Below are 71073 nucleotides of genomic sequence, written 5' to 3' on the forward strand. Positions count from 1 at the left end.
CCTGCTTAGAACTTGCTTACTCAGGTCATCAGACCTGACATGCAGGTGGAATCAGGCTGACTCATCCAGTGGCTTTTAAGAATCCTGATAGTGGTACTTATTTTCCCAAGATAATTGTTCTGTCAGCTATTTCCATTGTAGGAGTTGCTGCCCAAAGAGCTATCTAGTACAAGCACAGTCCGTTTGTAATGCAATATAGTATGTGAAACTATGAGATCCAGAATCAACAGCATTTCTTGGTCCAAGTTGATGTAGATACATCTCAGATGCTCACACGCCTTCAGATTCTGGCTGATATGGAAATATAGGTTCCATTGCACCCTGTGGATATGATTTATACATACCCCCCCAAGACTATAGAGAGGGGAGGGGAGAGGAGGTTCCCCCAAGGGTTGCTGTTTGAAGTTCTCAAATAGTTTGTGGATTTGGATTTCTCAAATATTTTAGGAATCAGGCAGAGCTAGAGAGAACAAGTTTTAACCTCCAGTTGCACAGACTCTTTTTGGTGTCCCCCCCCCTCATAGAAAAGTGGGGTATGAAAAGGCAACTCTTCTCTTTCTTCTCTCTTATTTGCACTCTGAAAAAAAATGGCACTCATTTAGACAGGAAGCACATTAAACTTTCAAAGCTCACTGAGAAGAAATTTTAAAAATACATTTTAGCATATAAATATTTCTTTATGATTTCTAGCCGTTAAGATGGCTATCATACAATTTGGCAGATGTTTGAGTTTATCAATCAGGCAGTGGTTTCCCCCCCTTTTTCATGAGACTATCATTAAAATCAAATGTATGTTGCTCATTAATACCACTAACACAGGCTAAAACTTCTGGGAGTTCTTGGAGAAGCTGTGCTGCATTCTAATGAACTGGTTTGTTTCACTGAGTAATGAGGCACTGAGATGCAAGTAAATAAAGGGGGGAAAGGTGCGGTTTTGTGGAGAAGTAGCCTACGCTGATATATGTATTTGTCCATAATGGATTTGCTATAATGCACATGATAACATACTGCAGTATAGTTCAGTCTTTTCAATGTTATGAAATTTAATTCCATATCAAAAAAGGCTGCTGGGCCTCATGTGACTGCATTAGACCATTTCTTTTCTTTATTACAAAACTTGTTGTTTCGACTTTGTTTTCAGCTTTTAGTTCTCCCTACCTCTCAACTGGCAAAAACTAAGATCCTTGCACTGAGGCAATTCTGTCTGTGTTTCTGCTGTCTGTTGATACAGACGGGTGCAGGAAGGTCCTTCTGTCTTCGAAAGCTGAACCAGCAAAAAGAACCAGTGGCAGAACCAGTGTTCTTTTCATGCCCATGCAAAGGACAAGTCTTAGGGGTCTGGCACATACAAAGTGGAATCCTGTGTATATATACACCTTTCTAAACCCATGAACATAGAAGGATGTAGTTTATATTAGGATTACGCTGATAGGGAGGTAAATAAATGCAGGGAGCAGCTACCAACAATCTTTGTACTGCTAAGCCGTTGATCCACACAGAAGATGTGTGTGTGTGCTTTAAAAAGCCCAATATTTAGAGAGCAGTCAAATGTTATTTTGAAAACTTGAATTATTTTTAATATCAGAAGTAAAGCAAATTATTTTAGGCAATGAATCGGCTGATTGTTTCTGTTGGTTCCATTGGGAAGCATATTTCCAAATGTGAAGTTCCAAGTAAGGTAACGTTGACAGTGGGTACACCTCTCACACAAGCAACCCCCCCTTACAATTTAATGCAGGTGAGACTGTATTTGTTCTATAAAGGTAAAGGTATCCCCTGTGCAAGCACCGGGTCATGTCTGACCCTTGGGGTGACGCCCTCTAGCGTTTTCATGGCAGACTCAATACGGGGTGGTTTGCCAGTGCCTTCCCTAGTCATTATCGTTTACCCTCCAGCAAGCTGGGTACTCATTTTACCGAACTCGGAAGGATGGAAGGCTGAGTCAACCTTGAGCCGGCTGCTGGGATTGAACTCCCAGCCTCATGGGCAGAGCTTCAGACTGCATGTCTGCTGCCTTACCACTCTGCGCCACAAGAGGCTCATTTGTTCTATAGCCAGTTACATTTTTGGTTTAGCAGGGATGGGGAAGTATGAATTGCAATGGGTGCACACATATGGGTTACTTTTCTGCAACCAGTTGCCTTCAGCAGTTTTCTTACAATCTAGCTGACTTCCACACCAGGCTGTGTCTGGGAGAAAAACACTTCAAGCAAGCAAAGATTTGGAACAGAGCAGGGGTCAGCTCTCCTGCCTCCTGGTTTTGTTTAAAGCAAAGCCCCCACTTCCACTTTTTAAAAATGGAAGTGTCCATCTTTCCTTCTCCTTGTGGCTAATAGTAACTGGAGTAGGGTGGGGGTGGGGGCGGAATTTGTATCAGAGGAAAACAGGAGGCTGCTTAGTGCTTTTTCATGTGAACAAATGAATCCCTGCAGGCTCAATAAACAGTGTACTGAAAGAACCTCCTAATTGGAGAGTACCAAAGTTCAACACAACATTCACAGGACAATATTCAACAAACAGATCCCGATGAGCTGCCCTTGTTTCGATATACTTTGTCAGTGTATAATGCAATCTGCAACAAAATGAAAAAAGATAATGAATATTACACCATTTGCAAAAAGTCTAAAGTAATAGAGAAGATGCAGTTTTCACTAATGATTCTAAATTCCTCGCCAAAAGAGATTACAAACCTCACAAATGGACAAAATGAGATAGAATTGGCAAATGCTCTAATTCTCTCCATCTCAAAGATTGGCAAATGCTCTAGTTCTATCTGTCTCTGTGACGTCTCCGTCTCTGAGACTGGCAAATGCTCTCGTTCTCTCCATGCATGGGTTCATTTGTTCATTATTTACATTCCTTGTACTTCTTTCTCTGGCTTCATAGTGCTCTTACATGATATCAAAGATGATGGGAGATCTCAGTTCTTTGACCAATGTTTGTCACAACCATAGGACCTCCTTCATTAGTCTTTTCACTGATCTGCCATTTCTTGTGTGGTTTTGTGTGTGTTTTTCCTGTTGTGTGGTTCTTTTTGGGATTTATTTCAGGAACTTTGTTAAGAATGCACTACATATTAAATCCGGAAATAAAAAAATCACGTTAGTTGGCCTGTTCGTCATGTAGCAAGGAACAAAGACACATTTAATTAAAATATTTTGAGTGCTGCCTTGGTTATATCGAGAGTAGACTGGGATCAATTAACCGGAGCTAGCACCACTATCGTTACTAAATGCCAGATCCTCTGAAGAGTTAGGGACCCCTGACTCTAATCCCACTAACTTCTATGCATATCTCCCCTACGCACTCCCCAACGTTATTTAAGGATTTCTGCATCAATAGGCAACTTAAAGTGGCTTACCAAGAAATATAAAAATATAATTTAGACAAAGAGAAAAAATTCACTCTACAAGTCCAGTATCCTGGGGTAGTTTAACCAATAATTGTCATAAACAGAACAAAGTTTGAGTTCAGTGACACTGAAGAAAAACGTTTTTTTCAAGATATAAGCTTTTGTGTGCATGCATATATATAATGGAACAAAATTTCCTCATCTATACATGTAGGCAGAGAGAGAGAGAGAGAGAGAGAGAGAGAGAGAGTCATAATGCGTAATTAACTGGGCAATCATAGCTGAGACAGTATGGAGGCAGTTGTCAGAATGTTGTTGTACATAGCTTGATTTGTTGCAGTTTTGATTTTTCATTATTAAACACTGAAAACTTACATATATACGTTCCCTGTTACTTCAAGGTCTCTCAATGTTATTTTTATTACAATTATACAAGGTTCATATTTGCCTGCCTGCCGTTTGGTTCAAGCAGGAGATGGAGAAAAAATGATTTGTGAGCGAATTTTCATTGCAGGTAACAGAGACCACCTTGTGGACTGTTCTAGTTATTGCACAGGGCAGATTTAAAATTCTGAACATTTAGTTTTGACAACTTGATTACTATTTCATACTTTCGGCATATACTTGGACTAGTAAGGGGAAAAAGACCCAAAGGACAATCCTAATGGCTACCGTGGTGAAGACAAGTCAGCTGCCAGAGCAATAGTGATGCTGCCAGTTGGCTTCCTATGAATATAGGAGGGGGAGTGGAAAGTCAATATGCACCTCTTGTACAATGCAGACCACAAAACGAGTGCATTGGAATCCCCACCAATCAAAAAGATGTGGCCTAATTGTCCCCCTATAGGCCACGTGTGAAGGGCATGCACATTGCAGACAGAATGCCCACCTGTCCTCTGGGCAAGAGTCCAACTGGCAGCAAAAATGCTTCCCATAAATAACCCAAGCCTGGCATCCTATCCACTGGACCAAGAAGGCAGATGCGATTGCAGAAGAGTGGCCGTGTCAGTCTATTTCAATGGTCTACAACAGATTTGAAGCGATGAGCTGCAATGCATGACAGCTCATAATGAACTACAAGTCATCAATCTTTAAGCTGTGTTATATTTTCAAGTTGAAAAAACAAAACAGAGATGCATTGGTAACATGAAGATTGACTACACTGCTCCCAGCATGAGATTTCATGAGTCAGAACATACCCCTTTGGAAGTGTGGAGGGGAGACCATCCTGGGAGCCCTATGAGGAAATAACATGGGGTTGTTAAGGGCAGAGAGTAGCAAAGGGAGGAGAAAGAGGTGCCCTAACCTGGATAGCCCAGGCTTGTCAGACCCTGGAACTTTAACTGGGTGGCCTCTGGCAAGTATTTGGATGGGAGACCACCACCAAGGAATAACTGGGTTGTGACACAGATGCAGGCAATGGCAGTCCAGGTATTGGTGACTCCAAACGTCCTGATAATCTCCAACAGAGGGCACATGTAGATGTTAAGTAACATTGTGGAGAGAATCTACCCTGTGGGAGTCCACAAATTTAACTTCTAAGCAGTGATGTGAAATGGACCAATGTGATATAGAACATTTCAGGGAATTAGGTTGTCTGGGCTCAAGTGTTTCACCCCAAATGTTGAAACGGTATTTTTCAGTCGGTGCCCATCCCCAGTTACTGGTAGTTGAAGTTTAATTGCACAGGAAAATTTAGAACATAACATGTCACAAATAAAAGACATTGATTTCTTAACATTTGTTAATTTAATTAAGAATACCCACTATCTGGAACTAGTAAACTGATTTTCCTTTTTTGACAGCTACCCAGAAAGACATTCAGGTGTCAGTCTTCTGTATCTGATTTCAGTAAATAATCTATACATGCTCCGCCATCTTACCCTCACAGGCAGCCTTCTGTCGATTAGGCTGACAGTGTATGGCCCAAAGTCACCAAACAATTTTTAGGACAGAGTGAGAATCTGAACCTGGATCTAAAACTCAGAACCACTACTTTAAAATAATTTTTCACAGAGCATTTTTATAATTGTGTCAATGATGGGTTCTATTAAAATATGGTTTGTATTTTCTGTAATCTGGCTTGGCATATTGCAAGAAACCTGCAAAATCTAGCCGCCACAATGAAAGGATGATGCATCTTCTCATGCATCGGGCACAAGGATAGGAACACACAAAAACCATCCACACAATGTTTTCCTAAATCAACATAGAGCACAATATTGAAACAAAACTTTCCCTTTGAATTTTAAGGCAGAGCTGCATGATTTATCAACAAAGTACAGCCTTCTTCTGGCAGATGCATGAGCAAGAACAGGAAGGCTGTGCATACACCCACCTTAGCACAGCCTTACTGCAGCCTTGGAAGGCAGTTTTCTGCATAGTGAACAGAGCACTCACAGCAAGCCACAGGACAGGAAGAGCCATGGCTCAGTTATACAGCATCTGCTTGGCATGCCAGAGGTCCCAGGTTCAACCTCTTGACATCTCCAGTTAAAAGGATCAGGTCATACGTGACATGAGAGGCAACCACTTTTGATCCTTAGCCACTCCCACTGAGAGTAGACAAACGGATGGTTTGATTCAGTTCCAGTAACTTCGTGTGTTCATTGGACTTTCAGGAGGTTGCCTCATAACGGATTCTTCTGGGCCCAAGTATCAAAGTGAGCGGGTTTAATTTTTATCTTCAACAAGACACACAATGCCTTAGTGCCAAAGTCTAGAGTTTAATCTTTTACAAAGACTGCTTTGATAAGCTTGATAAGCTTCTAAGGCATTCAGCCAGGCAAGCACTGGACCTTTGTCATCTGTCGACCCTCGGCCATACAACTTCCCTAAGACAGCACAAAAAGCAGCAGTGAGAAAAGGGGCGGGGGCTTCTCTCCCCGGGACACCCAACACTAGTTCACCCTGCACAAGACAACTTCAGCATGTAGCACAGGCACCATCTGTTCACAGTTTATCAGTTTTGCATTTCTTTTATAAACTAAACTATCTCCTCCCCTGAAATCCTAATCATGGAAGTTCTCTTTCTTTGAAAACATGCCGATTGGCCACTTGCTTGTGCAAGGTGAAGGGATGACTTGATGCACGAATGAGCTCTGATAACACACAGATGAAGCAGGACATTGAGAAAGCCTCACCTAAGCCCCCTTTCCCCACCGTAAAGAGCACAGTCACAGACTTCTTGGGGAAGGTGATGTACCACATCACTCTTTCAGATCACAGCAAAAGGCACATGTGGTACCACAGTCTATGTGGCCCAAAAACCTGTAGAATTGCCACAAGACTCGCCTGCTGGTGTATTTGTGAAGAAACTCTGCCATACCACAAAACCTGTCCTATGCCTTGATTTTTGCAATACTGAAACCTGGGCGATTACTGCTTGGTTAAACCCACATTTTCAAGTTTCAGGCCCAATTCAAATAGAATACCAGGCAAGCAGGACTATGTAGAACTGCATACACCCAAACAGTGGTTGACTCAGCTGCAGTTGCGAAGTCACTATGGCAAAGAAGGACAGCATAGTTGAGTTGTATGGTGCCTTACCACTGCAGACATGCCAGGAGGCACCAGAAAGGTCTGTGGTTTCCCCATTGAGAGTGCCTCCCCCTCCCCCATGTATATGCCATAGCAATCCTAACAACACTTAGCCATCCACTGAGTGAGCTTCACTTCAGTTGTATCTATTCCATCCACTTCTGCTATTTCACAGGGCTCCAGGCTTGCAAAATAGGTATCAAGCTTGCTTGGAAAGCAGTTCCAGAGTTCAGTGGGGCAGATGCCAGTGGCCCCCCAAACTCCAGTTGCTCCTCATTCTCTACCCAGCATCACAGCTGGCACTTCTAGGTACACTCTCCTGGGACTTTGCCCTATGGCAGGGATGGCCAAACTATGACTCTTCAGATATCCATGGATTCCAATTACCATGAGCATCATGCTGGCAGGGGATCATGGTAACTGTAGTCTATGGACATTTGAAGAGCCATAGTTTGGCCACTCCTGCCCTATGGCATGACCTGGAGCATATTATTGAGTATAGCTGGCTTGTGTTCCCCCATACACACTAGCAGATAGCCTTGGCTATTTGTAGGAGCCTGTGTTGTTGAGATGGTCCCCAGGATGAATGTAAGGCAAAGGAGTAGGTGGGACCAAGCCACCTGGATTCCTGCCTGGGCTCACCTGTCAGTGCATGACTGCTCCTGCGGTTTGCATTTCTGGAGATGGGATACCTGTGAGGGGTCTGACATAAGACATATTAGTCACACAGGACTAACAAGTGCTACAGACCCCTTCTGCAGGGCTAAGTGCCCCCGCTGTGCATTTCCCACCAGCAGTGTGAAACCCTATGCAGTCTAGAGAATTCAGAATCAGAATCCTGTGCTGCATGCCCTGGAATCCAAGTTACGGGGCAACCTGGCCCTGGTTCGTGTGGTGTGGAGAGAGGTGTGTGACTGCTTCTGCACTCAGCACCCTGCCAGGGCTTGCGAGTGTGTGTGTTTTGCAGGCGCCTGTGGTTTTGCACTGATGACACCCAGTCATGGCTTGGCAGCAGGAGGACACTATGCCAGCATCTCTCTGAGTCTGATATGCTGGTACACTAGCTGGCTGCCTGAATGCCTTCCCCTGCAGGTTTGCCCTGTCAGTTCATTGCCTGGGTATATCTGAAGGAAAGTAGGTGTGGGCTTCACCCAAGTCTGCACAAGTGACCCTTGGAAACCTCATCTAGCCCATCTGAACTTTCAAAGGAAGATCCCTCAGTGAACAATAACTACAAGGACGCTAAAATCCACTTTGATTACAGTACACACATATAAAACCTCCAAACAAGGAGGGTCAGTAACAGAATGCCAGACAAAACAGAAGTGTCTTCATCCACTTTTGGAAGACAGTGACTGAAGAGGTAGTGTTTTGTACCATTTTAGACTGCATAAAGCACTCATTGCCTCAGTAAAGATTACTCTTCCCATATGCTTCCAATACCAACCTTTTGGTGGTCCCCAGTCGGAGGGAAGTGTGTCTGGCCTCAGCCAAGGCCTTTTTTGGCCGTGGCCCCAGCCTGGTGATGTGAGCGGCCAGTTGAGACCCTCATAGAACTTGGATAGACCGGGCGTTCCTGGGCTATCCAGGTGAGGACCCAAAAGCCCACCAAAAGCAAACAAGCCTTCTCCCCAAATTCATTAAGCATCATCATCAGCAGTGTGCTTTCAAACAGAACTAGCCTAAAGGCAGATTTGGCACTAGATCCGGTGCACCTGGAGGTGGCCCCTCCAGCCCTGCTCGCTTTCCTTCCCCTCTCGCGCAACGGGGATGTCACCTCCCCCGGCTTCTCCCGGAGGGGTCCCAAACCCTCCCGAAAGGCAGCGCCGGCTGCAGCCTCCTCGCCCCCGCCCGGCCTCCCTCCCCTTGGCATCCCGTAGCGCCGCCCCCTCGGGCCTCCGGGCCGCGGGTTCTTTCCGGGTTGGGGCCCAATGGTGCGGGGCCGAGGCGCGTCGACGGGCGCTGGTTGGTCGGCGCGGCGTCCGGAGGGGCGGGCTCCCGGGCGAAGGGTTTTTCTTGAAGCCTGCCAAACGGGTTGCTTTCCCTGCTTGGCTTCTTTCCGCTTGGACCGGCGCCGGAGCGGGCTGCGTGGTTCGGGGTGAGCCGTCGGGGGTCTCCGGGGCGGGGGGCGAGTTGGCAAAGTTTGCCGGGCTCCGGTCCGCTCCGCGCTCCTCCGCCTCCCGCCGAAGGGCAGATGGCGAGGAGGAGCCCGGAGGGATTTGCGCTGCTCTCATCCTCCCTCCCTCCCTCCCCCCGGGCTCCGGGCTTTGTAATGCTGCCGCCTGCGCGCCTGAGCCCGGCTCCGTCATGGCTGCGGCGCTGATCCTGGCCAGGGGCTGCGGCGGGGGTCTCCTCCGCCGCACTTTCCGGGCTCGCAGATGGAGGCCTGCCCCGGGCCGCAGGGTGGGTGGCGTCGCCGCGGGCGTGGGCCGGGGAAGGGGAAGGGGGGCGGCTTCTCTCCGGGGTTGAATGGCCTGGGCGCACCTCCGCCCTTCCCCGACCAAGGGCTTCAAAAGGGCCAAGCCCGAGCTCCAACGGGATTACCAGGATAGCAAAAGGGCGAGGGGCGGCTGTGTGTGTGTGTGTGTGTGTGTAGAGAGGGGGGGGGGTGGCCTTCCCAGGCTGGCCTTGGAGCTCGCCGGCGCGAAGGGCTTCTTTGCCCCCCCTCCCCCCAGGAGAGAGCAAATGCAGACCCCCGCCCCTTCACGTGCTGGACCCTCTCTCTGACTGTCCCTGTTCGGCAGGAGTTGGTGGCGCGGCTAGCTGGCCTTGAGAGGTCAAAGGGTCCCTTGAAGGGAGCAGTATAGATAAGGGACCCAAATGCCGGTAAGAGTGGGATGGGCTCTTGCCCAGGAGCATTAGAGCTACTTTGCAAGAGCCATGGAAGGCCAGAAACCTGGTTCCTTCAAGAGGTCTTGTCCATTGTCTTTTATTTCCTGACAGGAGTTTGGTCTGGGTACTGCTGGGTTCATGTGTCCTATGAAAGGCCAGACTGTGTAGTGGTCAGACTCCCCCCCCCCCCAAAGTTTGCATCAGTGTCCCGAATCCTTATCAGTCTGTGGGCACCTTGGGCGTCCTGTCAAGGGGGGGGGAGGACACCTTCATAAAATGACTGCTGCAGGAGGCAGAATCACCCATAAAATGTTAGGGATTGAGATTATATGTCGGTTCAACATTGTAGGCAGAAGTAATGTGTAACAGGCCACTTTTTAATCTGCACAACCAATCAGAAGTCCTATAGAAAAAAGAACTCCACCTAGCACCACCCTGTTTCATGTATCGTTGATTAGTTTTAATGTAAACCGCCCTGAGCCTTCGGGGAGGGCGGTATATAAATCTAAATAAATAAATAAATAAATAAATAATAATAAATAAAAGCACTTGGAGGGTGCCAGGAAAGGTACTGGCAGGTGCCAGGGTGCACTGGGGACCTCTGGTCTATGTAGCCAGTCATCCTCCCCTCCCCCCAGCTGTAATATTTGGAATTACTGTCTGTGAGATTCCGCTCCATTGTGATGGCAATTATGCAAGTATGCCATCCAGTTGAATCTGCCCATAACCTTGTAAAAACTCCTGGCCATTGAAAGTATACACATGATGTCTGTGTGTGTAAGAACACTACAGAATGAAGTTGACAATGACTGCCATTGCTCATCTGACCCCCCAGAAAAGATCAGCTTTGTGATAACAGGCACTGCAACTTTAAAACATGAAGGAACCTATGCTTTCATTGCAAATCACCATGGAGAGTACTTGCAGGGTTCATGCACATTGGATTCCAATGTTTGGCAGATCAGCTGCTAACCCATAGCTGCTGTTTGTAAGGTCTTCCAGATTAAATTCTGAAGCTGCATCCACACATCATTAGATATGTTGTCTTTCCACTAGAACAATTATATTGTTTCATTCACACAGGAAAATCCTGTTGTGAAGGATTACTGTGGAGCAGTAAGTCAGCAGAATACCCTGTGTCCTGTTCTTTGAGATGCTAAGTTCTTTTAACAAGTGAATCTCAAACCTAATTAGCTACATTGTTCCTGACATAACAGCAAATCCAGAGGAGACACTTGATTTTCCTGAACAGCTTGCTGTAACATACAAATGTGCTGGTAGGCCTCTGTTCATACCCGACACACCCTGAGATCAATGGAGTTTGTGCAGGAAATAGTGATTGGCTGTCTGCTGGGGGCCTGCATAAATTTACCTCAATTAAATGTTACATGACTTTCCACAGAGCTTGAAACATTTGGAGCAGATAGCTGACACATCTTTCCTTGCTTTGCTGATTCCCCTCATGTGATCTGCAGAATTATTTCACAATGAGCTACCTCGGTCTCTAAAGTCCTCATGACATATGTGAAACTGCAGCGATGCAATTTCAGAGTGGACAGACGCTAAAGTATAAAGGAAGTCTCTTTCTCTCTCTGACTCATTTTGTGGCTGTAACTGATGGAAATCCTGATCTAAATCTCCATATATATTTTTACTGCATCTCCTAGATTTTTCAGCCCCACCATCCTGATTGGAAAATGCCATTGGACCTTGAAGCCCTCTTTGAGCATGTTGATAAACACCAGGATCTCTATGTGGAGGTAAGTGGCCCCATCTGCACTGGCTCAAAGGAAGACTTCTTACTTGCTGCCAGGCGATCGCGTATTTACTGACAGAGCTGTAAGAACTTCTTTCCCTAAGTAACTGGACAGAGTGGGAAACAGCTCTTGTGGTGCAGTCATTGTCCCCCTACCTCTTTGCTTGTCTTGAGTGATGGCAGAGGAGGAGAAACTCCATCTGTCTTGAGAGGGTGGAATGATCTCTTTATGGGCTTAGAAGCATTCTATCGCCAGAGGCACCCATTTCTTGGAATATCTTTTCGTTTTGTAATTTGCTTAGCCATGGCATGAAATGCAACTATAGCTTTCACTCTCAAGGCTGCCAGATTACATACAGCTTGCTTCCCTGCCCTGGGGTAAGATTTACACTGATGTCAACTTTTGCTTATATTAGTTAACCAGGGCTTGAATCCTAGTTAGGAAACTGAGAGCATGAAGGCTGCACCAGCCCCAAGAGACACTTGAATGGTATTATTTCTTTACTTATTAATTTGATTTCTTCACCGCCCCTCCTCAGCACAGCTGGCTTGGGGTGGTTACTAACATCTGACTCTGAACATATACATAAAACTGTAAGAGGGTGCTGGGAGGAGTTGGCACTCATTGCCTACCAATGAGGTAGGCTGTCCTAGCTGTCCCGTCCCTGACTGGCTGTCCGCCTAACAAACGGCCAATCAATAAGGATGTCCCATCCCTGACCATATCCCCCTCCAACTTCTTCCATCTGGAAAAAGTCCCAGCCTGGTAAGCGGGAATTGGGAGGGAGGATTGAGGCCCTGGGACTGTGGGTCCAGTGGGGGAAGGAGGGAGGGAGACCCTGCCAATGCTCCTGCCACACCAAGCAGCTCCAGCCGTGGCCTTACCAAGCCTCGGCAGGGCTGCCTGGGGCGAGGGGGGGGAGGAACCAGAGTCCCTGCCAGCGCTCCCCCCCCCCAGCCCTGAAAAGGCCTACCCAGGTCCGAAGAGGCCTCAGTGGGCCTTTTCAGGGCAGGAGGGGGAGGAATGGAGTCCCCAACAGCACTCCCTCCCTCGGCCACTTTTTTTTTTGGGGGGGGGCTTTCGCCCATTGTATGTTTTAGATACAACCATTTTTTTGCTAGTATTCCAATACAATGTCCAATTAATTTAAAAAATACAATATAAATTAATACTAAATCCATGATCAGAGTTAGCTTGGTGGTTTTGTGCCTTGCAGAGTGAGGAGGAAGCCCTTGGAAAAGATAATTCCAGTGGGCTTAGACCCGAGTGATTCTGCAGGAAACCATCACCAAAAATGTCCTAAGAACCAGCACTGGATGCCTAAAACTGCACTGTAGGGCAACGTTCACATTAAGCAACTACAGACGGTCTAAAACAAGATTGAGGAGGTGTTTCCCTGATCCTTGGTGATAAGTCAGCCTGTGTGAAAAGGGGATTCCAAAGCCGCTTGTCTGTTTTCTATATGATGGGAATTGTTTTGCATGTAGTTGTGTTCAGTCCTGTTAGCCCTGTCCTGGCATGTAAAGTGGTACAGCCCAGATCAAGTTGTATTGCTTCAGTAAGAACTAGAGAACAGTAGAGCACTTGGAAAGTGTAGCAGGGTTTTGCTTATTCAGGAATCCAAAACTACTATGTCATGACCTGGCCCAGCAGCACTAGTCATGTCACAGCAACAAAGATGTATATTTGGGAATTGCATTTTCTAAGTGAGAAAGTTGCTTGATTGGGGTATAGCAGCCTTTCTTAACTTTTTTTTCTGTTGAGAAACCCCTGAAACATTCTTCAGGCTTCGAGAAACCCCATCAGTGATGCAATCCCGCAGAATTTTCTTGCATGACAGCTGCATTGATTATCTAGTGGCTGATTTCACCCTGATATAAAAACTTGTTGGTGTTGAAAGGGTCAGGAAAATATAGTTGGGAATCATTGGAGCCATTGGCAAAAGAGCACAAAAGAGTTGTGGTAAAGGGAAGTTGGGTAACTTAAGTCTTGCCTCCCTCTTGGAACCAACAAAGCATCTCCTATCCTATCCATAGAAACGTAGTGGGTAGGAGAGCTGGCAGAGGAGTTGCCTTATTTCATCTTTATAGTACCCAATGTCTCATGTCTTCTTGTCCATAAAACTCTCAGCACCACTTTTCGGAAGGCTTTTGGGGGGCTGCTGTTGGTGGGAGGCAGGAAAGGTGGTATTCTTAGTAGGATTAAAACCAATGAAACTCCTTGAGCATGCACATTAAACCAAAAGAAGCTCTTTGTTTTCCCTGCAGAGTATTTGAAACTGTTTCTAGCAGTATCTCTTTTTAAAACAGATATAACTAGGGACTAAGAAAATCCTGTGATCTGGGAGGTTTCCCAGTTAAAATCTCACCTCTGCAGATACTTCTGTAGATGGCCTTTGGCAAACCATAGCCTCAGTTTGTTCTGCAGTACATAGTTACATTGGTGTGTATAAATACTAAAGTGCTGTGTAGATGCTCACTACTAATGCCTCCTAGTTGTATAAGATGAATCATGTTTTCTTTTTTCTTCTTCCCTAAATTATTGCATTCAGCGTCTGGCCAAGTGGGTGGCCATCCAGAGCGTGTCGGCATGGCCAGAGAAGAGAGGAGACATCCGACAGATGATGGAAGTCGCAGCCAAAGATATTGAGCGTTTGGGTGGCACAACAGAGCTGATAGACATTGGGAAACAGACGGTAAGAAGAGCTTGATGAAAGCAGTATCTAGAGAACGAGGGAACAATTTAAGCATTGCAGAGATAATTGTGTCAAATCCTAATTGCTCATTCAGTGTCATTTTTTCAAGCCTGGTTTGGAGAATTACCATAGTTCCGCTATGCCCATTAGCAGTGGGATGATATGCAATTTGTATGATCAAATCATTAGAGTAATTCCTGCGAGGGCTGGCCGTGGAAGTACAGAACATTCAGCTTGCCCTCACCATCAGCCTGACTACTGGCAAGTCTGGTCCCTGTTCTGTCTTTCTGAACTAGCTGGGGGAAGGATAGGAGAAGAGTGAACAAAGCAAAGGGAGAATCTCCTTTCCTGCTCTCGTTCCTCCTCTGTGGTTTCCTGCGGGAGCTATTCACTCCTGCAGATGGGTGAGTGGATGCATAAGAGAGAAGTCTTCCTTTTGCATGGACCTTGTTCTGTTTCCCTGCTTGTCTTTTCTAAGACACAGGAGTGAAGACTGAGAAGAGAATTCTCTTCTATCACAGTCCGCTAGGTCTCCCTTCCATGAAGCATCAAGGAAAGGGAGGGGGATATGGTAGGTGGAGGATCAAGATTTCCCCCTGGAGACTGCCAGTATTGGTCTTGGGGCAGGAAATTGGACTGTGATAAGCAAGTTGCTGGAAAGTTGTGGTGAACCACAAAGCTGTTTAATGGGTGTCTTGAAAATGGGTGCATTTCACAAGCACACTGGTGATACTGATCTGATCAGCAACTGGTGGCCCATGCAATTTAGAATAGAATCATAGAGTTAGAAGGGACCTCCAGGGTCATCTAGTCCAACCTCCTGCACAATGCAGGAACTCACAACTACCTGCCCACCCACAGTGACCCCACTTTCATGCCCAAGTGATCCCCCCCACCAAAAATCTCCAGAATCGAGCTTTGCCCAGAGCAAATTCACCTACCGTCCTTCAGTAGCGATCAACAATTCCCTGGGTATGCAAGGAAGGGCCACAAGAGATAAACACTGGCACATCCCTTCCTGCCCACCAACTCACAATCTGCCTAAGTTCATAAAATCAGCATTTCTATCAGATGACTATTGAGCCTCTGCTTAAAAACCTCAAAAGAAGGAGAACTCAACACCATCTGAGGAAGCCTGTTCCACTGAGGAACCGCTCAGGAAAAGCATCTTCAGCCAGCTTCCTTGCCGACCCTCTTTCCTGAAAAGATAGACTGGATATAAATTCTCCACTAGTGTATGCTTCTAGTTGTGATTAGGAACATTGCAAAGGGGAAACTGGGGAGAAAGTAAGGCAAGTGTACCTTTGTGTGTGCTTTACGTGCCAGAAAACTGTTCAGGGAGAAAGGAGGGAAAAGGCGGCTTGCCTCTAGGCATGAAATTGGGCATGTCTGTGTGTGTGTGTGGGGGGGGGGACTTGCTAGAGAGTTTCCCTCTGTTCCCTAGATCCTTAATGTGGTATGTCAGTGTATGCAGCTGGTGGTCCTTCTGACAGGAGCATGCATGGCTTTGGAATCCTAACACACCCTCTGGAAGAGATTGTCATATTTGACAAGAACCAGACTGCTCCTGCACAATGAGAAATCTTGACTCTAGTGTAGATGGCAGCTTGTATTGTAGCTGGCAAAAGCACTGGGAGGAGCACCCAGGTAGGGGTGCTAAAGGAACATGTAAGCAGGACAACAGAGCATTGTCCAGAGTCCCTTCTGTACAGAACTCAGTGTTCCTTAGGACCTTTCCCTTCTGCTCAGTGAATACCTTCAAGTTGTCTTCCCTAAAGTAATTAGGATCAAGTTGAGCCTGTTCTGTTGTGTGGGCTGAGCTGTTTTGCTTCAGGCCTAGCCAGAAGTGATTGGAGGCTATCTAAGGCTGCCAAATATGGGATGGGAAGTTGCTTGAGATGTAGGGAGTAGAAACTGGGGTGGGCAGCTCTTGAAGAGGGGAAGGACTTCAGCAGGGCGGTGATGTCATAGACTTGGCCCTTCAGATCAGCCATATGCTTCTGATCTGTCTTCTGGAAATTAGTTGTAGTTCTGGGATATTTCCACGTCCGACCTGGAGGCTAGCAGTCTTAAGATCATCAGTGATGTCTTGGAGAGGGGTGTTCAATTCCCCCACTCCCTGCAGTGTATACCTGGTCTATTGACGGCAAATCCAGCCACTCTTCTCTTTACTGTATTGGTTTTACTGCACAATGCATTGATCTTTGGCATACATGAAAGGGGAGTCAAAAAGGTTGTTGAAATATGAATTGGAAACCTAAGCAGAACATTAATTAGTACTGAATTCTGAGTGGACATAATTTTTGCTGCAGATTATTATATTGTCACATTTTACAACAAACGTTTTTAAAAGATGGGGAGGAATGTTCTCCATCTTCTTCTGGTCCCATTAAGGCCACATGTCAGGAGAGAGGAAAATACCTCCTTGGAATCCATGCTATGTCCTTATTCCCCTGACAGCCTGGCATTCCAGTCTCCAGCACCATGTTTCTTTACATTATTCAGTATATCAAATTTTTCACATGTTTGTGCACTGTGGCCGGAGACCTTTGTAAGTGCATCTACAATAGCGTAAGAAAATAGGTTAGGCTTAGAGTGCTGGGAGAAGCCAAGCAGATAAGGGTTAGGGGCAGGAAACCATGTGGTTCATAAGGTCCTTGTAGTTAATGTAGTAGATTTTAGGAGTCCACTTCTTAGGCTTAAAGATTTATAGACGTTTGTAATGCAGCTGCTACTGTGCTGCTAAGGAAAACTCTCTGGACCACATTTCATCATTAAACTTGCCATCTCTAATTCTAGCTCCCGGATGGTTCGAAGATTCCTTTACCTCCGATAATTCTAGGCAAACTCGGCTCTGATCCTAGCAAGAAAACAGTTTGTGTTTATGGACACCTGGATGTTCAGCCTGCAGCGCAAGAGGATGGCTGGGACAGCGAGCCTTTTACTTTGGTAGAAAGAGATGGTAAGACTTGCAAGATGCCATTCAATATCCAGGTTGTCTCTGAATATTTAACTTCAGAGAGAAAATCCATATCTTGCTTCTAATTAGACCAGGATACATTGTTTCTTACGGACTGATAAACCTCTCTTACTGTTTCCTTAATTTCCTGTTCCTTCCTTCAGGCTATCCAGGCTGCATTCCAACCTATCGCTTTTCTTTGCCATTGAAATATCTTTTTGTCATCAATTTGCATAATATTTTGTAGCCACAGACTGTCAGTACATTTGCAAATAAGCCTACTTAGTGCACTTTTTAAAGCCAGCTCCTTTAATCAGGTATATTGATCAGACCAGTGTCCTTCCCCCTCCCCAGAGAAGGAGACTATTTGTTTTAATAACAGTTGCTGGTTTCAGCACTAGCAAAATGCTGAAGATACCATGGCTTTTCCCCACTGCTGCCTCAGCATCTCTTTGGGCATAGTCTTCCAACTTGTTCATTACAGTAACCGATAAGCTGGTACTCTTTAAGTCAAAGGCTGATGACTAAGCTAATGCCTGCATCTCCAAACTAGCATCAAAGCAACTGTAACATGCTACAGCTTGCTAGCCAAGGGTCCCCTAGTTATTAAGCAATAGCAGACTTCCTTGTAATTGAAAGTGTGCTTTGAAAGTGAATCAGGCACACCTTTTGAATGGCTGCACTAATGATTATTGCCCTTTCCACGTAACTTCAGATGTACACCTAACTAAATGTTATGCTGAAACAAGAAGAATTTCACGTGTTGTGTGCATATCCCGTCTCAATCAAGCTTGCAGGCTTCACATGCCATGCAAAGGATAGATAATGATAGGTAGCTTGCTGACACTACAGAGGTTTCAGTTGAGGGCCTCAGTTGGTATGCCAGCATACAAGCCAGCTATGCTTTCCTTATTTGCCGTGATGAGGCAACTTGTGGTTGGGTGTATGCAGTTCTTCATCGCTGCTTTAGACTTGCTTGCTTGGTGTCCTGTTTGAATTGGGCCTGAAACCTGAAATTCCTGCTCTAGTGTGTGTACCCAGGCAGCAATTGCTCAGGTTCCTGCGTTGTAAAATCAAGGCATGGGAAATGTTTCTACAGTAAGGCACCAGTTTATTCACAAATATGACAGGAAGCGAGTCTTGCAAACTATATCAGCTTGTGGCAATCCTATAGGCTTTTGGCCAAGTAGTAGGATGTGTGGCTCTTTCTGTGATCTAGAAGACTGATGTGGTGCATGACATTCCCCAAGAGATCTTTGGTTGTGCTCTTTATGGTGAGGAAGGGTGGCTTAGATGAGGCTTACACAACATAGATGAGGCTTTTATCTGTGTATTATCAGAGCTCATTCGAGCATCAAGTCATCCCTTCACCTTGCACAACCAAGTGGCCAACTGGCATGTTTTCAAAGAAAGAACTTCCATGATTAGGATTTTAGGGAAGGAGATAGTTTAGTTTATAAAACAAAAGCAAACTGATAAGCTGTGAACAGATGGTGCCTGTGCTACATGCTGAAGTTGTCTTGTGCAGGGTGAACTAGTGTTGGGCGTCCCGGGGAGAGAAGCCCCCGCCCCTTTTCTCACTGCTGCTTTTTGTGCTGCTTTAGGGAAGTTGTATGGCCGAGGGTCAACAGATGACAAAGGTCCAGTGCTTGCCTGGCTGAATGCCTTAGAAGCTTATCAACAAACGAAACAGGTATATCACTCTTCTTTTAAACTTGCAGTCTTTCTAAAAGATCAAAATCTAGACTTTGGTACTAAGGCATTGTGCGTCTTGTTGAAGATAAAAATTAAACCCACCCACTTTGATACTTGGACCCAGAAGAATCCATTATGAGGCAACCTCCTGAAAGTCAGATGAACACATGAAGCTACTAGTACTGAATCAAACCACTGGGGTCAATATTTGTCTACTCCCAGTGGGAGCGGCTCTTAAGGATCAAAAGTGGCAGTCTCTCACGTCACCTATGACCTGATCCTTTTAACTGGAGATATCAAGAGGTTGAACCTGGGACCTCTGGCATGCCAAGCAGATGCTGTATAACTGAGCCATGGCTCTTCATGTCCTGTGGCTTACTGTGAGTGCTCTGTTCATTATGCAAAAAAATGCCCCCCTCAAGTCTGCAATGAGGCTGCACTAAGATGGGTGTATGCGCAGCTTTCCTGTTCTTGCTTATGCGTCTGTTATACTCATGGCTCAGCTTGGCCTTTTAATATTCCTCTAAAGATGGGGAAAAAACAGAAGAACTTTGAGTACATGCAGTCTACCTGTAGCCAGACTATCTGGAAGAGGATTGCACTTTGAGGAGCTGTAAATTATGCAGCTTAGCCTTAAAGTGCAAAGGGGCAATCTTGTTTCAAAACTACCTACTCGGTTGATCATCTTTGTGTGTTCCTATCCTTGTGCCTGATGCTTGAGAAGATGCATCATCTTTTCACTGTAGCTGCTAGATTTGCAGGTGGCTTGTGGTATGTCAAGCCAGACTGCAGGAAACACAAACCATATCTTAAAAGTGGCTGGCCACAACAGAGCCCATCATTGACACAATTATAAAAATAGTCTGTGAAAAGTCACACTAATGTAGTGATCTGGATCAGGATCTTGAAGTTCCAGTTCAGATTCTCTGCCCTGAAACTTGCTTTGGTGTCTTTGGGCCACATGTTGTCAGCCTAATTGACAGAAGGTTGTTTGTGAGGATAAGATGGGGGTACATGTACAGAATATGATTTACTGATGACAGATACAGAATGCTGACACCTGAATGTTCCTTCTGGGATAATTGTCAAAAAAGGCAAATCAATTTACTAGTTCCAGGTACTACTGGCAAATAGTTGTAAACCAATATATCTTGTGTGTGACATGTCACATGTTATGCTCTAATTTCTCCTGTACTTTGACTACTAGTAATTGTTGATTTGTTCAGCTGTTTGTATTTGGCTGTGTAGAACAATGCCTGAGGGTTGGGCTTAACTTTGGGAAATCTAAGCACCAATTCCTATTTAGCCTTTTCTCTGCCAGTCCCATCTTAGAGTTTGTGAGAACAGGTAAGAATGCCAGCGCTTTGATCCCTAATGTTGACTGAATTTTTACTGCCACAAATTGTTTAGTTTTTGTGTATATTGGTTATGCTTTTCCATTTTATCTTCTAGGAAATCCCAGTAAACGTCAAGTTCTGTTTAGAAGGTATGGAAGAATCTGGCTCTGAAGGCCTTGATGAGTTGATCTTTGCACAAAAGGACACGTTTTTCAAGGACGTGGACTATGTTTGTATCTCTGATAACTACTGGCTGGGCAAGAAGAAACCCTGCATTACCTATGGCCTCCGAGGCATCTGCTATTATTTCATAGAGGTAAAGAGCCACAATGTAAATGTACTCCAAATGGATATAATGTGAGACTGTTTCAACTAAGCAAACATTGTTGTTTTGAAGGGGCAGCATCCTCCAGCTGGTGTGAACAGAAGAATGCTGAAGGTGGCTAAATGCTAAAGTTCGTCATAGTTTAGACTCTTTTGATAGTATTTTTCTATCTACAAATCCACATATAGTAACGATGCTATTCCGGTGTCCTGAACAAGTACTTTGCAAGTTTTAAATGGATTTCCAAGAACTAGTTAACTGTGACCACAAGTAAAATTATTCAGAGCATTATTTCGGCAGAGCAACAGGATTAATCCTTGTGAAAGTCGTCTCTTGCTCAGACTTGGATAATCATGGGCCCTAATTTGATGGATGTTCTAGTCACCCATCAGCTGTATAACCCAAAAGCAGGTAATGGAAATGGAGGCCTGTATAAAGGCCATCTTGGGCACTTGCTATACAGTAAGGTAGCCCGATGGAAGGTCTGCAAAGTGGTAGCGAAGGTAGCAAAGTGCTTTTGTAAAAATGAGCTTAGAAGTTTGGTTGTGTGGAGCAATCCTTGGAGCTTTAAATAAACAGCCTCAAAATTTAGGAGGCTTGCATGAGCCTCCTTTGAAACATTTGTTTTAGAAAAGGTTTATTTGCAGGTAACAATATGTGTATGCCTACATGTACCTCCAGCATCTTAAGCTGACATACACAACGGCATAGAAATTTGCAGGCCATTAAATTCTGGTATATTAACATGTAAGTCCAGGCAGTGTTTGAATGGCCTTCATTTGTTACCCTGCAGGTGGAATGCAGTGACAAAGACCTTCATTCAGGAGTATATGGTGGCTCTGTTCATGAAGCTATGACAGACTTGATCACTTTGATGGGTAAGGATCAAAAAGTCTGTGCTCATTCAATTCCAATTATTTGTCCAGCTGTAGCTAGAGAACCTCTGTTGCTCTGTTTCCCCTCCTTTGCCACTGCAGGTTATTCCTCTGGTTTCCCCTACCACTCACCTCTGCTACCTGCAGCATTTGCGTGTACATATGCATTTTTTTGAATGGACATCGGGGCAAGGATTACTTCTAGGTTTTTTTCCCCCATGAACAACTGGAGTATGGGTCTGTTGATAGCTTTTGGTGCAGCAGATCTCATGGGAAGGCGCCAGCCCTACTCTGCAGCTTGATACTTCATAGATACTGACAAATGTCAGTTCTAGATTTTTTCCATGGGAAAGAGGAACTTAGCAGGATGCCCCCTAGTGGGCTGCCACAGAAGGAGCAGGTGGTATAGGCAGCTTCTATATTGTCTAATCATGTCTCCGGGTGAGGAGGAGACAAAATTAGCTTGGGCAAAAGCTATTACTACTGTTTGCTTTCTCCTTAGTTGTGGCAGATAAGTTGGGGTAGTGGGGAAAGGTTGCTCACTGGATTTATATTAAAACTAGATTTAAAGCCCATTGTATTATGGAATACAATGGGCGCTAGAAGGCCTCCCCCCCCGGCCCCATCCTTCCCGTCTCTGCGGCCACCTCCTGCCTGTCTCTCAGCCAACTCCGGGGCGGGCCAAGGGACCGCCCCGCTGTGTCTGCGACGCGGCGAAGCTGTACTTTGGCCCTGCCCTGTAGCCTCCCCTTGCCCGCCTCCCGCCTGACTCCAGGGCTTTGGGGCAGGCCAAGGGACAGCCCCGCTGCGTCTGCGATGCCCCTTGGACTGCCCTGAAGCTTCCCCCCATGAGGGCCTCGTGGGCTGTGGGCCAAAGGCGGCCCAGGTTGGGGGTGGGCTGGTTGGGAGCCTCATCAGTCCGGGGCCAAGGGGGCAATTGGCAACAGCGTTACACACAGCTGCCAATTGACCCCTTGGCCCCGGACTGACAAGCAGAGGGCCTATTCCGCAGGTGTTTAGCGCCCACTGATTGGGCCCTCCGCTTGTCAGTCCAGGGCCAATGGGGCCTCTTCCCCATCCCGGACTGAGCCCAACCCCACACACCTTAGCCTTTTATTTATACCGCTTCTGCGGAGCGGTGTAAAGATGCCACTTTACCCTAATCCTTGCTCACTGGCGAAACTTCCTTGTGTATTTCCTTGTTCTAAACACTTTGACACTATATGACATTTTGTTATTTCAGCACAGGAGCTTAGCCTGCTGCCTCATGGAGTTCAAATCAAGCCTGCTATTGCTCACCTCTCTTAAGAGAGTGGCGGGCAACAAGTCCCATAAATAAATAAGAGTTGGCATTAAAGTCATTTATATTGTGCTGTTGCCTGGACTGTCTTTAGTGCCTTTGTGTACCATCTTGCATATTGCCCAGCGTTATTTGTGGCTGTGTCGTTTACCCTGAATCTTGCCTGAAGGGAAACCTGTCAGATTGACTTAAGTGACAGTTCTGGCAAATGTTTCTAGGCTCCATGAAAAAACAAACAAAAGAATGAAAGGTCATGTGAGCTGTTCAAAAGAAAACTTTGTAGTTTGTCCTCTCCCAGAAGATTCTCTGCAGGGGTAACACTTTGGACTTGGCCAGTAGCAATAATTTCTAATCTTTTAGAAATTAGTAACTAGGAGCATGTAACTGGCTGACTGTAGACAAAGTCTTGGAAGAGTTGATGCTGCACAAATGACCATAGCAAAGAGGCGGCATTGTTTTCCTATAAGCTCATGTAAAATTGTGTGACTGTTCTTGGCTTGTGGAACAATAGGCAGCGTTTGTTTAGTCCTGGTTTGTATCCTGGAGAAGGGAAACCAGATCTGCTATAAATCAAATTGTGTCCTAGATGGAGCTTAACTACCGATTCAGAACTTTTCTAAAACACACTGCCAAAAATAAAAAAGTACTAATGAGCATTTAAAGGATGTGGAGAGGTCTTTTCTAAAGAATCTTCCCTTCAATATGGGGATCAGGTAGAGGTTTGGAGCCTCCCTGCGGGCCCCAAAGCCCTGTTGCTGCTGGCGGGGGGGGGGGGGGGGGGGCTAAAGGGATCCGCGGCCATCCTTTCATGCCCTCCTGCCTGCTGCCCATTTCAAAGCTCATTTTTAAAATGGGCTTTGATACTAGTCTTTTAAATAAATGGTATTTATTGTAGACAACAGCAGGCTGTATCCTAAGACAGGGGTAGTCAACCTGTGGTCCTCCAGATGTCCATGGACTACAATTCCCATGAGCCCCTGCCAGCGTTTGCTGGCAGGGGCTCATAGGAATTGTAGCCCATGGACATCTGGAGGACCACAGGTTGACTACCCCTGTCGTAAGATACCTGGCTTGCCTGTGATGTTGCATTCTCTTGCCTTTTAGGATCGCTAGTGGACAAGAGAGGGAAGATCCTGATTCCTGGGCTGTATGATATGGTGGCTTCTCTCACTGAGGAAGAGCAGCAGCTTTACGATCGAATTGACTTTGATCTGAGGGAGTATGCGAAAGACATTGGAGCCACACGACTGTTGCACGAAACCAAGGTGTGATACTTTCCCCTCTGCTGGCTCCGGCTCCTCCAGCCATGAAAGATCAGTTTGGCTGGAGAAGGAAAGAGAGCAATATGACTGGAAAGGGTATGATCAAAATTGCCACCTGTAAGGTATTCCTGAGGCTTATATACTATTTGGGAGACAGTTGTTGCTGTGTTAATCTCACAGAACAGAAGGAGCAAAGGTGGGGAAATCTGTGTTTTATTATACCCTTTTATTTATTTATTAGATTTCTATGAACCTCCCCTTCCAGCATAGCTGGCTCGGGACAGTTTACAACATTTAAAAACATACATATTCAGGAATATATACACAATAACAGCAGAAGCCAGTAAAATCAAAATACAATCATTTTAGGTTGGTATGTTTACAGCTACCTAATTTATATGGCTTGTAGAGTGAACACAAAATTGAGTTCACAATCGATTCTCATATCTTCATTCCCCCCCTTCTCCAGAAAGAGGTCTTGATGCACAGGTGGAGATATCCCTCCTTATCCCTCCACGGAATAGAAGGAGCTTTCTCAGGATCCGGGGCCAAAACTGTGATTCCACGGAAAGTTATTGGCAAATTTTCCATAAGACTAGTTCCAGACATGACTCCAGAAGCTGTGAATGAGCAGGTATGTGTGGATTGTGTTTTTTTTTGGGGGGGGGGGGGGGTTAATTTAAATCTTTCTTCTTGAGCAGTTAGATCAAGTAGCCACAATTCATCCTTCTTGGGATAAGAGATATGGCAGAGTTCTGCACTGCTCTGAATTTTTCAGAGGGCAGGAGCTTATAAGTACATTATCATTATGTCTTAACCATTATGTCAGTTGTTGAACTTGTGTTCCATGTAGTAAGAATGCAAAAGAAGGTGATTAGAAATTAACTTGAAACTGTATGATACAGAGGACTCCTAAACAGAATTATGTTCCACTCTCAAATGTCACTAAATATTCTTTGTGTACTGAGAAGCAATTTTATTTTTACAAGGATTCTCATATTTGTGAGCTACGGGCCACAGACATCTTTGTATCAGGGTTCTGAAATTAGAAGACCTGTAAAGTTTTTTACTTACAAATATCCATGAATTTTAGAGCTCTATTTCAGTAGCACAACCTGCTGTTTAATATGGTGAATTGGGTGGAAGGAGTGAAAATGGAACATATGAAGTTCCTGTTTTGTGACCTGGCAGGACTTGTGCAGACAGATCTCTGCTGTTTGTTTGCCTTTTATAGAGCCCTGCCCCAACCATCAGCCCCACACACAAATGTTAAAATGTTCTTGATTTACATGGGATTAGCTTTGAAAATATTTGGTCTGGGAAGCTTTATCTCACAATGGAGGTGACGTTTTAGGTGGAAATGTGATACTTACTTGGCTATCTAAAGAAGGATGTGTACCCAAGCTCTGGACATCAGTTTAGTTCTAGTTCTGTTGTATTAACTGGTCGTGCCTTTTTATTGTCAAAGGTTCAGCTTTACTTGTCCAAAAAGTTTGCCGAACTGCACAGCCCCAATAAATTCAAAGTCTCCCTGGGCCATGGTGGAAAACCTTGGGTATCAGATTTCAACCATCCCCACTACATGGCTGGCAGAAGAGCCATGAAAGCAGGTCAGTAGATCTTGTACAGAATCACTCTCAAGCCTTCTGGCCTAAGGTAAAGATGCTCTGTTTACTAGAATGCCTCTGCCAGCACTACTAAAAAGGCCCATTCGCTGGGCCATGCAGGAAACCTTGACTCCACCTCTGCCATTGACTGGCACAGGTTTATAGTGGATTGTTTGTCAGGAAAGTTGCCATATCAACAGTGGATTTGTATTGTTTCCACTTGAATCAATTTGGTTTTTCTTCTTTAAGATGAACTTCTGAAGTAGGTATCCAGATTAGGCTGATTTATATGTTCAGGCACTTACAGCCTTGGTATCCTCAGTCACTCTGATGGACGCCTTCGTGTTTATCCTTCAGCCATCGCAGGGACAGAGGCCTTCAAGAACTGTTGCCTTTTTTGCATTATGGTGCCCCAAGCAGCTGTATGTGTGGTCTTGTGTGAAGAACCAGCTCTGTGAAAGCAGGCATTTGGTAAAGGATATGGCTCCTTAAGGAGAAAACACTTTCAGAGGGAGAACCAGCATGTGAGGAAAGCTGTGTTTGACAGTGCAAGCTCAAGCAGCATTAGACCCTTCTAAGATCACAGTTGTCAACCATGTAACTTGGCTTGCGTTAACACTGTATGATGGGTTAGCAGTAATGTTCTTGTGTTTTAGTTCTGCTGGAGATAGAAGAGCACAAAGAGGCAAAATTCATCCTGAGGATTTACATGTATTTATATAGTTTTGAGCTCGTTAGAAAAGAGAAACCGACAGATGGTTGAAGAGCATTGGTATCTAGCTGTGACCATGGGAGACTTTCGATGGATTCTTTGCTTTTTTCTAAACTGTAAGGATTATTGTCACCCAGGAAAGCTATACATGAAGCACTTAGGTACAGTTTCTCACACAAAGAGCCTATGAAGGGGCACTGAGAAGGGGCCATGGCTCAGTGGTAGACCTTCTGTTAGCATGCAGAAAATCCCATCTCTAGCTAAAGGATAAGTTGGTAGGTGATATGAAAGATCTCTTCCTAGTTCCCTGGAGAGCCTTCAAGTCTGAGTAGACAGTACTGGTTTGGATGGACCAATGGTCTGATTCAGTATAAGGCAGCTTGCTGTGATAGGATGATTCAGATCCTTCTATACTTTTGGTGAAAGATACTCACCAACCATGTTGTGGCCTCAGTCTGAGCTGGAGCCTTGTGTGACTGTACTTTGGAACTTAACAATAGTGAGAACCATTAATACCTAATTTGGTCTTTGAGGGAGTTAGCCTTACCACCACCCGTGTCCATTTCTCTCGTCAGGTGAATATCCTTAAGTGTCAGTGGATGCTTGGTATGGAAAAAGGGCAAAAATTCCTTTCTCTTTTTTCCTCCCTTCCCCTTCTAAGTATTTGGTGTGGAGCCAGACTTGACCAGAGAGGGTGGGAGCATTCCTGTCACGCTAACCTTCCAAGAAGCGACAGGCAAGAACGTAATGCTGCTGCCTGTTGGATCTGCAGATGACGGAGCCCATTCACAGAACGAGAAACTCAACAGGTAAGGCATGGGAAAGCAGCTCTTAAAGAATCTGCAGAAGCTTTTAAGCTGTAGATCTTAGATGGGCTGCCTAGAATAGTGGCTCTGCTCTTACCTTGCAATCTGGCAGTTGCACAAACACATGCCCTATTTCTAGTTTATCTTTCCATTGGTGGAATCTGTTCACTTTTCTTTGTTTGACATGAATATATTTTCTCCTTTACAGGTACAACTATATTCAAGGTGTCAAGCTGTTGGGTGCATACCTGCACGAAGTTGCCCAGCTGAAGGACTGAATCTGAATGTTGTTTTAGTAAATGAAAGTTGCTGGCAGGGGACCTGCAAGTTCTCGGAACCTACTTCCTTGCAACTTTAAAAGCTGCACTAATTTTCTTCCCCCTTCTTTGTACCAGACTAACTCATGCAGAGATGCCTGGCAAAATATTTTGAATTCCTTATCGAGCATCTTATATAAGATGTGTCCCAGGCAGTTATTGCTATACTACCAGGTCCTAGATGTCTTTCCAGGGGTGGGTGAGTGATGCAGAGATGGGGAAAAGCTGTCAATGGAAAGGCCCTGTTTTCCCAGCCACTGTATATATAAGCTGCCAGCAAGTGATTTTTGTTAAGGCCCCATCAGGGCAAATCCACACCCTTTGCTGGGCAAGAACTGTGCTTGTTTTCACAAGTTCAGACAAGGTAACAAAGTCCTCTTTGGAAAGTTTTGAAATTGCAATATGGGGGGGGATGATGAAGTTTCCAATCCCTCCCACCCACCCACTAAGCTCTTGCTGTGACTCTCCAGAGGGTTGTGCCTCTTGGCAGTCTTTGCGGCCCTTGATGACATTGCACACTCCAGGTGTTTGCACACTCCAGCTGGTATTTTTCTAAAGCGTTCTTTGTACACCAAGTGTAAAATTGCTAAATAATAATTAAAAGGAATCTGGTTCTGCCAACTTTGTTGTAACTCGCTTGTTAGAAAATGGAAGTGTTTAATAGTGCCGTTTAATAGTGCACTGTTGGTAGGTCTATTAGGAATTTCTCAGGTGTGACTATATGTGGATTTTTAAAAATGGATCTCAGGAGGTCAAGGCTGCACTACCGCACTTGTGGGGAGGGAGGAGGAGGAAGTGGTGAGCAGATTACTGGCAGCATGCTAGGGTTGCCTGTCACAATAGCTCCCTCTGTTGTCCCTCTGGAACAATGTCCATTATCTAACTCTTTCTCACACTTTATTTCATGTAGGGGTGATCTGGAACCCTTGATAGAAAGTCAGAGTAATTGGCAGCCTAAAGAGGGTTGACGCAACAAGTAGGAAGGGAAGAACAATATGTGGCCCAATCGTTCCCATGATACTTTGGCAAGCAAGTGCTAGAGCAGCCGTATTTTGTAATGGTTGAGGGTCAGGTGGGTGTTGGATGTGTGTCTATGGAGGAACAGTTTCCTAGTTATTTGGTAAATTTTAAAGGTCAGGTATATTTCAGAAGATAAAAAGTTTGAGTGGCTTGTTCCTACTGTTGAATTAAGAAAGAAACTCCCTGCCTTCAGGAGATTGATTTGCATGCGATGACATCCTAGAGCCCCGAATCAACTCCCCTGCGTAATTCACACTAATCTCTGAATGGTACAGTAAAATGTCAAAATGCTAGCTACCATATGATTGACTTAGCCTTTTAATTTAGTTTAATGAGCCCATTACATTAATTAATTGGGCCCAAATTGACTTTAATCTGAATGCAGAATCCAAGTTTTTAGTAGAGGCAATTTTAATATTTATTATGAAGATAAAAGCAGATCACCAAAAAGATGTCAATATGTTTTAAAAGATATATTGATACCCTTTGACTGAAAATTTGTAAAAGAAAAATATTAACATTGGCCACATTTCAGCAACTCTGACCCAAGTTTTGTCTGTCTTGTGCATCTACAATAGTGCATCCATTTTGTTGATGGTTTCCAAAACTCAGTAGGCCAATGGATTGGATTTCTGCTTGTTTTAACTTGCTACTAACAATCCACTGAGAATCAGTTCTCAATCTTTGACTTCCATATACCATAACAATATGTTTTGGACTAATTGGCAACTGATACCAAGTTAGAAGAGAACTGGCAGCCTGAAAAGAAAGTTTGGTGGGTGAGGGGGCCCAAAAAATTAAGCAGGACTGAAAAATATACAAAATCTACCTCTGGGGAGCCCCATCTTCCTTCTTCCAAATTTACACCATCCCAAGATGTCATAATGAGGGACAGTATATAAATTGAATAAATAAATAAATAAGGGGTTAAATACTGTGAATGAGGAGCAGCTTGCATCCAAGAAAATACACGAAACTATGTGAATGAAGCCATAAAATTCTCATGTTGTGTATGCAAATACAGCTATGGGGAAACATGTCAGGGAGAACAGATAACTTTTTGTATCCAGCTACAAGCCCTAAAAATCAGTGGTGATTGTGAGACTAAGTGTGGCAAGCTTTAGACCAGCCCAAAAAGTTTGGACTGGTCCAAGGGAAGAAAGAATGCAAAGATTGCAAGTTAACAATGCACCTCTTTAGACTATCTAGTTAATCTCTTTGGGCTTTATGTTTCTAGTCTGTACTCCAGTACATGCCTGCTTCATCTGTGTTGGTTCCTTTTGTGTAAAATGTGCATTAGTTTTTTTAAAAATGGGATTAAAAAGAGTTTAATGGGAGTGATTATACCTTCTTGCGGCCTATCACTATTCTAGCACCAGAGGTAATAAATATGTAACCTGAGGATGCTACGGTACATTCCTCTATGGCCACCCATTTCTGGCCCCTATGTTGGTGCACCAGCCCTGGTGCCAGATTGACACCAGGGCATTGTCAATGGGGTGCTATGCCATGTTACCTGGGAACCCAGGAATGCAGACATCCAAACCTCTGGCCCATAATTTCTTCAAAACATGCCTTAAGGAATTAAAGGCTTTGAGGTTACAGCTGAGAGTTCCAAATTTAAAGGGAAATGAGAGAGCTGGCTAAACCACAATTACAATTATTTCTGGAAGAGTCTTTGTGTTAACCCATCAGGAAGCAAGAGATAAGGTGAGTGATTTGTAGTTAAGATGGCCAGACTCAGTAGTTAATTTGGGAGGGTGGGGATGTCTCTGCATGAATGAGAAACTGGGAGGTAGATGGTGCTGACAATTAGAATACAGAAGAGGAACTGTTGCTTGAAGCAATATGCAAAGACATGAGGAAGATGAAATCATTAGGAAGGAATACATTTTGTCTGAAGTGTTTGCTGATTTGTGGCTTGCTGTCTGAAGCAGAGGTAGCTACTTCATGAGAGGAACATAGTTCCGGGAAGGTGGTACAACTTCCCTTTAGACTTAGTCACTGAGAGCAACAGAAATGCTTTTTTCCAGAAATGTAGGTTATTCGGCCACTAGAATTCATAACACTAGAATGTGAGTGGCACATTCTACCAAGAAACAAGCTCATTTCTGCGTTCTTCAACATAGGAGGAGCAAAGCTAGGCATGAACCCAGGTGTCTGTCTGCTCCCTTTTTGCTATCCCTATGAAGACCCAACAGACTTGTGTTATTTCCCATTGAACCATAGGCCTGGTCATCTAGTAGCTCTCAGCTGGTAATATTGATGTTTATGAGTGAGGTTATGTAACATGTTCATAAATGTTTTCTTTTTTTAAAAAAATAAAAAGCTATTCCTGAAACAATGGGCTACTGTGCTCCATAAATGGATTTGGTTTGTTAATCCAGGGTTTCCCAACCACAGTGCTGAGGTACTATGATGATGATGTTATCAATTCAGTCATGTCTGACCCTTGGCGATTCTATAGGAAAGTTTTCGCCATACGTTTCTGTCAGTGACTGCTTTTTTCAGTTGGTTCATGGTCATCCCTGTATCAGCTTTGATCGTGTCGAGCCAGCAGATCCTTTGGTGACTACGTTTCCTTTTGCCGCTGACCATGCCAAGCATTAATGATTTCTCCAACCACAAAGGCTCCACAATTGTACCACAGCATGGGGGGGGGGGGGAGGGTGCTTCAAAATGGCTGCTGAAGGGAGCCCTCCCACCTGTCAGCCATTTCCAGTTCCAAGTGAAGAGGAAAGAAAAAATTCTATACTTATTTGGGCAGGTTGACCTGCTCCCTCTCAAAGTAGCCAATGATGGGCCTGGAGAGGGTGGGAAGGCCCTGGCCATTGAAACCTTTGCTAGCCAAGGCTTTTCTTACTTCCAGGAAGAATGGCAGGGAGGCATTGCCAGCTCACCTTCCTGCTACCTCAAAGTCTGAAAAAAACTTCAGCAGTACTTCCACAGCTACAAAAGGCTATGTTAATCTAATCAAGTAGTCTACATGGATGGTCTTGGTACTGCTAGAAACTTGCAAAGAACTCTGAATATGGCTACCTCAACAACAAACCTTTAATAGCATATAAAAGTACAATATAAGGAGGGAAAGTGCAAAAGGATCCACTGCTATACAGAGAAAACAAAGGCAGAGATCATGCTTTAGAGTAAGACAAAATACATTCACAATCTCTCAGGTCAAGATATAAAAATTTTGCAACTGGTTCAATTATATCAGGGTTCTGGGATTTCAAATATGGTTACGTACTCAGATAAGCAGAGTATAATTGCTGACATATCTCCACAGTGTATGTTAGACTAGAAGCTGGGAGACCTGGGTTAAATCCTCACTTTGCCATAGCATTTGCTGATTCACTTTGGGCCAGTCACTCTACCGAGCTGACCTCAGTTGTGAAGAGAAAAGAGGACCACAAAGTATGCTGCCCAGAGCTCCTTCAAGGAAGGGTGTGATAAAAATGTACATTGGAGAAGGTCCTTTAAGCACCCCAGCCAATGAAAAGGCCCCCACACTTTTAGTGTTCCTGGAAATAAATACAGCTAGTGCAGACCAGCAAAAGGTGATGCAATCCCTGCATCCCATCCCTGAAGCAATAATCTAATATAGATGCAATCTGAGCCTTGGGTCACTGTGGTCAGGTCATGTTCCTTAATGCTGGCAAAAGACATTACGTGCCACTGAAAAGACACATAAACACACACAGCTGCCATATACTGAATTAGACCCTTGGTTCATCAATTGATCAAGATGGGTAGCCGTGTTTGTCTGTAGCAACTTGAAGACTAATGAAAGTTATAGCAGGGTATTAACTTTTGTGAGCAGTGATTGGTTCATCCCATTCTGCACACATTGGATAATGCAATTCAAATGTGCTTTTGCAGATGGATTTTCCTGTGCAGAACATTGAAAACGCATTTTGAAGTCTATGTAGAATGGTTAGTATTGCTTATTCAGACTAATAGTGGCTTTCCAGAGTCTCTGGCAGGAGTCTTTCACATCACCTACCATGTTTCTTGAACTGTTTTTTGACATTTTCCACATCTCTTTCTTATTTCTAGTGAAGTTCCCATATCAAGAGGGAAAAGATGGAGCTTTTACACAAATATTTAAGAGTGTTGCAGTAGGAAATAGATTTCTTTGGAAATGTGTTTCCCCCAGGATAAAATTCTCTGGAACTTTAGCCCTCACCCAAGGGGTCCTCCCTGCTCAATATATTTTTAAAGACTTTATTTTGTAAGGCAATCAAACATGGTCTTCCCAAGAAGTATGGTGGGCAGAGTAGTTAGCTTCCCTTGCCTGTACTCTCCATTTCTCTAAAAAACAAATAAGACCTACTCCCACATTTCTATGTGGTTATACGGAATAGAGAAGGCAGCATGCACCAACATGGATGCAGAAATTCCAAATGGAATGGATCCTCTTCAGCTGGAAGTTCTACTATAACTCTTCTGCTTGTGTAATGTCCTCCCTGCCATTTGTGTATCTGCTGGATTACCCTCTTCCATAGCTGTCCTTCCCACTGCTTGTGAAATGGAGCCAGTCATACATCAATACAGCAGTTAGATTTGAATGTTTCCATTGAATGACAATTCCCCCAATCCCCATCCAGATAAGTTATTTTAACTATTTTTTTTAATTAGTAACATTTGAGCAGAATTTTGCTTAATCACAACCTCAGTGAACATCCCGTAGAGACATCCCACTGTCTTAGAAAACAAATGTTTGGGATTTGGGTTTTTGCCTGGTTTCTATCCTTACATAACAGTATTTACAAAGAACAAACAACAGATGAATTTCAAAGTGGAGAGATCTCAAGGAATAGGACACCTACTTCAAAAAAATCATCTGTTTTGGGAAGCTTTAAACTCAGTATGTGGAATGTTGGACATTTTCCTTATAAAATAAGGATGCTGATATATCATTTCTCCTATTCTAGCCCTGACTATTGCCTTCATAACAGTACAAATAAATACAAATCCACAAATAAAAATATACAGAGGCTTGCTTGTCTAGCTATAAATTGAAAGATCTGCAGTGAAAGCTGGAATCTGAGATTGAGGCGTGTATTCTGTGCTCAATAAAGAGGTGAAAAAATTGTCCTTCTTGCCATCTGAGCTTTTTATCATGGTAAGTCACTTTTCGGCAACATTTCTTGGGTTTGGGCATAGTTCACCCAGCTGGAAAACTTGAATATGGACACTTCAATAAAGAGGAAGGGCCTATCTGTACAACAAAACCATCCTTTAAATAAATGGTAAGGAGGATTTTGCCTCATATCATGGTAAAGTAGTCACCCATTGAAGACTTAACAGGTTATTTCTTAACTCCCTGGTTATTCCTTAACTTCCCAGGCTTTTAATGTGTTGCTTATGCATAAAGACAAGGAGGAATTGCTTCTACATCAATCTCCTAGAGCTTCTAGAGGTGAGCTGTGGTATACGAAACCCACCAGGGAAATAAGATCAGTAGTTATAAGAAGGATCTTCTCCGGTGGCACTATGAGACAAGGTGGGTGACAATCAGAAACAGGGCTTTTTCAGCAGCACCACCTCACCTATTGAATGCCCTCCCTCTTGACTCACCTGGAGCCTAGTGTGCTCTCTTTGAGGTGACAGATGAAAATATTTCTTTTACCCAGCTTTTAACTAAGGGAGTTAATCTTTTGAAATTGGGTTTACTGTCTGCTTCTAGCAAAAAATTGTTTTAGTATAAACATTTTAGGCTGCTAAACGTTTAATGTTGTTTAAGCACTGGGTTTCTTTGTAATTAATGGGTTCTGAATGTTTTTTTTTAGCTTTAATTATTTTATTGTGCTTTATTTTCTGAGTCATCACTAGCAAATCTCTGGGGAGCTGAAGGCATATTCATTTTTACAAGTAAATAAAACTCACCTGCCAATCGGCACATCAGTCATTTTGACTGTTTTGAAAATAAACTGCAATTATCTAGCATGAATAATGTGACACCTCCCCCTCATGGTGGGTTTAACTGTTTAAGAAAATTACTGGTCACAGGATGGGAAGACTGATGGCCCCAGTGATACCAGTGGCCACCTGAACTTCCAGGACAAGTCTCATTACCCCAGGGGTGCCCTTGCATCACCTCTGTGGGCACTTCAGTTAGAAATCCTTGATATAAAGAGTGTCCTCATGAGGCATTGGATCTGATCCAGTTCCCATGGCATAGAATCACAGCGTTGGAAGGGGCCATACAGGCCATCTAGTCCAACCTTCTGCTCAATGCAGGATCAGCCTAAAACATCCTTGATAATTTTCTGTCCAGTCATTGCTTGAAGACTGCGAGTGAGGGAGATCTCATCACCTCCGTTGGGCAGCTGATTCCACTGCTGAACTAGTCTGACCGTGACTTCTTTTTCCTGCGTCTGCTTTGGGTTGGGAATCTAATCTCCTGAGGCCTGTGCTGAAAATGGAGACCAGCAGAACTTTCCAAATGATTGGAAATCCCAGTGATTTCCTCAACATGTTTAGCAATGGAATCCTCTGCCAGTTGAACCCCATTCACCTTGCCCCGATGCCCTCCTGCGCTTGTGTCCACCTCTGGCTCAGGAGAGAGCATAAGGCATTCAGGAGTTACAGGCTTGGAAGAATGAGAATGCCTTAGCTGCAGCCCAAATTCAGCAAGTAGCCAAGCATGAATTAGATGCAGCCAGACTGATTTGTACAGGTTTGGAGAAAGGATCATGTAGAGTTCAGTTCTGTAGAGCCTTGGTGAGTGGAAGCCCAAGTGATTTTCTGACACAGATTTGTTTCTGGAGCAATATAATTTCAGTGTAGTGAATGAACTAAACATGGAGGACAGAGTCAATAAGAGTCTCCTCGCCCTCCCCTTGAAAATCCAACCTGACAAAGAGTTCCGGAGAGCCTGAAAGCTTTCACACCCATGCTCTTTTGGTGGATCCCAATACAAGTTATACTATGGGACTTCTGCTTATGAAACAGTCATAGGCGTCTTCTATGACCTTAATGATGTAAGATTTTACAGACAGGGTCTAATTAGATATCAATCATTCAAAGAAAGTTTATTCTGAAATAAAATCTCAATAGCCTTTAATGTCCCACAAGACTCCTGTTTATTTTTGCTGTAGCAGACTAACATAGCTATCCCTCTAAAACCAAGTTACTTAAAAGGAGAAACATTTCCATTTTCCAACAAGTGTATAATCTAATTCAAGCAGTAATACCAAATAATTATTTTCTTTTTATTAAATAATGGAAAGATTTCTGTTATAGACAGGACCAAAGAAATCATACAGAATGGTTGCACTTAAGTTCATTTCATTCCTTTTCTCTTTCCCGTCTCTGAAACCAAGTTGCATAAAGCTAGAAATGTTTCATTTTTCCAAAGGATGTATAACAATATCAAATATTTTCTTTTTATTAAAGAACGGAAAGAATTCATGTCTATGACAGTGTGGTCCCACCTCGTGATGTTTGTGCTTATGAAAATAACAATAAACAAACTTCAAAAGACCACATTTGGAAAAATAGTTTAAAATAGTTAAACATATAAAACAGCAACAGACATTTAACAGTTGAGGCCTGTTGCATTCAAACAGACCAGGATCTTGAAGATGCACCAACTTGCAGCTGTGCTCTGTGTTCGGATGTCTTCTGTTCTTTACAGTAGTTTCCAGTATCTCTGAAATATTAATGTATACTTTTATAGAAAGGAGTGCTTCTCCCTTAGATCCTCAGGGAAAATTATATATAAAATTAATTCAAAATAGCCTCATCTTCAATCAAAATACAGAATAACAGCCAATTATTATAGACACTATCTCCCTCCTGGTAATTAGTATATTGAATTCTTATACTAAAATATTAATATCTAGTTTTATGGAAAGGAGTGCTTCTCCCTGCAGCTTCAGGCCTTCCAGTCCCTCAGAGAAAATTGCGCCTTTTTTCCCTTATAAGGAATAACCCAACTCATTAACTCCTTGTAGTGGACTGTGGGTTACACATGAGGTGACCTGTCTTTCCCTGGCAATTGATCACCCGAACTGGCAGGGAAGCCTGGGTGACTGGCTTCAGGAAGACTTTGTCAATCTGCAGTGTTGCAATTTTAAGACAGCTGGTGGTTTTCAAGCATTTAACAGGATGGTTGGTTGCCATAAAGGGAAGCAATCGTAGTGACTGGCATCCCCTCATGTTTGGGCCTGGTTCTGAAGGTGCTAAACATTTCAGTCCCTCTGATCTAATTTGAAGAAAGTCAACAGGGAAGACTTCTTAAATAAGGTAGGGTTTTTAGGAGTTTTGCTTCTTTCTTGGCTGAAATCCATTATCTAGCCCCAATAGGCTCCCTGTCAATAGGTCCACATGCTGTCAGCTGTACATGTGGAGCTCTTTCACAAATTAATCTCCCCATTCACTTCAGTGTACATGGATGGGAGGACCACTGGAGGCCGAGGACTTCCATGATCACACCCATAAGGATTCATATTTAAAAGAGATGCTGTTATTACTATTTTTATGGCTCAGAATTCCTTCAAAAATGAATGTGGCAAATTCCAACCACTACCCCTCTGAAGAAGAGGTTTGCCCACAATGCTGGGCATGTTTGTGAAATAATTTCTACTGAACTTGATGGCTCTTCATTCTGAATGGGCATGCATAGGGACATGCCATAACTCCACGGACTCTACTATCCCTAAGCACAGTTGTTGCTTGATAATGTGAGCTGTTATCTTAAGGGGAAAGGCCATATGAGCCAAAGAGCAAAGGTACAACTGGAGCATTCACATTGACCCTGGGCTCGATGTTACTAACCTCACAGAAACAGTCTTTGACAGTTCCTGTTCCTGCTTAGATGCTGAATCCTAAGTGGTTAAACATAAGTGTAAGTAGTTATTACTTATTTGCATTCAATTGCTTAAATTTCTACACCCCCCTTCTGTATTGGCTAAAGATTTCCCCCCTTGAGCAATCAGGGAGCACTTTCATGTATGCTGAAAAGGCATGTCTGCTTGTATTTTCTTTTGGCAGCAGCCCCTCATGGGTGTTATTCTGGAAGCTCCCTGACCTCTGGTGGGTGGAGGGGAGGCTCCCACTGGGAGGAAAAAGCTGAAAAGTCTCTATGCACACAGGGACCATGTCCAGTGGCAGAGCATCTGCTTGACATGTAGAAGATTAAGTCCCTGGCATCTGCAGTTTAAAGGATCAAGGCAGTAGGTGATGTGAAACTCTAACAGACAGTTGCTGTCATCTGACTAGATCAGCCTTTCTCAGCTTTTCTCTGTGGAGTAACCTCTGAAATATTCTTCAAGCTATAAGTAACCCTGGAAAAGATGCCAGCAGACCATGCCTCCCTGCCACACCCCCAAAAGTCACATGTTTATAGTGTGCATGGCATCGATCAACAATAAAATAAAATGCTTAATTAAGAAGTTAGTTTCATTTATGTGTGTGCAGTATCTTGCCTAAGCAAAGCAAGGAAGCACGTTTTGTCATGCTTCCTTCTTTTGTCGGCTGCCATAAAGCCCACCACGCAAAGCAGCAACTCTCCTCAGGGGAAATGATCTGTGTGATTTGGAGATCACTTGTAACTCTGGGAGATCTTCAGGCACCGCCAGGAGGTTGGCAATCATAGAATTTATTTTCCCAGATTCAGAAATGGCTGCCAGAGCAGGAGAAACCTGGGAAGAAAGCATGCACAGGCTGTGCACATTCCTTGCATTGGATTCAGGTGTAGTAGCACTCGGATAGGGATGGCAGACTCCATTGGACCCAAGGGATTCTCTGGAATTACAGCTCATCTCCAGACTACGGTGAACTGGAGAAAATATGTTTTGGAGGGTAAACTCTGTGGAATTGGACACAGTCCTCTCCTGCTTGAATATCTGAATTCCTTTACTTGCAACTGCCTTCCTCCTGCCATTTTTCCGCCAGATGGGCTCTGAGAAGAAATTTTGAAAGGAGGGAAATGGGAGGAGTCAAAGCAGGGAGTGCAGAAGAGCCAGCTCTTCTCTCCCATTCATTTTCCATTGCGGGTGAATTCAACTAAGCCACCATGCGCCAGACAGATGAGCAAAAAGCCACTCTGTCCTCCGGACTCCTTGTGTTAGTTTTATAAAATTAACATTTTAAAAAATTAACCCCCCCCCAAAGATGGAGTAATCCCTCTGGGGCTCTGGAATAAACCTGGGATTACTAGTAAGCCTGGTTAAATAAAATCAGAGTCCAGTAGCACCTTTAAGACCAACAAAGATTTATTCAGGGCGTGAGCTTTCGAGTGCAAGCATACAGAATCTTGCTGATTCTTGCTGATTTCCACCACCCCCCCCATCCTCCTCTCATATGTCCCTCTGTTCCCTGAGCAGTAGTATTTTGAGAAGCTCAGTGTGCTGGAGGGGTTCAGAGAAGAAAGTCCTGTTCCACCCACAGAAGTGCCTTCCATTAGCTGAAAATTACAACTGGATCCTATCCATTGTACGTGTGAAATGAGTTCCTCCTTTATCTTTTTGGAGTTTTTTCTTCATTACTATACAAGATGTCAAATTGATTTCAGAGAAAATATTGAAATCTCCCACCTTTCTCCCTCGCATTCAAGGCAGCATACGTGCCTCTTCCTCATTTTATCTTCACAACAGCCCTATCAGGTGGGTTGGGCTGAACAAGAAAGACTGATCCATGAACCCTATAGAAGAGAGATTTGAAGTTGGGTGTTCCAATCCTTGTATAGTGTCATAATCGCTAGACCACTGTGACTGTTAAGTTAGAAAATGCTGACTGACATGTCAAAGTGCAGCTTTAGTGCGTTTTGTGCAAGCAAAGCTCTCACCTTGAAAATGAAAGATGTGCCTGCATAACTAATCTGAATTGCACTCACGTGTGTGCTAGGCTCTGCTACTGGACTGTGAGATAGGTGGACATTTACAGGCCTATTTCTATAGTTCAAAGGGTACAACTTTTACCTTGGTAGTAGAGAAACACTAGTCGTTATCCAAGCATTGATAACTTGGTGCCCTCATCAGGGATAATGAGGCTGCAGGGAGAAGCTTGTTGTGCTTAGTGGAGGGTGGGGGAGAGAAACCTATATTTTACTGGCTACCACTGTTCCCATAACTTGAGTCAAGCATGGCCAAATCACAGCCACATCTGGCTCATGGAAATTTTTCATTTGGTACCTAAGCTGCTTAATGGTCTGTTTTCAGCACTGCTTTGCCAAACCGTCCTATCATCCAGTAGGTGCTGCTTCTGAAAAACAAAACAACCATCAAAAGCTGTGTGCCTTAATAGCAGGAGGGTGGGGGAAGAGAACCAAACTTTGTGAGACTTTTACAGCAGGCAATTGGATCAGGAAGACAAAAGCATGAGTCCTCTCATGAATGAGCCTTAAAATAATTGACTGAGTTTCATTCACTTCACTTCACTGAAATAAGAATTCTAGAAGAGGTAAATGAATTGAATACCCATATCTTTGTTCCAAAATATTTGATTCTTTACATTGTCTCCCTTCTTTGTGCAGCCTAATATTCATTCTGCATAAATACACATGTAAAAATAATAAAAGGTTAACTCTTTTATATGGCCAAAAATTAAACCCATAGAAGTAAGCCTATACGAGACTTCTGCAATGGTTTTGTACTGCCATCTGCAGAAGCCATTTGGTGCCTGGAATCTACTAGAAATACCACTTTGAAATAAATCACATTCAAAACACAGTTTGAAGTGGTTCTCTTTTCCTTTTGAAAGTGAAAAGGGAAGTCCCCTGAGAAGTTAAAAAAATACATTTTCTCCTCTGTTTTTCTTGGCAGACCCTACTGTTTGATATTATTGCACAACTAAATGGTCGGAAAGAACATTGCACGTAATTTGGCACACAAAAGTTTATCGAAATCTTGCAAAACCTATTTGCCGGTTTTATTTTGTCTTCCTATCATGCATATTAAAGTGTATTTAACCTCTCCTTGGGCCTCGGGGTTGCTGTGATCTGCAGTGACTTCTAGGTAAAGGTAAAGGTATCCCCTGTGCAAGCACTGAGTCATGTCTGACCCTTGGGATGACGCCCTCCAGCATTTTCATGGCAGACTCAATACAGGGTGGCCTTGCCAGTGCCTTCCCCAGTCATTACCGTTTTACCCCCCAGCAAGCTGGGTACTCATTTTACCAGCCTCGGAAGGATGGAAGGCTGAGTCAACCTTGAGCCGGCTGCTGGGATTGAACTCCCAACTTCATGGACAGACAGCATCAGACAGCATTTCTGCTGCTTACCACTCTGCACCACAAGAGGCTTACACAGTGACTTCTAGGGCACACCAAATATTGCATATGTCTGGTGATGTTCTCTAAAATGGTGAATCTAATCTTTCTAATTTACAGTTATCCCATGTCTTTCTTATCATGCTGAGCCTTGATGTGAGCAAGTCCTCTTCACATCCTTCAGATGCTGAGCAAAGGATTTTCCAGTATATCGATGATCATCAAGATACATTTGTTGAGGTGGGAAATGTCATACAATGGGTAGACTCTGCTGCAGTGGGCAGGTGGGACAGGCTGACCCTAGTTATGTTTACTTGGAAATCTTATTATGTTCAGCAGGAGAGATAGATTTGAGTTCAGTAGAACCAGAGACTAACAAAAGCTATAAGTTTCCATGAGTCAAAACTTCATTCATTAGGCTCAACAGGGAATTCGTATAGGATTGTAGCACTGGTCTGAACCACAGCACATATAATACTAGAACCAGTGCTAGTCTTGCTGTGGGGCTCCTTGCTGAGCATTTTGCCCCAGGATCACTATAGGTGACAGAGGGGCATTGCCATAGTGGTTTCCATATCATCTTTTGGGCTCTTCTGTAGGGCAGGTGCTATGTATGTGGATATATGTTCATGCAATAGCGTTCATGTATCTGAGCTTGTGCCAGGACCAGGCCCCTCAGACCTCAATTGCGATTTGCTGGAATGTTTTAAGCAGCCAATTCATAGAATCATATAATTGGAAGAGACCTCCAGGGTCATCTAGTCCAACCCCCTGTACAATGCAGGAACTCACAACTACCTGTCTTCCCACAGTGACCCCAATTTCAATTGGCAGAGTGTGTTTAGTAGCCCATCGTAAGGGTGTGTTAACAACTAATAGTGTATCTAGGGGGCATGGCCAGAAGCCATTGGATATGTATATGTAGTCTGTGTGTTCTCCTTGTGCTGTTCAGTTTTCCTCCTTATCAATAAAAGTTCTCTTTGTGTTGGAGCTGAAGGGTCTGCATATTGTCTGAACCCACAGATCTAATGGCGGTGCTTTCTTTCAGAAGCCCTGTGGGTCCTGCAGTCACTAATGCAGTGCAGCAGCAAAAGGGCTTCCAGATGGCATGTTTCCCTGCATTTTCCCTCTTCCACTCCCCATGACTGTCTTTCCCCTGTTCATGCACACACACAATTGGGTGGGCCTTAAAACAAGTAATTGACATGTCAACGAGGTATTATTTTGATGTGCAAATTACAAGTTAAAAAATAAACGAAGAAAACACCCCAGAGAGACGAGTGGGAGGGTGCCTGCTGTGGGATCAAAGCAGGGGAAATGACTGCTGTGTGAGCAGAATCAGGATAATACAGACCTGCATGCTCATATGGCAGCCAGCTCTTTCCTCCTCTCTGCATCTTTTGCTGACACAAACCAAAGCTTGAGGGCTGGCAATACTGTTTAATTCCCCAATGTGTTTTTTCTCCAGGATTGTATAAAGATCTGTCTTGTCTGTTCAGTATCCTCATATTGGTGCTGTTAAGAATTAGATATACTGATGTTAAGTAACTGACTATATACTTATATAGTCATGGACTCATGCAGTATCACTGGCTTTTCCTTCAGAATCTATCAAAATGGGTGGCTGTGGAGAGTGATTCCATACAACCACACTTAAGAGGTAATATAGCTGAAATGGTAAAAATAGCAGCAGACAATCTCCGGGCTTTAGGAGCTACTGTAGAGCTGAGGAATGTCAGCGGTCAAAATGAGGTACACAGTTATGATTTGATTTTTTTTAATGAACCAAACTGTCCAAGTTTGTGCCAAAGAAGCACCTTCTGATTTCACTTCTGCTGCACCCTTCCATGTTGCATTGTTCCAGATGGTCTCCTGAGTTTTTGGAAATAGGAGGGCTGTTATGGCAAAAGGGGCTGGATTGCCATGTTGCAGTAGTTTCACTAATGGAACTTCAGATCTAGGCTCTAATTTTTAAAGTTTTATTTGTGAATGTTAATGGCTATGGTAATCTGTTGGATATCAAAGTACTTGGTTAAGACTGGAATGGATTATCTCTTTCCAACATATATCTTGATGCTGAGCAAGATTCCTAATCCTCCACATATAAATCTTCTGCTCAATGGCAAATTGTGATCTTGGGTTTTCATCCCTTTCCCTTGCTTAGTTAGTAGTGGATATAATGTACTTTGTGAAGACTTAGGCTGCCATTATTTGTTTAAGTGTATCTCTGTGCAACAAACTCTGGATAATCTACCAGATGTATTCTCCAGTGATTGTTGAATAAGAAATGTTAAATGATTGGGGGGGGGGTAAAAATGTTGTTTAAGAGGATGCAGTCCATCTTGGGCTTCTGTTTACAGTGCTAGAGATAATTAAATGGGCAGGAACAGTTAGTCTGGGATCATTTAATTTAAAAAAATTTAAATGATGGAGGGAACATTTAAAAGGTGCTATGTGAGGTTTAGTTCTCTGCTGATATTGACTTGAAAGGGAGACAGGAGAGTAGGCAAGAGGCAGCAATCCCAGTGAAAAAAGGAAAAGAGATGGGATTTCAGTGCTGCATGAAAACAAAGTAAAGAGGGGTATCATCAGCACAGAATGAAATTGACATAAAATGCAAAGAGGGATGTTGTTATGGAAAGCCTAAAGCTTTTGAAACATTTTCCCCATTTGGTGCTTTAGTGAACAAACTGTAGCCCTTTGCAAAGCCTGATGGTGTTGTAGCTGACTTTGCACTTTTATTTATTTATTATTTAAATTTATAAGCCATTCCACTTGAACCTGTCATCTCAGGGCGGCATACAACATTATGAGATAAAACCATTAAACCAAATAAAGTTAGAACTACTAAAAAGCTAACAGTAGCTATCCTGCGCTGAGTCATTGTTTGATTCCTCATAGAGGGAAGGATGTACTTGTTCCCTCCATTATGAGATAGTGTAACTGTTTCCCATTTTTCACAGTAGAGCAGAGAATTCCCTAGTACTTGTCAATATGGAAACCAGGGCTTTAAACTGCTCTTTTCAGTTTCAAAAACAGTCTTGTCCTTAACATCATTGTCCCCCTTTGCCTTCCTTCCTTTGTGTTATCCCATTATGTTTCCTTCAATGAACTAATGCTAATATGCATGTGCAAAAATGTAAGCACAAGGATTTAAATAGAAGGTACTTGCTAGACTCTACAACGCAGCTGCAACAGAGGTACTGCATAAATTTATAAAAACTTTGGACAACATCTCTCACACAGCAACAAGTGATGCTCCCAGGTGGATTCTAATTAATTAATTATTGGACTTATATGCCGTCACTCCCAGACTAGCTGGCCTGTGGCGGCTCACAAAATGATGTCCATAAAATCAACAAACATTAAAAAGACACTCTCATCCCCTGCCTTAGTAGCTGCATAGTTGGTGTTATATGTGCCTGGGGAGAAGTAATACAGCAGCAGCCCAGAGGCACTGGAGGAGGGCCAGATCTACTATGTCCTGGCCTCAACCAAATGCTGGCAGAAGAGCTCTGTCTTACAGGCCCTGAGGAACTCAAGAAGTTCTGGGAGGGCCCTCAGCTCTTCCAGGAGCTCATTCCACCAAGAAGGGGCCAGGGCCAAAAAGGCCCTGGTCGAGACCAGGCAAATCTCACTTGCCTTGTTTTGATTGACATTTCCAGAGGAAGAATGATTTGTAAGACAGTCATATAATCTGAAGTCAAGTTTAAAGGCTTACTGCCCAGAAAATCCATAGTAAGCTCTATGTATGTATGTAATAGACCTATATTAGTTGCCACATACCCAGTTCTGGTGGGGAACTTGCTGGCAATTCTCCTCTTCCCTCGGTCTTATTCACTTGAGTAGCATGTGGAAATTGGGGTCTTAGAATGTATCAATCAATGCTGAGATGTCACTTCTTGCTTTGCAACAGGACTGTACATATAGATATTGCAGTCTATGTAATTGTGAATTGGATTTGTTGTTTGTATAGCTCTTACATGAATCCTACACAACCCCAAGTCCTAGATGCTTGCCCCCCTTCAAGGGGCCCCTTGGCCATGGTAGGGGATGCGGGAGCAGGTTTACCAGATTCAGGTTGGTAAACTGGTGATCTGGGGATGGAGCTTTGGGAGAGCAGGGACTTCAATGAGATACATTGCTATAGAGTCCACCCTCCAAAGCATCCATTTTCACCAGGGAAACTGATCTCTATAGTCTGGAGATAAGCTGTAATTCTGAGGATCCCCAGATTTTACCTGAAGGCTGGCATCTGTAGGTGAGTAGCTGCCAGAACCATAAAACACACTATGGTTTCAGATTTTGTTTTATGCTCTTTTTCTCAGACTTGTTCCCATGGTTAAGGTTGTTCATCTTAACCCTGAACTATGATTAGATAGATGAGACAGCTCCCATCAGGCAGAAGATCTGGGGAAAATGATTAAAGGTAAAGGTAAAGGTATCCCCTGTGCAAGCACCGAGTCATGTCTGACCCTTGGGGTGACGCCCTCTAGCGTTTTCATGGCAGACTCAATACGGGGTGGTTTGCCAGTGCCTTCCCCAGTCATGACCGTTTACCCCCCAGCAAGCTGGGTACTCATTTTACCGACCTTGGAAGGATGGAAGGCTGAGTCAACCTTGAGCCGGCTGCTGGGATTGAACTCCCAGCCTTATGGGCAAAGCTTTCAGACGGCTGCCTTACCACTCTGCGCCACAAGAGGCTCTTGGGGAAAATGATTAAAGGACAACAAATTGTCAGTGATTTAATTATTAATTGTATTTTACCCCATGGGACATCATTTGGATTTTCTTCCTTAGGCATTTAAGATGTTTTGGAATATCTACCATTTCTTCACAAAAAAAAACAAAAAAAAAAAAACCCTGTATCAATAATAGAAAAATTTGGCTTTTAAAATTAAACTCAATATCTTGCATTAGGCATGACCTTTCAAGAAAAAAAACTTGAATGGTGAAACTCTTGAGTATAAGTGTAGTTCATCTAAAATTTTCTGTTTCCTTCCACATGGTGTCAATATCTTCCTACAGCCTTATGGCCAGAACCTTTCGTTACCTCCTGTCATTCTAGCAGAGCTTGGGAAAGATGCTGAAAAACCTACTGTGTGCTTCTATGGACATTTGGATGTGATGCCAGCCCAAAAGGAGGATGGATGGAAAACGGATCCCTACATATTGACTGAAATGGATGGTCTGTATGCTGCCACTGGTTTGGGCACCATGTTTTTGAACTTTTCCTCAAGGGGAAAGGCTCCTTCAAAATGTTACACCTGCCTATTCTTCATTAAATATCTGTGGGGAGGAAAGGTGTGAGCTGAGATTTCTGGAGTTATTACCTCATGTTGTTGTTGTTAGGTGTGCAGTCATGTCCGACCCATCGCTACCCCATGGACAATGATCCTCCAGGCCTTCCTGTCCTCTACAATTCCCTGGAGTCCAGTTACCTCATACAATAACTGAATTATTACCTCATACTCTCAGGATCTTGTAAGGTTCCATGAAAATTTAATAATCTCATATGAGATTTAAATGAAACTTGGGTTTTCTGAGGCAGACGACTATTGTTTTAATCTACTGGAAAGTTATTCTACTTTCTAGCACTGTGGAAAGTTCTAAATCTGAATGTTATTATTTATCTTAAGGAAAACTTTATGGACGTGGAACAACTGATAACAAGGGACCTGTCTTAGCCTGGATAAATGCAGTGGGGACATTCATAGCACTAAATATGGTAGGTTAAATCTGTATATGTAGTAACTGAAATAAAAAAAATGTTTTGAGATGCTGTATCTAACTTATTGCTGCTCTGCTGTGGTCAGTCACTAAATTAAAACAAATTGGCCTTACATATTTATAAGTTCTAGCATCTGTATACCGTTTTGTTCTTTTCCAGTGAGTATAGATAGATTTTTCAGGAGAATTTGAAATGGAAAATTTTAATGGAAATCAATTAAGTGTTTAAATAATAGAATCATAGAATCATAGAGTTGGAAGGGGCCATACAGGCCATCTAGTCCAACCCCCTGCTCAACGCAGGATTAGCCCTAAGCATCCTAAAGCATCCAAGAAAAGTGTGTATCCAACCTTTGCTTGAAGACTTCCAGTGAGGGGGAGCTCACCACCTCCTTAGGCAGCCTATTCCACTGCTGAACTACTCTGACTGTGAAAAACTTTTTCCTGATATCTAGCCTATATCGTTGTACTTGAAGTTTAAACCCATTACTGCGTGTCCTCTCCTCTGCAGCCAGCAGAAACAGCATCCTGCCCTCCTCCAAGTGACAACCATTCAAATACTTAAAGAGAGCTATCATGTCCCCTCTCAACCTCATTTTCTCCAGGCTGAACATTCCCAAGTCCCTCAACCTATCTTCATAGGGCTTGGTCCCTTGGCCCCAGATCATCTTCGTCGCTCTCCTCTGTACCCTTTCAATTTTATCTACGTCCTTCTTGAAGTGAGGCCTCCAGAACTGCACACAGTACTCCAGGTGTGGTCTGACCAGTGCCGTATACAATGGGACTATGACATCTTGTGATTTTGATATGATGCCTCTGTTGATACAGCCCAAAATGGCATTTGCCTTTTTTACCGCTGCATCACACTGCCTGCTCATGTTTAGTTTACAATCCACAAGTACCCCAAGGTCTCGTTCACACACAGTGCTACCTAGAAGCGTATCCCCCATCCAGTAGGCATGCTTTTCATTTTTCTGACCCAGATGCAGAACTTTACACTTATCTTTATTGAATTGCATCTTGTTCTCATTTGCCCATTTTTCCATTGTGTTCAGATCTCGTTGAACTCTGTCTCTATCTTCCGGAGTATTTGCCAGTCCTCCCAATTTGGTGTCATCTGCAAACTTGATGAGTAGTCCCTCCACCCCCTCATCTAGATCATTAATAAATATGTTAAAAAGTACCGGGCCGAGCACCGAGCCCTGAGGTACCCCGCTACTCACCTCTCTCCAGTCTGATGAAACACCATTGACAACAACTCTTTGAGTGCGGTTCTCTAACCAATTCCCTATCCACCTAACTATCTGAAAATCCAGATTGCAGTCCTTCAACTTATCCATCAGAACATCATGGGGAACCTTGTCAAAAGCTTTACTAAAATCCAAGTAAATGACATCAACCGAATTTCCCCGATCCAGCAAACCTGTTACTTGGTCAAAAAAAGAAACTAGGTTGGTCTGGCAGGACCTGTTGGAGACAAATCCATGCTGACTTCCTTGGATCACCAAATTGTCCTCCAGATGTTTGCAGATCGCTCCCTTTAATATCTGCTCCATTATCTTCCCCACAACAGAGGTCAGACTCACTGGTCTGTAGTTTCCTGGGTCATCCTTCCTCCCTTTTTTGTAGATTGGAATAACGTTTGCTCTTTTCCAGTCCTCCGGGACATCTCCAGTCCTTAAAGAGGTTCCAAAGATGATGGACAAGGGCTGTGCAAGTTCTCTGGAAAGTTCTTTGAGTACTCTCGGGTGCATTTCATCTGGACCAGGGGATTTGAACTCATCCAGTGCAGCTAAATGCCTCTCGACAACCTCTCTATCCATGTTAACCTGCCACCCAGACACTATCCTTTGGCTACAGCCATCTCTAGATGTGCCTAAACACTTTGACCTGTGGGAAAAAACAGATGTAAAATAGGCACTAAGCCTTTTTACTAAGCTTAATACTAGCAAAGGAGTCAATTATGCCGTATTACAAACCCTGTTTTTTGTCCATGCTTTATATCCAATATTTAGCTTCAATTTTTAGATTAAAGAAAATCTAAAACCTAATTAAAGAAAAATGTAGAAAGCTGGAAGTTGAGGATCTCACCCATCCACTATATGATGAGACAATGAGCCAAGGAAGAACTGTATTTTAAGGTTAATTTCAGATGCACCCACAATGTCTGAGCAGGATACATTTATATTTTTATTGTCTGACATGGATTTATATATAGCCAACAGATTGGCTCTTTATGCCCTTGCAGTCAGGAAAATTAGAGTCATAATGGCCACAAAAAATGGTATCCTAAGACTTTAAAACCCTGAACATTGTACTTAACTTGCTAATGGAATTATATCTGTTATTATCTTCTTAGCTGAATTATGTGTATATTTTTAATTATTTCATTGTGAAGGCCTTTGGCCAATAGAATAAAATCTATCTAAACTTTGCTATTGGTAATGGAATTAACCTGACATTAAACAGCCAGTTTGGTGTAGTAGTTAGGAGTGCAGACTTCTAATCTGGCATGCCAGGTTCGATTCTGCGCTCCCCCACATGCAACCAGCTGGGTGACCTTGGGCTAGCCATGGCACTGATAAAACTGTTCTGACCAAGCAGTGATATCAGCGCTCTCTCAGCCTCACCTACCCCACAGGGTGTCTGTTGTGGGGAGAGGAATGGGAAGGCGACTGTAAGCCGCTTTGAGCCTCCTTCGGATAGGGAAAAGCGGCATATAAGAACCAACTCTTCTTCTTCTTCTAAATTTTCTTTCTTAGACTTTGCCAGTAAACGTCAAGTTTCTTCTTGAAGGCATGGAAGAAGCAGGATCTCCTGGACTAGAAGATTTACTTAAAGAAACTGCGGGATTTTTTTCTAATGTTACGTACATTGTGATTTCGGATAACATTTGGCTCAGCAATAAAAAACCAGCTCTAACTTATGGGACTCGGGGAAATGCTGCCTTCTTTGTGGAGGTAAAAGAACAAAGTGCATGTTATTAGACAGAATTATTCTAAGCATACTTGATGTAGCTTTCCTGTTAGGATGATGGGCTAACACTTCCAGAGTTGTCATTCCATCTCATTTCTTCTCCTCTTGTTAATTGAATCTGCTTATACACTGTCATTTCAGTACTGGTAGCTCTTTAAGCCTTTCAATCAAGCTTTCTCAACAAGTGTCGGCCCTTGAAAGGTTTCCTGAATGGGTTGGAGATAATTATTAATTTTAATATATTTTAATATATCTTAAACATTTATCAGGTGATAAGTTCTTCCCCAAAAAATGGCCAGTGGTGGGCCTGGAGGGGATAGGAAGGGAAGGGACCCTGGATGGGTGTGAGCTATGCTTCCCAACCATATTCTGCACCATTGCCCAACATCTGGGGTTTCTTGAAGCCTGAAGAATGTTTCAGGGGGTTCTCAATAGTAAAAAAGTTGAGAAAGGCTGCTCTTTTCAGAGTAACTTGTTCATTTTTTTCTAGTGGCTGAAGTGATTCTGTATGAATTTGCAGTAGAGATTTCACACATCCCAGAGTAATCCATTTTCTCTCCATTATTAGCTGTGGTTTCCTTTTCGCACCTGAGGTGGATTGAAGCTTCTTTTCTCACATGACCCTCAGCCACCCTGTTTCAGTTTGAGTTTTTGTATAGGACTGTAGATAATGCTGCATAGAAATAATGCAGCATTGTTTAATTTTTTTGAGACATCTCTGATGACTCCCCTCCCCCCCCCCAAAAAAAAAACAGGCTGATATCAGAGTGGTTCTCTTTTTGGTTTTTTTTTTAAACCTATGACCATGAATAATACTGGGTAGGAATAACGCATTGCATTTACAACCTAAAATCTTCCTTGAAAATCCCTTCTGACAATTCCCTTCGGTTTGTTAATTTCTACAGGAGACTAGACTCTTGCAGTCTTGATTAGATGAAAAAGTAACTGATTATCATTATGTTGTTTCTCCTTCAGACACAACAGGCCTCTCCTGACCATAGTTTTTCAAAATCAAAATCAAGCATTTTTTTCTGTGAATGGTATGGGCTGTTAATGGTCTATGCACAAATGGAGGATGATGTAATACAGAAACATGAAAAAAAAACAAGTCTGGTGTCTGAAACACAGAAAATCCTTGGTGTGGAAGCAGCCTCTGTCAGTTTAGTTATTGGATTGGATCCAGCCATCTTTTTCACTCAATTCCATCCAGTTCTCCTCCTTACCTAGGGAGTAAACCTCTGAATAACTCTGTCTGGAGTCAACATCAGGGGAAGACCTTGGCATCTGTGCCTTGATGTTGGCCCTCCGGAATAATTGACTGGCTCCTGTTTGAGGCCGGATGCTGGACTAGATAGACTACTGGTCTGATTCAGCAGGACTCTTCTTGTGTTCTTATTATGCTGCCTTTCTTTCACCCAGGTAGAATGCAGTAAAAAAGATCTTCATTCAGGATCCTTTGGGGGCATCATCCATGAAGCAATGTCTGATTTAGTAGCCCTTCTCGGTAATATTTGTATACATTTGTCTAACATATGTTGTCGGCCTGTTTAGGATTGGGTTCTAAAATTAGTTTTGACAAGCAAGGTTAAATATGTAAGGAAGGTAGACTTTGAGAGTGGTCTATGTGGCTGGGAAGTATTTTTGGATATTGTGTAATAAGGAAAACAACCCACCGATGAATACAAATTCATAGACTACACATAATTAATATAATAAAATTAAGAGCTAGCCTATTCTGGAAAAAAATATAGATATGGAGGGTCAGGAGAGCAAACAAGATCAAGGTAACTGCAAAATGTTCACCTAGGTATTTTCTGTTCTTAAGGGACATGGTATAGTTAGTATCTCAGTAAACAGGTGATAAGAATAGTGCTTAAACCACTATAGTAAAAGGCTAATCAGAACATGACATGATTTTGATTTACCAATTCTGGGTTAGGAAATACCTGGAGATTTTTGGCGGGTGGTGCCTGAGAAGGGCAGGGTTTGGGGAGGGAATGGACTTCAATGGGGTATAATGCCATAAAGTCCACCTTCCAAAGCAGCCATCTGATCTGTGTTGCCTTGAGATCAGTTATAATATCAGGAGCCCTAAACTACAAGATAACTTGCTGCTTTGGTGTAGTGGTTAGGAGCCAGTTTGGTGTAGTGGTTAGGAGTGCGGACTTCTAATCTGGCTTGCCGGGTTCGATTCTGCGCTCCCCCACATGCAACCAGCTGGGTGACCTTGGGCTCGCCACGGCACTGATAACTGTTCTGACCGAGCAGTGATATTAGCGCTCTCTCAGCCTCACCCACCCCACAGGGTGTCTGTTGTGGGGAGAGGAATGGGAAGGCGACTGTAAACCGCTTTGAGCCTCCTTCGGGTAGGGAAAAGCGGCATATAAGAACCAACTCTTCTTCTTCTTCTTCTTTTGCTAGTACAAATGATATAATATTGACTATGAATTAGTTATTAGCTTTTTTGTATAAATCTGGCACAAACATACTTTTAAATAAGGGGTTTTCCTTCCATGTGTTTGTCATGCCATGTGAAACCTGAAGAAACATGAATGTATGTTTTAAGATTCTTTTATTCTTATTCCTTTCCATATCACATGTGGCACAAATAGTATGCAAATCAGTCATGCTCTGACTTCTTAATACCGACCATGAAACCCTCCTGAAGTCTCAGTAGTTTCCTTATATTTCTAAATGTGTCGTCAGGATCCTGGAGAAAACCTCACATGAATGGCGATGAGCATGATACAGCAGCAGTTTTGTTGTATGTGTTTGTGATTGTGTCTGTTCCATAGACAGTCTTGTGGATTCATCAGGCCGTATTCTGATCCCTGGAATCTATGACGATGTTGCTGATATTACAGATGAGGAGATGAAGCTCTATGCACCAATAGATTTTAATTTTGTTGAACATAAAGCTAATATTGGTGTGAAGGAATTTCTTTATAAAACCAAGGTACCATATTGTTAATTAGTTTTGAAAAACTCGAAGGATTTGTGAAAACAGACAGTTACTTTGTTATTTATTAAGGGTTTTGTACCCTCTCTTCTTGTTACAGGAACAAGCGCTAAAGCAGTCCCATTTAGAGGCAGCTAAATTTCTTCCTTATGATAGGGGAAGGAAAATATGGAATGGCGTATTCAGTTCCTTTATTAGAAGTTTACTAGCCTGGGAGAAAAATGTTTCAAACGCCAGAGAATAATAAATATGGGAGTGGACAGAATTTAGCCCCCCAGATTGATGCATTCTGGCCTTCTTTAAAAATAGACACATTTCTTTACATGTGAGTGGTAGGTTGGCTGTCTCACAGAGCTAATGTTGGTTAATTGGAATGTGCATTTTTCCCATGGTGAACTATTTTTACAAGAAAATAGAGATTCAAGAACAATCTTGGATCCTGAATACATTGTTGTCCCTCACAGATTTCTGTGCACAGCTTTTGCAGTTTCTGTCAGTTGAGACAATCTCATTTGGTGGGATTATGAGGTAACTTTCATGGTTAGATGACAGACCTGCTAGGCATATATCTAGTGAATCTTTCTCTCCTCTTGCATTGCATGGGAAACTGAAACCAGACATTGGGGTACCATAGTAACAGTCATATCCAAATGTTTCAATTATTACAGACTACTAAAATGATTACAGCTGTTATATAGTCTACTAGTAGTGAAGCCCGGTGCATGCTCTAATTCAATGGGTGTTAGCTCATGGTTTGATGTGGATTTTGTGCCTTACTTGGAATCTGGCAACCCAAACAGGAAGTCTCTCTGTGCACAACAGTCCTGATTTGAGTCAGGTTCAAGTATATCTGGGAAGTGTGGAATTCCAGAACATGAGCCTACATGTATCTGGCAACTTTACCTCCACTCTGTAATGTTTTTTTTTTTTACATGAAATAGGCCAGGGGCACCATGTAGCTGGTTGGGTGGCTGCAGAAGCATTATACCCTTTTGAGGGCCCACTTTCAAGGAATATTTCCAACCCATGGGTAGCCAACTTCCAGGTGGAGCCAGGAGATATCCTGGAATTACTGTTCATCTTCAGACTATAAAGATCAGCTCCTCTGGAAGAAATGGCTGCTTTGGAGGCCAAACACAGAGGCATTGTACCATCTTGAAGCCCCAGTTCCAAACTTTGCTTTCACTGGGCTTAGTTAATATAGTATGTTGCTTGGCTGGTGATGTCTGCGCTTCTGAAGGCTGGGGCCTACTCCTGGCAACTGCAGTTCCCGTTGTTGTCTACAAAGTCAAATCATTACCTATTAAAACAGGAAAACTGCTGCTTTGGAGAATATTGATAATACCCAACCCCAAAGCTCTGGATAATTTTGTTTATTCATTTATTCAGTCCCAAGAGTTAGTATGGCTTTAGTCTTTGTTCCTGTTCCTGTTCTGGTCTTTCTTTGTAACATCTAAAATTAAACGTTTCACTGGCTGGGATTAGATAGTTCCTGATGTGAGGACCGGCCACTTCTACTTAAAGGTCCCCTGTTCGTTGCCATATGGTGCAGTTCTTCACCAAGTCTACACTCCTAAGTGCATTTCCTGGGGACTGAGTCCCATTGAACCCTAAAGGACTTCTGTGTATACATGCTTAAGATTGGGCTGCAAGTGTACTTTGAGTGGCTAATGCCTGTCTTTGTTTCATTGTGTCTCTAAGGATGATATACTCTTAAACTTGTGGCGTAACCCATCTCTCTCTATTCATGGGATAGAAGGAGCTTTTTCTGAATCTGGAATCAAAACAGTTATACCTTCAAAAGTAATAGGAAAGTTTTCAATCCGACAGGTTCCTAATATGAACCTTTCTACTGTGCAAAGTCAGGTAATGAGAGTTAATTCAATATTTAATAGATTTTAATTCAGTCTGTTTGCAAATTGCTAATCCTGGATTGCTTTCAATGCCAAGCCTGAGTACTCCTACCAGGAACACCTTTACTCACCTGAAAGAAGGACAGACTTCCAGTTATCTGAACAGCTTGTGGTCCATCTTCTGTGACAGAAGTTAAAAGTTTATTTGGAACTAAAACCTCATTGGCAGGCAAACTGTGATGGATGTAAAGAAGCTAAGGGATTGGGAACTCAGCGATAGCTTGAGGGGATTAACAAATCAGTGAGATACAATAGCTAGAACAAGCTTTCTCAACCAGGCTTTCTCAACCCTGGGGTTTCCTGACAGCCCTAGAAGGGTTTCCTGAATGGGTATATATTGTTAAGCATTTATTGGGTGATATGATCATATATGGTCATGTTGACCCAACCCCTCCCTCCCCAAATGGCCAATGATGGATGTGGAGGTGGGTGGGAAGAGGAGGGGCCCCAGGTGGGTGTGTACACAGCTATCCTTCCCAACCATATTCTGCGTGATTGAGCTACTTCTGGGGTTTCTCTAAGCCTGAAGATTGTTTCAGGGGTTTCTCAGTGGTAAAAAGGCTGAGAAAGGCCAAGCTAGAGAGTCAACTAAGATTGTGGAGTCTCTGGTTTAAATCTCCACTCAGTACTGAACCTTGCTAGATGACCTTGGGCCAGCCACCAGTCCTCTGCCCAGTCTACCTCATGGGATTGGTCTGACGGCACAATGAGAGACAGCCTACATGAGGCAGAGCTGCCACAGTAGTAATAAAGGCAGGAGGGAGGTGGCAAAAGGAGGGCTAAAGGTGTGGGTAGTGATATCACTTTTGGGGGCGTGGCAGGGGTATGTAGCCAGCTGCCATCAATTCCAAGGCTCTGCAAAGTCTGAGAAATTATTTCAGGGGCTTCTCCTTGGTCAAAAAGTTGGAAAAGGCTGCTTTAAAGTCCTGTTGTATATATTCTGTTTGAGCACACTGGTTTCAATTCTTGTAATATAAGCTTATTGCAATGTTTTATTATATTCTTTGCTAATTTTTTAACCTGGCTTTGTTTCTTTTTTTAAAAATGTAATCTACCTTGAGTCTTAGCAAGAAAGGTGGTCTAGAAATAAATATAAATACTTTAGGATTGCCACGTCACAATATTGCTGTGAAAAAAGAAACCAAAGCTGTAAAAATTCTGTTTCTTGAACTGCCTTCTGTAGAATCTAGTCACAGATCTACTAAAGATACTGTGACATTAACTCAAAGTGCCTTCTTGCCTCTGTTCCCTAGCTCCTCTGATAGTTTCCTCAAACCACCTACATTTCCCACTCTGCATCCTTCCTTTAGCCTTCTTGCTTAATAAGGCTCTCAGTTGCTTAGTTTCCCTACATCCCAAGATCTCTTCCTAGTTTTCTGTCTGTAAGATTTTACTTCCAGCTAATCTCACTACTCTTCCTCTTTCCCCAAAACTGGGCAGCAACTCCCCCACAACCCCCCCCCCATATCTCATGTTTCCATTCAGACTTGGCTATCAGCAGAAGTTTAATTTCTACAAAGGGAATACAAAATAGATAATATGATGACAAAATCCTCTTACTATTCCCCCCCCTCTTTGTAGGTGAAAGAGCATTTAAAAAACATATTCTCTAAGAGAAATAGTCCAAACAAACTGACTGTGTCTATGCAAGTGGGTGCAATGCCCTGGATTGCTAATATTAAGGACCCTCAGTATGAAGCAGCTAGAAGAGCAATCAGAACAGGTGTGAAAAAGATTTTGCATGCAAAAATATTTATTAATACGTTTTTTAGTCATGTACTTTTTCTCTTTTCTTAGGTATATTTTGGTGCAATTATGCAGGACAAAGATTCTACCATTATGGTTCTAACCAATTGTAACAGCCACATTCCCAGATGGTTGACAAATAATTTCCTAGATTTTTACATAGGCTTATTTCATCTAAACATGAATGTTTCATATGATTAACTCTTATTTTACTGTTTTGGTGTTGACTGACAAATTATATACTAAGGGTATCAATTAGGTATATCTGAGCCGAAGAATACTTTTGTATTCCTGCCTCAGAATTGATATGTCCTGCTTCAGAGTTGATTACATTGAGACTTGTAACAATGAATTTATGAGGAATGTATTCATGGCTGGTGTTCATTGTGTGTGTGTGTATGTGTCTTATGCTACATCACCAGGCAACTGAACAATGCAGTTTTATTACGTTTAAATAGGAGCATACATTTTTCCATATATGTTTCAGTGTTTCAACAAGATCCTGATATGATCCGGGATGGATCAACAATTCCAGTTGCCAAGATGTTTGAGGATATAACAAAGAAGAGTGTAATGATGTTTCCAATAGGAGCTGCGGATGATGGAGAGCACTCCCAGAATGAGAAGATAAACAGGTTTATCTATAGGACTTTCCCCATACATGTTATAGGAACCTAGGGGGTCTGATGATCTCACATTTAGATGGCCTGAAAACTATGAGGATGGGTGGGCAAGCTTTTCTATTGCAATTGAGATGGTGCAGTGTGTTTATACTTTCTACTGAAGTCAATTGACTTAGAATGACATAAATCCACTTAGAATTGCTTAAGAAATGTCATAAATATGGGAAATGAACCAAGAAATAAATAATGGATTAGATCCAGCCAGTATTTCCATTGCTAAAAAGGTGGAAGGAATCCCCCTTGACTACCCAAAAGGGATCATGGACAACAGTCATGTGGCATTTGGGATGCTACAGTAAGAAGCAACATAGAGCAAAAAATCTGGCTGCATCCAACCCAATTCATTTTATGTCATTATATCAGTGGATAATGTGATAAGTAAAAAAGTACCGAATATATTTCAATTTCCTTCCAATTTCCATTTTTTTAAATGTGGGGTGAACACGCTTTAAATTGTTGTCATCCCCCCATGGTTTCAAAATTTCTGAACATCTCTTTCCCTCAGTATTATGTTTATCAGGACACAATACATATTCTCCTATCGTAACTCCTTGAAGTACTGGTGTAGCTATCTAGGTTCCATGATATATTACTGTTCCTGAAAAAAATGCCATATATTCAGCATTCCGGATACATTCAGCTTCCAAGAGTTGAGCCTCCTAGAAACTGCACCAAGTAATACAGAATCTTTACCTTTCAAACTGCTTGATACCTTCTTTTCTTTTTGCTCTCAATCAGGCTTAACTACATCAATGGAACAAAAGTATTTGCCTCCTTTTTACTGGAGATCTCAAAGCTTCACAGTGCCTCCACCCGGATGACTGCATCTTGATACAATGGTGGTAAAACAGACCAGGAATCTTTTGTGCTATGTTGCTTTGTCATTGCAGTCCTTGGGTCTAGGTGTGCCCCAGTATTATATGTTTTACTTTCCTCTTTAAGGCTTGTAAATGTAATGTCCCAGGCTAGGCAAAACTGTCATGCATAAACATTACTGACTGTTTCCCCTGTGTATTTTGCTATTGTGCCCCTTTGTACACAACCACCCCAAATTTGTATCTGATACTAGTTCTAGCCACTGTAAGCCCTTTAAAATGTAGTGTGTGAGAATAATGAATTTCTCCTTGGTATTGTTACATAATAAAAAAATGTTCTTCAGCTATCTCCAGTTTCTCTTGTGTGCTATGGATGAAAAGTGCACACACTCTCTCTTTCTGCAACTGTTTAAATTGTACTGTTGCCTCTGGCAGAACTTAAAGTATGTTAGGGTTCTCAGAAGACCTATTCCTGGCAATTGTAACTTTGAAAGTCATAAATAAGTCTTGCTTAAAATTAGCGTTGTCACTTAGATTAGATACTTCCACTCAAAGGGAAATGCAGCATCCCACCTAGTTCTCACATTTGTTTTTGATAATGTTTTTAGGTTGTGCAGCTAGTGGTGATATTTGGCCTATGCCCATCAACCATTTAGGTCAACTCTGGCTTCTCCTCTTCAGATTCCATGGGGCCAGCTACCATGAAGACAAGCAGAGTGAACAAGGCTCTGCATTTGGCAGCAACTGTAACAAGAGCTAAATTGCCTTCTGTTGTTGCCCATTGCCAGTATATCCATGTGGCGTATGTAGCAGAGACGCATGGTGGAAACTTTCTTATAGAATCGCCGAAAGTCGGACATGACGGAACGGATGACATCATCATCATATGTAGCGCATGCTACGGGCCCCGCACTTCTAGGGGCCCCATTCAATGTCTTTCCTCCCATAGATCATGGCCATAGCTTCTTTCCTCCTTCCTTTTCCATGTAGCTCCATCCTTACTCAATGGATTAATGGCAAGAAGATGAAAACAATGAAAACAATACTTCAAACAATGCTATTTGTTTGCATTCCCAACACATGATATTTGCACAATAGTCGCGCAATGACTGATTCATCACAGAAAATGTTTCTTTTTCTAGATCTTTAATCTCTTTGAAGAGCAATCCTTGCCACTCTTCATTTTAGGTGACAGCCATTTCCCCATTCCCACCCCCACCCCCCGTCTGTGAATATGTGTTTGTCAATATGTAATTTAAAGCTGCTAAAAGACCTCTCAATACTTCCATCTTTACTGGCGCAGACCTCTGTGAAGCATTAATTGCTTGAAGCATTTTCAGCAGAAGCAACAGGGCTGATGCTAATTACATTGGAAAAGCACAAACACTCAAAAGCAAAAAACAATTATAGCACATTAATATGTGAGAACATGCTCATGGCTATTTCTGATGAACTCAGAGGGGGAAAGAAACCTCTTCCCACTGTATTCATATTTGTCAGAAGATGATTATGTCAGGGCTAAAAGCAGTAACCAACAGTGCAATTAGATTTTAAAAATCCATTAAAAAGAGAATGCAGGGCTTTTTCACAATTACACTTTGTGAATCTTAATACATGACAGAGTGAAATGAAATATATCCCCTTCTGCTTCAGTATTCATTGTGACTGTGACTGCTGTGGGCACATATGTAAGGGGTACCTGCTGGTTCTTTTGGCACTGGATAACTTTCACATTTTCCTTTTATGTGCATTGTGTTCATTTTTTTTATTATGTCTACCTGGACTTCTATGAAAAGGCCTGTCACTATTAGTAATGTGTATATTAATTCCAGACATCCTTTACCTATCTGCTTATACCATGTTGTCTCTTATTTTTCTTAATTTTCCTTGCCTCCAAAATTCTGCATTTTTCATGCTGTATGTGTCAGCCTTTCTCAAATTTATTTACCATTGAGAAACTTCTGTAATATTTTTCAGGCTTCAAGAAAACCCAGAAGTAGCACAATCATGCAGAATATGGTTGGGAAGGATAGCTGTATACTTGCACACCCAAGGCCCCTCCCCTTCCTACTCCCTCCAGGCCCATCACTGGCCATTTTGGGAAGGAAAAATGGGTCAATGTGACCATATATGGTCATACCACCTGATCAATGTTTAACAAATTAAAAAAATATATATTTAAATCAATTAACTCCCATCCATTCAGGAAACCCTTCCAGGACTGTCAAGAAATCCCAGCACTGTCAAGAAACTTCAGGTTTTCATGAAACCCTGGTTGAGAAAGCCTGTCCTATATGCACCTGCAGTTTTTTTGAAGTGGCAAACATTAATTCAGCTGTCTGCCTGAAACAGGTTTGAATTCCTTTTCCCATCTGTTATGTCCATCTAGCTAGCTATTATGATCTTTTTTTTTATTTATTCAGTTTTTATTGTTATTTGTTTTTATAAAAAGCATTTACAGAAAAACAAAAAACAAAAAACAAAGAAGCGACCAGCTGATAAGTGTCGTCAATACACGTATATCATACTTGATGTAGTCTGATATTATCTCAAGAGATATATAGTCAGTTCCCATTACATATTGGTCCTAATCTAACAGTTACTGCTGTCTTTCTTAAGAAAGTCCAAATAATCACTCCACTGTTCATCATATTCTTCCGGAGATCTCTTCTTAACCATGTTGGTGAGTCTTGCCATTTTTGCTAAGTCCGCTAATTTATCAAGCCATGTAGAAATAGTTGGAGTCACAGTCGCCTTCCAGTGCTTCGCCCACACCAACCGTGCCGCCGTAGTTGCATGGAAGAAGAGGATTCTAGAAGAAGTAGGTAAAGCACTTGGGTGGAAGCTTAGCAGCATAGATTCAGGCTTCATTGGGTATCGCATTTTAAATATTTCCTGTAACACCATATGTATTTTAACCCAATACTTTTTTGCTTTCTCACAATTCCACCACATGTGATAAAAAGAACCTACTGCTTTATGACATTTCCAACATTTATTATCAAACCTATCTGAGATTTTTGCAATGACCTTTGGAGTAATATACCATCTATAAAACATCTTATACCAGTTTTCCCTTAAAATTTGGCTGTTGGTTTGTTTAGGAATTTTGATCCAAACTCGTTCCCATTCCTCCATACCAATTATGGAGCCCAGGTTTTGCATCCATTTAATCATACAATTCTTTACTTGTTCTGACTCAGTCTCGTATTTCAAAAGAAGTTTATAGATCTGGCCCTGTAGGTGTGGTTTTTTGAGCAATAACATGTTTTCAAAATCACTAAGAGGTGAGTTTTTGTCCACTCGAATCTCAAAGTCTGTTTTTAATCTGGCTTTCAGTTGGTTATACTCCATCCATCGTAGCTCATATCCTTCTTTGTTTAATTCTTGCAGACTCTTGAGCTCACCTGTTCTCGTTAACAGGTACATTGGGCATGTTATTCTTCTTTGCTGCTGTCTGGAAAAATACGCCTCTATTGGCGATTTCAGTAAATATGATGAGGAGCAAAGTCTTGTTTTGTATTTATTCCAGATCTTTAGAAGGGATCTTGTCCAAACGTTGACCTTAGGTTTTTCCTTTCCTTTTGTTTTCAAAGAGGGCCAGAGCATTTCATGGAAGCTTTGCTTACTATCTACCTTTTCCAACACCAAATCTCTTGTCATTGGATCAATTATCCAGTCTGCCACTGCTGTCAGTGTTGCCGCATGTAGGTATAATTTTAGATTTGGGACGCTCTGTCCCCCTCTCTTCTTGTCATCTTGTAGAATTCTAAAGGCAATTCTTGGCCTCTTATAGTTCCAAATGAACTTATTTATTTCAGACTGCCATTTATTTACCACAGAGTCATTAATATCTATTGGCAGAGTTTGAAAGAGGAAGTTAAATTTTGGTAATATTGACATTTTTACTGTGGCCATTCTTGCTGACCACGAAAGGTTCAAGCTGTTCCACTTCTTAATGTCCTGTTGGATTTGTGACCAGAGCTCCCCGTAGTTGTTAGCAAGCAAGGTATCAGAGTGATTTCCAATTTGGACTCATAGATATTTGACCTTTTTAGGGTTGATCTCACACCTTAGTGCCCTTTTGGTTATCTCTATATTCAAGTCTGACATGCCAAATAGCATAACCTTGGTTTTAGAGAGATTTATCTTGTATCCAGAGTGTTTCCCAAAAGTGTTTATCTCTTCAAACAACAATTCTAAAGTGGTGCTTGGATTAGTTAATACACAAACAACATCATCAGCATAGCTTTTAAGTTTAAATTCTTCTCCCGCAATCGTAAGTCCCGAGAGCTTGGCGTTTGCTCGAATTTTACGAGCTAGTGACTCCAATACCAGGTTAAATAGTAGGGGGGATAGCGGACATCCTTGTCTAGTTCCCTTCCCAATTTGAATAGGGTCTTTAGTTAACATTCCATTAACCAAGATTCTTGCCTCTTGCTTTGAGTATACATGCTTGATTAGGTTCCAAAAATTGTCCCCACATTTTAGTTGGGTAAGCTATTATGATCTTGTCACTAGAAACTACTTGCAGTAAAAGCATGCAAAAAGTATACTGTGTGTGTAGTACTAATGTGGTCATACAGAGACGCTGGGTAATGATAACCCTTGAGCTTGTCCTACAGCCTGTGTGGGTACCTGACTGCCTGCTCTACTGTGTCCCTTCTCTTGAATCATCCTCCTGGATAAATCTATTCAACTTTATGCCTATGCTACAATAAGCAACAAACTGCTTGAGTTTCCAATCTCCAGATGAAGCCTGGGGATTTTCCAACTTAACTGATTTCCAATAGAAATCTGAGTTTGGTCACATTTGAATTTGGTGAAATTTGCTTGAGTTCTTCTCCGTTTGCATCTTCCAAACCTCTTCCAGAACCCAAGGCACATCCTGGACTCCAAGGATGGGTGTTCATAGGCCAATGTGTCCACAACCAGGGTCATCTCCATATTCCACTAGTCAACCAAGGCTATGACAGAATTATCAGTCTTGCTGATCAGAAACTGAAGAGACATCAGGAACACCTTTGTATCTGGACTATCCTAGTTACCTGCACCCCTTGTAGAAGTTCTGAATGTTTGTAAGTCTACCAGATGATGGCCAGCCCATGACAAGGGAAGAATGAAGAATTTTCCTATTACCAAACTATGCATGTTATCACCAGAGAAAATGAAATCATGTTAACAACCTATTCCATTCTAATCATGTTAATAACCTATTGCATTTAACAGAAAATAAAAGCTATATTAATTTTGAGGAATCCTAAATGGGATTGAAAATCTAACAAAAAAGGAATACTACAGATTTATATGTGCTATGCACCCTCTGCTGGCTAAATTGCAGATATCTTTTTAAAGTGCCTCCCTAAAGCACTAATTCTTCATTTTTACATTTTAAATGATGTTATGTGCGCATTCAGATGACAGCATTTACTGCATGACGCCAGAAACAGAACTGCAGTTTTAATCTTTGATGTCAGAACATTATTTCAATTAAAATAATTAATTGGGGAAACAATTGTAAGCTGACAATTGAAATGAAGAATACTTGTATGCATTTTCAGGTTTTGGTTGGAAGCCAACAGGTAATTAAATTTCTACATTCTCTCATACAAAAATAGAAAGCAACATGGAGGGGGAAAAGAGTCAGAAAGCCAAAGTATGCAGTGAAGAGCAGGTCTCCTTGACTGCTGCAGATACACACGTTAGTAGTTGGACCCCTCCACTCACAGAGGGGCAGTTTATAGCTTAGAGAGGCAGAAACCCCCTTCTGAAAATATAAGTGCAGGACCCTGCCCAGCCTAAAATGACAAAATGGATGCCAGTCAGAAACAAGCCTGGGCAAGTATTTTTGGAAGGTAAGAGTGGCTGGCTGCTTGCAGTCCCCCTCCATGACCCTGAGAGATGAGACCAAACTCATAACGTCCAACCTTACTACCTCTGCAGCCATTTACCCTAATTAAGCACCATTTAATCAACTTTTAATTCTGTTCACCAAACAGAATTAAAATTCTGAATTCTGTTCACCAAACCCATTAGATTTCTTGTTGGGTATTTGAACGGTCATCAAGCCCTTTTCACAGCTATAGTCTACATGAAAACCCATCAAGCCTCCCCCACCTCCAGAGAGCCTATTAAGTTATTGTTTTTTTTCCTGGAAAACATATACTTACCCGGGGGCACATTTTGCCTTATATCTTAAGGCACTCTGCTCCTCAGCAGTATGTGTGTGCACCTTGGATCCACCATATAATCCCCACTTTACCGGGCTATCTTCTCTTCACAAAATGTTGGTTGTTTTGCTGTTTCCATGGACCTTTCTTCAATATGGTATTTGTGGACCTCCCTAAAATTGCTCCCCCTCCTTTCCTCCGCTTCTCTTAGTTAGCTCTTGTATGCGTGTTTATTGTGTGCATTTTGTTTTATTCTCTCTTTTAAATAAAAATCTTTCTGGTTAAACATCTGCTTGGTTTGAGATTTCTTAGGGTCAAAATACTGGTATACATATGTGGATAATCTCAGTTACCCCTTTTTGCTCTGCCTCCTTAAAGCTGATTCTCCCAATTAAATTACGAGACTGCCTGTTTGGATAATACACTCTGCATTGGCATTAAGTGCTATCGGACTGCATATAAACCAGGATTGCCAGGTCTCCCTTGGCCACCAGTGGACAAGGGAAGATGGGGTTGCCAGCTCTAGGTTGGAAAATCCTGGAAATTTAGGAATGGAGCCTGGGGAGAGCAGAGACCTCAGTGGGATATAGTGCCATAGACTCTACCCTACAAAGCATCCATTTTCTACAGTGAACACTGTAGTCTGGAGATGAGTTGTAATTCCAAGTTCTACCTGAGAGTAGAATCTCTGATATAAACACAAATATTTCAAAAACAGACATTTTAAAATGAAATTAGTAAAAATGCCTTTATACCATGTGTGCTTGATCACAAAATGTTTCTATTCCTGTTTAAAATATTTTAAGATAGAAAACGAGCAAGCAAGAACGTACATACTTAAAATAACATTATCTTTAATCCTTCTTTTGCTCAGAAATTCATAACTAAAATAATGAACACATAAATATCACTTCTGGCTGCATTGCTATATTCACTGCAGCTTTTTCAAATCATATGTATAAAAATGACCTGAGCCAGATAGTTCAGCATACTGTATAATCAGTTTTTGGAGGCTAAGCAGCCTGAATAATTTAGTATCATCTGCAAATTTACCCACACTACACAGATTTACCCACTAGTTCCTATCTCTTATGAAAAAAACTACCAAACCCCAAAGTGATCCTTATGGTACCCCACTGCTTATTTTCTTCCACTATGAGAACTGATTTATTCTTACTCATTGCTTCTGGACATTTAACCAATTTTTATCCCATAAGAGATAACCATGATTGCTATGTTTACTCAGGGGTCTTTGGTGAGGTACCTTGTCAAAAGCCTTTTTAAAGTCCATGTATATAATGTCTACTGGATTACTGTTGTCTACATGCCTGTTCGCTTTCTCAAAGAATGGTTGGCGAAGCAGGACTTCCCTTTGCAGGAGCCATGATTTTCCTTCAGCAGGTATTCTCTATGTATTTTATCTTTGATTAGCTTCTACTAATTTGCTGAAAAAAATGTTGACTAGCATGTAATGTCCTGAATCCTCCCCTTTTTTAAAACTTGTAACATTTGCTACCCTCCATTATTCTGGTCAGTAACTGAATGTAGTGATATATATGACTTATTAGGCAAGCGAAACAAAATAGTCACCACCAATTTTTAGTAGATATTTGTATTTTTTTTCTTTAATCAAACTTGTGTTTTAATAAAATGGCATGGATTTAGAACAATACTGATCTTTGCAAAATGCTTGTGCTTATATTGTGCTTTCATTAAGTTTAAATGGGCATTAACAGAACAGTAACTAGACAACTTTCAACCACCTGTAAAGACTCTACAGCAGGGCTAGTCAATGTCTGGTCCTCCAGATGTTCATGGACTACAATTCCCATGAGCCCCTGCCAGCGTTTGCTGGCAAGGGCTAATGGGAATTGTAGTCCATGGACATCTGGAGGACCACAGGTTGACTACCCGTGAGCCTCCGGGGAGGGCGGTACAGAAGTATGATAAATAAATAAATAAATAAATCTACAGAATTCCTTGTCTTCTCAAAGTAAACATGTAAAGGCTTGCATTGTGTATTTCCTTGGTAAATCATAGCAAGCAGTTATCTTGAAAACAACCACCAAATTATAGAATACCCCCCAAAAGACTCTATTAACTAGACACAACTTTGCTCCTTTAATAATTATTAGTCAAAAGTATAATATTTTAATGTTTTAAGGCTTGTTTTAATTTACAGTAAACATCTCAGACTATAGATGTTTTGGAGAATACATTTCAGATAACTGGATTCCTGATGTGTAGAAACATTTAAGTTTTAGATATGGACATTGGCAAATATTACATCTATTACAAGACTGTGATCTCTGAGTTAAAATAATAAAATAACTTCCTCTCTATTCATCCTGTTGTTCTCCATTACTAACACCAGGTTTCAAGAGGCATTTATAATGGGTTGTTTGCTCCTCTGACTTGCCTGTTTTTTGTCTTCCCATAAACAATCTTTACAAGATAACACCTATCTTAATATCATAGACTGTGTATCCCTGATCCCTAAAAAAAAAAAAAAAAACGCGCGAAAAATTTTGTACATGTTTGTGTTATTTTGCTTGATCTAAATAATATGTATGGAATTGTAAAGAGAGTCGGTGAAAGGCATCAGTCCCTTTAATAAAGTCTCCATGCGTGGGAATGGCAGGTGAAGCTTTTCATGGCAGGAAGGCAAAGTGCACCGCAATAAGACCCCGTTCAAGGGATGGGTATTTTTTCTTCAGGCGGTTGGCAACCCTGCTTATCAGAGCTTTCGCGGTATCTCTGAAACACTGGCCCAAGATTGCGATCACACATAAACTCGTCCGTCTTCCGGGGGCCACAAGATTCCTGATTATCTCCGCAGCAGCCTCCGTCGTTCGCATCTGGGCTAGCGACGAAGGCTTCAAGGCTTCGGCGCATCCTGCTTGAGCAACTGCAGCGCGGAGCGAGCGCTGCCGCGTCCGTTCATGGGAGCTCTCTTCCGGGGCGCCGCAGAGCGACCGTTACGACCGTTATATCCGGCCCAATCACGAGCGGCGAGAGTTAACGTTGGGCCTCCGGAGCGAGCCCTCCGTCCTCCGCAGTCCTCCGTTTCCCCCAGCACGCTTCCGGTTTCCCTTCAACTCCTCCCGCCCCACGCACGACGTGGCGCGCCGGCGTCCGGCTAGTGACGCAGCAGGGCGAATCTACGGCAGGCCACTTGTGACCAAGATCATCACAAGCGGAGGAGGACGGCTCCCCCCCGTAGGTGAGTCTAGCATAACGGCCGGCGATGGCTTGGCTTCTGAGGCAGACTCCTGTCGAAGACTGTTCTCCGCAGTTGTCCTTCGGGGCGCTGCTGCTTCCCTCGCTTTCCCCGGGCTTCTTCGCTTTCCCCGAGGCTTTTTGGGCCTCTGTGCTGCCGTCGGTTTTTTTATTTTTTTTTGGTCTACTTGCTAGCAAGCGGGAGGCCCGGAAGCAAGTTTCTAGCCAATGGCTGCTCGCTATCCGTAGTTGCACGTATGAAGTGATTTCTGAGTGGTTAGGAGCAGGAGGCGGGAAGACCGACTTGGATTGCAATTGGCTAAAGTTGCAAGATTCTCCGCCCAAATTTTGTGGGGAGGGGAGGAGTTCGCGGGCGGATAAAATGCGCACACAGTGGCCATTTGTGGTCTTCGGCTTCTAGGATTCGTAGTACGCATGTGCCCAGAAGCCCTTCCAAATGGTTGATGCGAGGGCGAGGAGCGTGACTTCTCTAGCATAGTTTGAGAAGAGATGCGTTCGCGCTTGCGTGACAGCCACGCGACTGATACAAATACGTTAAACTGGAGCTTCTCTGTTGCCAACACAGAACTAGCAGGAAGTGCGCATGCGCCCTGTCACGGTTGACTAAAGGGCTGGGCGGGGCTGCTTTTTTGTGGCCTTGTAAACCCATTATTCCAGAATGAGCCTCTATGAGTCCGTTTCCCCCACGTACACTGGCCATGTAACATTTCAGCAATTTAGGGACAATTGTTTGAGCTATGTATTGTGCTTCCAAACAAAATGTCTGTACGTTTATCTAAATTAAATCCAATAGCAACAAAGATCTATTCAAGGCATGAGCTTTCGAGTGCATGCACTCTTCCTCAGACTAAACGGAACAAGGATCATAAGCATACAAATATAAGGCTAAAATAAACTCTGGCAAATGAGTACACTGTGTCATAATATCCGCATTAAGCCATATGATAATTCATTGCTAAAACAGCTAATTATATGGCATAATTATAAGGAGAAGTTGCTAGGAGGTTACAGTGCAATCAGTATCTGGCTCTCTTCCCCCTCCCCCTTTCTGAGGATGTTGTGGCTGTTTTGAGCTGGTCCTGGGAGTCAGTAATGGGCTGGTGAGGGTGAAGAAATTGAAACAGTCCTGGCAGGGCAAATGGTTTAGTAGAAAGGCAAACCAAATCTGTCCTATCTTCCTCTTGAAAAGCCAGGTTTGCAGCTTGGGACTGCTGCTTGACACAGCACTCACTTTAGGAAACCAAGTTGCTCCAGTAGTTTGGTGTACTTTGCCCAGCTTCTGCTGGTGCACCGACTGCATCTGTTCATTGTCTGATCAGGTCTGGTCACCTGGATCATGACTTAGTGGAGTACTGCAGTGTGCTATGAATGCTGTTTGAAGCTGCAGCTACCACAGGACACTGCAATGTGATGGTTGGTTGGGGCCAATTATTTGGGAGCATGTAACCCTGTAACACTTCAAAGTGTTGGTTATTACCCCTGAACACCTACATGGACAGGGATGAATGGCAAAGACTTTCTTATAGAATCGCCGTGGGTCAGACACGACTGAACAGATGACATCATCATCATCATCACCTACATAGTCTGGGACTGGCTATCTGAAGGACAGTCTTCTCCCACATGTTCCTGTTCAATAGTTATGATCAGAGGGGAAGGCCCTCCTGTCTGTCCCATCAATCAATTTAAAAAAAACTTGTTTGATGGGTACATGATTGGCATTTTTTTCAGCAGCAGTCTTATGATTATGGAACAGCCTTTACAAGGAAGTTTTCCTGGCCCCCTCATTTTTGATCTTTAGAAGGATGTTGATTTTGTTTATGACTATATTTGGTTAAGACTATCAGACATATATGTTTCAGGCTTCTGATGAATGAAAATATCTTTAGTGCTGTGAACATATGTCTTTTGTTTATGGGTGTATTGTTTATGGGCGTATAGATGTTACCAAAACTTTACAGCCAACACTAGGGAATAAGAATGCAATATGAAGTATTTTACTCCGGCAAACTAAGATATTAAGTACAAGAATACTCTTTGACATGTCTGCATAGTCAGAAAGTATACCATGTAAAAAGAAAATAAGTAGTGATAGGACAACAGTCTTGAAATCTACCTGACAATTACACTGCAATTATTGGGAAACATTTTTTATTTTACATAATGGTATCAAAATTTGATTGGCTTAAGGCAGTCACATCATCAATTTGAATATATTTTATGATTAAAAATGACATGCTGGTTAGTCTTGTGTTGCACAGCAGTATGTAATCGTTCTTGATTGCTGCCCTATTAAAACTCTGGTTGTCTGGCTGTGCTGTGTGTGACTAGGAAATATCTGAGAGATGTCTGAAAATATCTGCGAAATGAAAACAGCTGCTATTAATTTTTTTAAAGTAATGCTTTTTAAAGTAATGCTTTCATGGATTTTGAGAATAGTAAAAATTGAACTGCAAGTGATTATACAGTTCATTGAATAGTATATTTTAGGGTTCATATATGAAAGTACTTAAAACACTGATGAACTAAATATAGTGTAACTATGTTTTAATTGTGCACACACTGCAGACACAGCAACTACCCAGAGCATAGTAGTGTAGGGTTCATGTATGCTTCTTGGAAATTCCTGGTGATTTCTGGTCTGTACTTAGAAAAGGAGCACAGTGGGTTTGTGATGCCATGCAGTCTTTTTCAACCTTTTGACTGTGGGGCAGCCCCTGAAATAAATTTTCAGGCTTTGAGGACCCCTGGAAGTGATGTTAGCTGGCCATGCCATGCCTTTGGAAGTGATATGTCGCCAGAAGAAACACGCACACCCTTTGCCTTCCTTTCACTCCCTCTCCCTACCATTACTACCTCAATGGCAACTTTACCTCATGTAGGCTAGAAAGGGGAGGAGCTGAGAAGCCAATCCAAGCCACTCATACTATGGCGCAACTGACTCCCCCCTGTTGATTTTTATACCTACAACCTACCCACTGATCCCTCTCAGTGGAGGCAGCAAATTCCCTAGTTTGTGGACCCCTGGAGGTCTATGGACCTCTGGTTGTGAATCCCTGCTTTATGTCATAGACGAGTCTGCCTTCTGAAGTTGCCAGTTTCTACAGCAGAGCTGATCGCTGTTGGGTGGAGATCAGTCATACTTCTGCGAGAAGCATAAAAACATATTGCTAGCATTTAAGCTTTGGCTTCTGTTGGTAAGAGGTGGGGGGCAGGAGGAGGGCAGAGCTATTTTTAGCCTTGAAGGAGGAATCACTGGGGGCAGGCACTCCAACAATCAGTAGGTGACTTAATATCACTTGTCTTGCATGACTGATCCAGGTCTGACTACTTACTGCTGCTCAGTGGCATCTACCACATGAAAGTCAGTGTGGGATAGTGGTTAGAGTGTTACAGTAGGATCTGTGAGACCCATGCTTGAATCTCTACTCTATCATGGAAAGCTTACTGGGTATCCTAAGCCAGTTACATGTTCTTAGCTTAATTTCCAGCAGACACAGCGACTACCAGCACCAATGTGTTGTGAGTATAAAATGTGGAAGAATGATGTAAGTTGCTGTGGGTTCCCATTGTGCCAAAAGACAGGGTGTAAATGAAGTAAACATCTAATGGGTATAGCTGAATATGGGAGGAAGTGAAAAGGTAGGTTGGATGGTGGGTGTAATGGTGGTAAAGTGAGGATATAGGTCTTGTCAGTGAGGGGGGGGGGGGAAGTAAGGCTGCTAACTTCCAAATGTCACAGAATGACAACTGAACACTGGAGTTCAGGTCCCCTGGAGGAAATGGCTGCTTTGGATGATACATTCCATGGCATTAAACCCAGCTGTGGTGCCTCTCCAAATCCTACCCCTCTCCAGCCTCTACCTCCAAAGGTCCATGAATTTCACAACCTGGAGTTGGCAAATCTTCATTCATTCATAAAGAATTCTCCACATGGGCCTAAACTCAAGAATAGGAAAACCATGTATGCTTCTACTTCTGTGCACCTATTTTGGCTGCTGGCTGCTTAGCCTTAAGTAATTGTAACTCTGACAGTCAACACAATATGCTATTTCAATTATACATATAATTGAAATGTATCTTACAGTCTTCCAGATTTCCCCCATTTATTGTGTTTCCTTTACTTTTTAACAGGGGCAAACTTATAATTGACATTTTTACATGATGTCCACTTTACATTATGTACAAGTTGGAGGCTTGGAGCTGATAAAGTAATGACAACTCCAAGCATGTA

At 42.6% G+C, this 71073-nt stretch overlaps 3 protein-coding genes and 1 long non-coding RNA gene across 10 annotated transcripts in view; 3 read left to right on the forward strand and 1 right to left on the reverse strand.

Annotated features, from left to right (window-relative positions):
• Positions 1-1620: 1620 nt before the first annotated feature.
• LOC143844991 (uncharacterized) lies at positions 1621-8726 on the reverse strand. Of its 2 annotated transcripts, none has more exons than XR_013234210.1 (4): positions 5753-8726; positions 4552-4589; positions 2896-3069; positions 1621-2572 (listed from the first exon to the last, which is right to left on the reverse strand). It is a non-coding gene; the product is annotated as an uncharacterized LOC143844991 (long non-coding RNA). The 2 variants fall into 2 exon arrangements; XR_013234211.1 differs by having other exon boundaries at positions 5691-8726.
• Positions 8727-8828: 102 nt separating this feature from the next.
• On the forward strand, positions 8829-27992 carry LOC143844990 (cytosolic non-specific dipeptidase). 2 transcript variants are annotated; one of them, XM_077352904.1, is made up of 12 exons: positions 8829-8990; positions 11392-11484; positions 14033-14176; positions 16976-17138; positions 18740-18828; positions 20283-20483; positions 21286-21370; positions 23772-23932; positions 24399-24563; positions 25398-25539; positions 26910-27057; positions 27263-27992. In XM_077352904.1, the coding sequence occupies exons 2-12, from the start codon at positions 11422-11424 to the stop codon at positions 27330-27332; spliced, it is 1431 nt and encodes a 476-aa protein (XP_077209019.1). In that variant the 5' UTR covers positions 8829-8990; positions 11392-11421; the 3' UTR covers positions 27333-27992. The 2 variants fall into 2 exon arrangements, with proteins under 2 accessions (XP_077209019.1, XP_077209018.1); XM_077352903.1 differs by lacking the exon at positions 8829-8990 and adding an exon at positions 9185-9295.
• A 5417-nt stretch (positions 27993-33409) lies between these two features.
• LOC143844992 (beta-Ala-His dipeptidase-like) lies at positions 33410-57776 on the forward strand. Of its 5 annotated transcripts, none has more exons than XM_077352907.1 (12): positions 33410-33516; positions 40728-40847; positions 42213-42359; positions 45636-45795; positions 46247-46335; positions 49100-49297; positions 50733-50817; positions 52109-52269; positions 53974-54138; positions 55767-55908; positions 56419-56566; positions 57353-57776. In XM_077352907.1, exons 1-12 carry the CDS (start codon positions 33514-33516, stop codon positions 57444-57446), a joined length of 1512 nt encoding a protein of 503 aa, XP_077209022.1. In that variant the 5' UTR covers positions 33410-33513; the 3' UTR covers positions 57447-57776. The 5 variants fall into 5 exon arrangements, with proteins under 5 accessions (XP_077209022.1, XP_077209020.1, XP_077209023.1 ...); XM_077352905.1 differs by lacking the exon at positions 33410-33516 and adding an exon at positions 33733-33813; XM_077352908.1 differs by lacking the exon at positions 33410-33516 and adding an exon at positions 33770-33897.
• Positions 57777-66636: 8860 nt separating this feature from the next.
• ZNF407 (zinc finger protein 407) overlaps positions 66637-71073 on the forward strand; it is a 413320-nt gene continuing 408883 nt past the window's right edge. Inside the window, exon 1 of the mRNA XM_077352915.1 lies at positions 66637-66822. The gene's annotated coding sequence lies outside the window, so the exon portion shown is untranslated. The remainder of the gene's footprint in view (positions 66823-71073) is intronic.

The sequence above is a fragment of the Paroedura picta genome, chromosome 9, assembly GCF_049243985.1.
Source record: "Paroedura picta isolate Pp20150507F chromosome 9, Ppicta_v3.0, whole genome shotgun sequence".
NCBI classification, from domain to species: domain Eukaryota; kingdom Metazoa; phylum Chordata; class Lepidosauria; order Squamata; family Gekkonidae; genus Paroedura; species Paroedura picta.

Coding starts and splice junctions, on each gene's coding strand:
- LOC143844990 (XM_077352903.1), top strand. CDS start 9,200: ATGGCTGCGGCGCTGATCCTGGCCAGGGGCTGCGGCGGGGGTCTCCTC. Junction 18,829..20,282: donor CTTATCAACAAACGAAACAG/GTATATCACTCT, acceptor TTTATCTTCTAG/GAAATCCCAGTAAACGTCAA. Junction 27,058..27,262: donor CAGAACGAGAAACTCAACAG/GTAAGGCATGGG, acceptor TCTCCTTTACAG/GTACAACTATATTCAAGGTG.
- LOC143844992 (XM_077352905.1), top strand. CDS start 33,748: ATGTGTTGCTTATGCATAAAGACAAGGAGGAATTGCTTCTACATCAAT. Junction 42,360..45,635: donor ATGTCAGCGGTCAAAATGAG/GTACACAGTTAT, acceptor ATCTTCCTACAG/CCTTATGGCCAGAACCTTTC. Junction 54,139..55,766: donor TTTCTACTGTGCAAAGTCAG/GTAATGAGAGTT, acceptor CCCTCTTTGTAG/GTGAAAGAGCATTTAAAAAA.